Source organism: Macrosteles quadrilineatus, unplaced genomic scaffold (assembly GCF_028750875.1).
Source record: "Macrosteles quadrilineatus isolate MER2022 unplaced genomic scaffold, UCM_ALF_1.0 Scaffold_8__2_contigs__length_117827958, whole genome shotgun sequence".
NCBI lineage: Eukaryota > Metazoa > Arthropoda > Insecta > Hemiptera > Cicadellidae > Macrosteles > Macrosteles quadrilineatus.
In genome coordinates, this window is record NW_026542601.1 from 7862540 (window position 1) to 7934628 (window position 72089).

Below are 72089 nucleotides of genomic sequence, written 5' to 3' on the forward strand. Positions count from 1 at the left end.
CAGAGTCTGAATCAAATACAAACAATCCAACAGAACTAGACGGTACTCTAAGGGAAGAAAATCTAGACAGACCTCAAGCCACAGAACAAAAAGAAAACAAATTAACTCGTCCTTCCAGACAGCGCAAGGTTATAAGTCATAAGTCATAAGTTCTTTATTCCAAAATAACAAAAAACACATTGTATTGGAAAAGTCATCAAAATAAACAATAGTAAAAACTGAAAAATTCTTATCAAGGTAGGCTAAATGATATGTACAAAGACTAACAATTTGATTCTTGTTTAATCTTAAATCTAACAGGAATGACTGACTACATGTCAGCTGAGAAATCGTGAACGCTGTAGCAAGCCTTTTCAACTAATATGCTTTTCAGTTGTTTTCTGAATTTAAGCAAATCAGTCTCTAGCTTTAGCTGTTGGGGAAGTTGGTTAAACAGTTTAATGTCATTATACAAAAGATGTTTTTTTAAAAAATGAGGTTGAATGGACAGGGATTTTCAGGTTGTGAGATGTGCGTAAGGAGTATGTACTGCAGTTAGTGCTGGTGTTAAATATTGACTGGTGTTTTTTTAAAAAGGAAAGGGTTTCAATGATGTATAGTGAGGAAAGAGTCAAAATAGCAGCTGACCTAAATGATTCCTTACAAGATCGTCTTTTGAAAAGTGAAAATATGACACGAATGGCTTTTTTTTGCATTTTAAAAAGGAAGGAGGTTCGTTTGTTTTCAGATCCCCAAACAGGTAGAGCATAAACTAGATAAGGGAATATTAAGCCATAGTACACAGAAAGAAGAACTTCCGTCGAGGCTGTTGTGGCCAATGTTCGAAGTACAAAGATGCCTGTGCTTGCACGTTTTATTACGTAATCAACATGAGTTTTGAAATTTAAACATTCATCTAAATGAATGCCTAAGAATTTTACAGACTGTACGGGATGTATAATGGTTTCATCGAGAAGAAGAGACAGATTCGGATCTTTGTTGGACCTGTTTGAGACTCGAAAGTTGATTAGCTGGGTCTTTGCAGTGTTGGTTTTTAGAAGGTTATCATCAAACCACTGAAGCAAGGTATTCGCCTCGAGGAATGCCATTTGCTTGAGTGACTCTAGGGAAGGACTGGATAGTGTCAGGGAGAACCACGTATTTTGAACCTATTTGGTAAAACAAATGTGCATATGGAAATTAAACAAAATATCCAATAAATTCTGAAATTGTGCTGCCATAAAAAATATCAAATGTTTCTGTAATACAACAAAAATGCGTGATATTAAAGTGAGTTTCATGCTAAAAAAAACTATATAATTTCCATTATTTGTATGGTTTGTACATTTCTATAAATAATATCAATTTCAAAAATGCTCCATACAAATCTATAACACCCTCCCACTTTTAGGGCATATGACAATTTGTGTTTGTGACATTTTTATTTTGTTTTTTGGTCTACCTTAAGTATAAAAGGCTGTTACAAAGTAAAAACAGTTAATATAAAAATTTTAGCGATTTCAGTAGTGACTCCCATTGAGAATTCATTAAATATGTTGTAAGAGCTCGTATTTGTCATCTGCTATACAAGGGTAATAGAGTCTTAATGGATCTACTATAAGAGAGGCCTAATGGATTATCACTTTGGGCTTTGAATGCGGAAAGCCACTTCACATTGTGTATAGAGCTTTAGTAATTCTCTGACGTTCAAATGCAAACACTTGTTAAACTCTAATCCTAAATAGAAGCTTAAAAGTACAGGGCGTTTATAAAAGATTCATCAGGTTTTAAAACATTTTATTGACGTTAATGTTAAACAAATACGGATATAAAACATAACAACAAAAAGGATAGCTCTTAAATTATTCAAAGATAATCCCTACAAGTGTTCAATGTGCCGTCCATTAGCCGTGGAGCAAGTTTCCAATTTATGCCTTAAATTGTCCCATACACCGACTAGCATCGCAAGGTTGGTTGATTCTACGGCATTGCGAATTCGTCCACGGTGCTCTTGAAGCGTCTGAGGCATTGGCGTTACATAAAATAGTAGTAGTTTTAATAGTAGTTAAACTAATAATCAAATTTGATTCATACCAAGAAAAAAAGTTTGTTGCGTTACTAAATATTCCTCATCGTAACTTAAATTTAGATTATGTTGAATAATATTTAATTTTACAAACTCGTTATCAAACTCAACCGATTTCAATAGTTTTATGTATTCTCTTTCATTGAATATAAATTGTAACCACCGTATGCAGATCATATAATAAAATTAGGTAGTATTAAAATTATATAAGGTAAAATTATATAAGGTAATATAATTTAAATAATTCTGTTGTCGAATACGGTTTAAAAATATTGAAATTATATTTATTAATTTAATTACTAATATAGATTCATGATATAAAACCATTTTGCATTTTTTATCAATTTGAAAATGACATAATCATTAGGTTGTCTGTTGAATATGGGTCATTATTTCTCCAGAAGAGAAGTCCTAATAAAATCAGTTCAATCTAAATTTTAAATTACCTAGCAATGAATATTGACGGACGGAAGTCATTTGCTGGGTCCCTGTTTGTATTTGCTCACAGCTCATTTTCAAAGGATTTGTGTGGTTGGAGGCTGAAATGAGTGGAAACTGCTTTATGTTAGCAAAGCATAAAAGCATTGGTCGATTTAAGAAACATCGTTGAAGGTTTGGGAACAAAATTATAATTGACATTAGTTTTTATATTATAAAGGTAAATGTAGGTTTGAAATTAACTGTGCGAAATAATTTTGACTAAAATATCAATTTGTTTGTTTCACAGAAAAAAATATTCAATATTTTCAATTAGCAAATTTAGTCTATTTTGCTTTGATCTAGGTTCCTTGTTTTAAAACTTATTAGTATAATATGTTATACATGAAACAATGTGCTTAAAAACCTCAGATCATACAAATGAATACATAAATCCCAAGGTTTTAATATTGGTTGTTTGTTTATTCAATTTTATATCAACTAAATAATAATAATTACTATGGAAATCAATTTCATGTAGGAAAAGGATGATATATGTAAATTTTATGTTAGCCTGTAGCCTAAGGTCTATGTATATGTAATATATTTTAATCAGGATAGTAATTTACCTTCCAATTAGTTTTATAATTATTTGTTGGCATTGCAGGATCTATTTTAATTTGTTTGTTTATTTGGATTTGAAATCATTAAAATCAATTATTCATATTATTTCAATATCATAAACAGTTAAAAAAAAATATATATAAATAAAAAATTATCTAAAATAAGATATATGTTTCATTTTATATTAAATTACTATTACTCAATCACTATTGAATTTGTTTCGTATAGCCTAGTAGAGTCTAAAAGTGTAGTTTTGGTTAGTTTTGAAATATAAAGCTATTAAACTATAACTGTCTGATGAACAATTTATTTTAATAGTTTTATTTTTATTTTAAATACTGGCAGTGCAACTGTCACGCTGTTTAAAACGATTCCATTTAAAAAAAATCAACAATGTCAATTGTTCCAAAACTCACTCTTGTATATAAAGGGACGTTTTGACAGCTAAAGTGAAGTGTGTTGTATCTTTGTTACGATATAGGAATGCTTTATATCAAACGTGAAATGTAGCGACACTGGCCCATCTGTTGTAGACGAGAGATTTTTCAAATGTAAATAGGTAATGTTTTCATCACCACACATGAATACATACACCATGTAAAAGGCTTTCTTGGTTATGTAATTACTGAAATTGTCTTACATTAGTATTAGCGGTGTAAACAACTGATTATATTTTATAAATACGATTTATTTAATTTTTTTCCTATTTATGCTATAAAAAAGGTGAAAATTTGAAAAAAAAATTTAAATTTTACTGGTGAACGAATAAAAAAAAAACGAAAGCAGAACAATTGTATCAAGAATCACAATTCATGATGGGTTTTAAACTAAAAAACAATACATCGCTCTTTTCTCTATGGTTAAAATTTACGAGTGCAAGTTGCAAACAACAAGCTTGGGAACTGATTGTTTAAATTGTTTGCTTGAAATTATATTATAATGTAAGAACAAGAAAATTTATATGACCACCGAACTATATATAGTTAGCTCTATGGTATGTTGTTTAAGATGTGATATGACAAAAGGCGTCTAACAAAATATTCCAGTGGATATTTAACAAGAGTGCCAGGAGCATGAATTAAGATTTAAGATATTTAAATTGTAATTGATAGTATTGTGCTACAAAAATACTCGTATAAATCTGAAACAATGTAGTTTATCAATGGTTAAATAACACCGAAAAGACGGAAATATCTTGAAATTATCTGTAAACCAAAACTGTACACTGAAATTTAGTACATACAAAAAAATATTTAGATTCTTGATATTTAGATCAACCCAACATCAATTCAAACATCGATACTAATTGAATATCTTTTTAACTTTTTCTTTAAATTAAGTTCTATGTAAAGAAGAAAAATTACTGAATTCTGCCTAATCAACTGAAATCGTCAATCATTAAACAATAAATGAACTGTAACTAACTCCTCTGAAATATTCTAGGAATTTAAAACTAATTATCCAAATGTACTTAAGCGCTTAACTTATTCATGATCCAATCTCATTGTTCCTTTTTTCCAAACGTTTCCGGGAAACATGTTTAAAATGTCGAGGCAGCAGAGTTCGATACTTGATTTAATTAAAAAGCGTTTATTGTGTTAAAAGAATCTCTTTTCCACTTACATTTTAGTTTCGTAACAATTGGATTTGCGGTTTTGTTCTCTTTGCACCACTGTATTTTTTTCGCAAATTGAATTGACAAGTTTTGTTTTGTTGAAAATAGCACCATTTCTCGAAGTTTATTTGGATATTTTATGTTATTTAATGTACAATAGAAACGATATTATAAGAGTAAAACAATATTTATTTTACTTCTTCTATTTGCTTAGTCACATAATTGCTAAATAGTTTATCATTAAACTTGTTGTACTAGTTAGACTACCTCTCTATAGTGATCCTTTATAAAACACAAAAATATAAGCAAAACATGTTTACTTGAATCCACAGTCCATGAATATTTAATATGTATGTTCTTATCGTGTTGTTTACTTAGAAGGTAGTTTACTTGAATGTAAGGAAAACTCCTTGGTTAGTTTTATTAAAGTTCACGCAAATGGGACTCAACATTTTCAATTTTCAAGATGAAAAAGATAACATTGAAATAAAAATAAAATATAGGGACATCAAAATGAAAAACATATCGGTCCCGGGTCTAGGTTTTACTTTGCCCCCTACAGTAATAGCCTCTTTCCCTACAGGGGAATTCTCTAAAAAAAACTGTATCCAATAAAAACACAAACTGTTAGCTACAGTCAATGACAGCATAAAACATTCACCGATTTCACGATTGACATTTTCCAGTCAACAGTCATAGTAGGTAATTTGAAATTTAAATTGAACCGATTCGATAAGAATACCCTCCTCCCAGAATAAATGTTATCGAACTTTAATTTCCGTCTAAGAGGTACAACGAAGTTTTACTTGTTATTTTACTTTTACTTAAATAGTTGATAAATTTATATGCGATTTATTTTATGGTGGTTTATGGAATTACAGTATAATTTATTTACGTCGCAAGAGAAGTGAATTATGAACCCTGTTCCGGAATATTTATTAAAAATATAATGGATATCTATTTGTTTAACCTTTTAAATATCAGGAGTAACTTAGGGGAAAAAATACAAGTAAAATAAATAGCTTGACAAAATAAAATTACAGTAATATACTTGAACTGGTGTTTGATGTATTTAAGTATGCTATAAGTATTAATCCCTTTGAAAAGTGCATTAAGCATTCAGTTATCAATACAGAAAGTGTTAGGTGTTTTAAAACTATTTTTTAAGCCCAGGACTGTAAAACCATACCAAAAACTAACTAAATGGCTACCAAAAATGTAAAATGCTATTATATAGCCATTATACTCTTATATTTTTTCACAACTATAAAGACTGTATAAATATATAACTACAAGTCTAGATCCTTAATCCAGCAGGCTACGCCCCGAATTATTGACATAGCATTATTCACTCTATTTCAGTTTGAAAGGACACGCATTAATAACACTGTTGTCGGGGATTTATGAGTTATGCTTAACCCCAGATGAAATGGAACTGACGATGGAATTTTTATTTGGGTGAAATAAATCTAAAACGGCAATGAATATGCTCCCACCCGCTGGAATAAAATAAAGAAAACATATTTTTAATGTATGTCATGATAAATTAAAAGTCGAAAATGCATATTTTTATTAACATTAATAAGATATATAAATTTTACCGAAATTTATTAGCCACTCACCTATAAACCATACACTTGAATAAAAGGTCTTATTATTGACGTACATAAAAAATTAGACGTTCAAGAAAACCAATCTTCAAGAACCTTAATTAAAGGGTTCTAATGAATAATCTTTAAGGTATTGAATATGCGTCAGCTGTTTTGTTTTTTTTTTTCATTCTATTTTAACGAAGTACTATAATCTTATAAGTAATTTGTTTGGTTTGATTATTCAATTGGATTATTATTAGAGTTAATTCCAAAGTATATTAATTTATTTATTGGTATATTTTGTATGTTTCTGTGTCTTGCAATTATTGAACACATTTCTTTCCACAAGCGATGCACTGTTTACCATAGCATATTTGTCAAATACGTCCAAACTATGATGGGTTTGCAATTCCAATGAGATATTATTGTCTAAGCCCTTGATTTTGTTTATAATCTTTCTACATTGTTACGTGGAGTTAACTCTACTAAAGAAATGGGATTTCAGAAGGAAGTGTAATAAATGACGTAGGTGGTATTTGTAGTTTTGTGTTTACAAAAAATAACAATAGTACAAATGAAATTGACAAGGCAATGATTGCATTTTATGTGAGCTCATAGGATCACATGTATATTTACCATCAGGATGGAAATTTTGGATGTTAAGAAGGCTTATATAAAGAACGCACACACTTGCCTTGCATGAGATTATATTATTTTAAAAGTTAGTTTATTATTTTATTTAATATTTTAGAAAGTTTAGAACAAGTATAAGGATTTACAAATAATTATATAGTCTACAGAAATTATGAGAAAAGTTTCTTATAAAAAGATTTCAAAGAATTTACATTTTTGCCTGAAAATATAACCAATAAAAGCGACTCAAAGGAACCTTTATGGAAGATCGAGTTGACGTTTTCCAATACCGAAGTGGTATCTGTTATTCATTGAAAAAGTTACACAGCGTTAGTTTAAAATTTACTTTGATAAATTTCATGTTTCAAAAGAACTTTGGGCTTTAAAAAAATGAGAAGGTTTCTTTCTGCAAAGAGCAAAAGGAATTTTGTTTACTTAAGCTTTATGTTGTATGACGTTTTTTTTTTAAATTACGTCAGAATTCAAATCATAATTAGAAATGTAGGTATTAAAATGAACAATTTTGATGTAATCATTCAATTACCTGATTAAAAGTAATCACGCCTGACAAGCTGATAATATATTTTTTACAAAAAAAATATTAACACATCCTATTTGCTATTTCAATAAGTAAGTTATTTCGTAATATTTGTTAATACGTTTTTCTAGAGGGTAACTTTGAATGAATTAATTATCTTTATAGTAACAAACTAAGACAAAAAATATCATATTTACAATATTTTCAAACTGTAAATTCGATTTTTTTACTGGACCAAATCAGAACTTTCTGAATAAAATCTCATTGTATGGTGTTTTTAGCTAGTCCCAGAAACGTTTTAAGAAGTTAAATACATTTTAGTATAGTTTACCTGTGTTACATTTTCTTAAAATAAAATTTAAATAAAGGTGAAAGAAATTTGACTTTTTACAAAACTTTATTCAAGGCTCTAAGGCATGGAATCACAGCCTATGGTATAAGACATTCAAATCTAGCAAATAAAGTCATCAGAGGAGAATCTTCAGCTGGGAGGCCCAATATGAACTATAAAATATTGCATATAACAACTCCAATGTATATTGTATCCCATGTGCTTGTAAGGTAAAAGGTTTACGTTTAGCAAGTTCACGGTCTGACTTCGTCTAGGAGTTGTGCAAGTCCATTTATTGCAAAGGTAATGCCTGATTAGTAAATGACAGGCCATCCTATAGACCATTCATTAAATGTGTGCTTTACATTATCAATCTTGTGGGTTTTAACATTATAACATTATCAATCTTAATAGAACAAATTTTAAACAAACTAACATGTATAACGCAGCCAAGAAAAATATTAGAATTAAAGGTTGGAACAAATTAAGAAAACCCGTACATCTTCATATATGGTCTAAAACATATTCTTAGCTAAATTATGGCTAAAATTTGAAAATTATTTAAGTTAAGCTTATCGATACTGGTATGGAAACGAATACTATAGGCCTAGCTTTTATTTTCATTTATATTCAAAGTATTTAATTTATAATACCATACACATATTGGTTATATTTTTACACTGCATTCTGACTGAAATAATGGTAAAATGGACAGTTCGTTTACAAAGACAAAACGGACTGTCTCGGTGTTATATTGATGTACTTTGTCACCAACTTTACAAGGCAGAGAAAGTTACCCATTTTCTTACTCTTTATATTTAGGAAAAGTGGATTTATTAAAAAAAATTATAATGATTTGAAGTTTGCTTTAAACAAAGCTATCAATTAAATTTAATCTTTTATGTTTTACTATGATTTTCTAGGATAGTGTTTTATTTACAATAGAGTACAATTATAGCATGTATAAGCTGGTATAAATGACTGAGAATAATCGCATTAAAACTGCACGCTAAATGAATTACAATTGGTCTGATTGGATTTTTATTAAAATATTTCTATAAACATAAAAATTCCTATTTTCCATATTCACGTAACTGTTGATTTGACGATTAATTAATTAGATTTACTGCTACAGGTATTAAAACTTGTTAAACCAAATATTAATATAATAGGATGAAATGATTACGTTGGCCAAATTTAATTAAAATAAACTAGAGAATTGTTTTCTTGATTAGAATAAAATAGCAAATTTAAATGTGGGTACATTTTTTTAATTTTATCTAGAACCTTCTTTCGTATAATATACAAAATTAAAATGGTTTTTTTAACTGTACGTGGTGGGCATACTGTTGATTGGGAATTTTCATGTTTTAAGTGTGAACATAAAAAACTAGTTTTGAACATTTCTAAATCCCTTATCAACCCGTTCCCAAGACCCGATCTTGCTTGTCCGTGACCTCATTTAAGTTTATTCCGCCCTACACCTTCTAGCCAAATTTGATCAAAATTGGACCAGAATTACACAAGATATCGCGTTAATGTTAATATATATAAGAGACGTAACGTATATGGATGAAATGGGTGTCTCGCAACTCTCTACTAACATTGTAAGGTATTTCAGGCTTGTTAAAATATTAATATCCCATTTAAATAGTCTTTAAGTTACTGGTTACTCGTAATGGTGGTTAACATATGAACCAGGGTTACCATAGCAACGGGTGTTACCATAGCAACGGTGGTTACCATAGTAACATCAGTTACCATTGCAATAGCGGTTACCATGGCTTTGAGGTTACCATGGCAATGGCGGTTACCATGGTAATGACTGTTACCATAGCAACCGTGGTTATTATAGCAACTGGGGTTACCATTGCAACTGGGTTACCATGAAAACGTCTGTTACCATAGCAGCTGGGGGTCATAGCAACAACGGTTACCATAGCAACAGCGGTAACCATTGCAACCGGGGTTTTTATGGCAACAGCGGCGGGCAGACGTGCCCAATATGGAGGCTTATACAGTAGGAGGCGGATCGCCCGAGTACAGCGTCAGGAAGCACTCAGAGTAGCATCTGCCTACCGAACAGTGTCCGAACCCGCCATCTTGGTGGTTGCTGGAGTAATCCCCATCAAACTGGGCGGTGGAGAGGAAGGCGATTTATCAGCGGCATGGGTAGGACCATGCAAAACCAGAGGAGCGCTCCCGCACAGTCTACCAGCTGTGGCAGGAGACAGAGGAACAGGAGACGCGGGGACGTCTGGACCAGGAGAACGATTCGGCATGTCCAACCATGGGTTGACCGACGGTATGTTGAGGTGGACCTTACCCAGTTTCTGGTTTTTTGGTCGTACTTGTTCAGGATGGGCGAAGCCGTGTCACCCGATTGCATCTACCCAACTGCCCCCAAAATGCCCCATTTTGGGGGCTGGGGTAAAGTTGTAACTTTGATGAAAAAGTGCAATTTCTTATGTTGTAAATATGTACCGAGTTTAGTTTTCCTACTGCAACGCATTAAAAAGTTAACTGGGGGGTTTCAGACTTTTGCTTAACCCTGTATATTGAAATTTGATGATTTTCGACATAAGTGAAAAAGTACGTGTCAGATTCCTGATACCGATTACGTGGTCAGATTCCAAAACTGGCTCAATATATCCACTGTAACTTTAAAGGAATGTTTATTAATTTTATACTTCTCGGAATTAGCAAGTTATTTATGTTACGGTACCCACGGTCTCATATTGACGTCCATTCAACCAAAATCTCTTCAGAATCAGTGGATGTAAACTTGAACCAATGTACAAGAAACAAGTGGTACGGTTCTCACCAATAAGTTGCGAGGGCAGTGGAGTGGCAAGTTTGTGTTTAAGGTTCAATGAACTAGAAACTGCCTTCTGAATTACATCTCGATAGGTTTTAAGGGGAGTTATACTTACATAGTTGAAAAGTTTGGTCCACTTTGTATAATGAGTCGAGTTATTTTACGCTTAATATATGTATGTATTTAAATAAATTATACCGAATATTAGTTTAAAAATATTGTTCACAAAAATATAAAACTGTGTATGTAACGAGATTTACTTTGTACTGTGTATAACATTTTAAGATTAGTAGATTCAGGATGCGTTGACAACGCCGACTTTACCTACTTCATAATTTGAATAAGCCGTTACTTGCTTGGCATCTTACGGAACTAAGTCTCTTTAATTTGTTCTATTTTATTGAAACCAAAAAAATCTTTTTGACGCCAAATTTTAAAACCACACGTTTAACTGCAGATTTACTTATAAAAGAAACAAAAACTGACGTGCCTCTTATACATTGTCAGAAGTGTAACATCCACTGTATTTGAGAACCTCCTCGTCCAAACCGCATTTATGTTTATTAAAATTGTACTTATTATTTTTAAGCAGTTAGGCTACATTTTTTACAGGGTGTCCAGAGATTTTGGTGAAATATTTTAGTACATGATTGTAGAGGTGAGAATAGGAAAAACGTTTGTATAAAAATATGTCCTCAAGTACTTCGTTTTCCGCTGTGTGTCTGTTTTTGTTTTTACATAATTTATCATATCTTACGAGTCTCCTGAGGTATCAAGTTCAAACTTGGTATGTGCATGCGGAAAAACAAGATGTATTTCGGAATCGAGTATCAAGTTTCTACTTTGTGACCGTTTTTGTTTTCAAGATATTTAGCATGTTAAGTCAAAGGCACAAAGTAAAAACTTGATGCTCAATACCAAGAAGAAATTACTGTATCATAGCGTCAAACATGATACAGTAATTTCTGAGCAAAATTAGTTTTCGTTAATTTTTTTGTTTTATTTTTGGTTTGTTTTGTTGCTTTAAAAATTTATGTTTATAAAATACCTGAGGAAGTAATACTTTGTTCACATTATTTAGGTGGTTTTAGGGGAAGAAATCTATCCCCTCCACTTGAACCTTAACCTAAATAATATCTCAACAACTGAAATTAATTAACATAAAGTGGTGGTTGAACTTCCCTCAAACCGCCTAAATATTGTGTAACTAACTTAAAAAGGCTAATTATAATCCGCTGGGGTCCGGCGAAATTTATTACCTTACCAATTGTTTGTAATTAAATTTTATTTGATTAGGTCGATGATAAACTTATGTCCCCTGGATTAAATCCAAACAAAGTAGTGTGGTAAAAATGTATTACACTGACTTGTATCCACATCTGCACAATATCTCAAAAGTACTTTCACCACTAAAACATATATATCCTCCGCAGCAGTTACAATGACAAATTGACTCATAACGACTGGTGGCTGGGTAGTATGTTATTTTTCTGAAGAGGATAAAAATGTCGCTGGAACAAATTATTATGCTATGTTTTGATGTAAATCACCCTTTTTTTGTAATCACACAATTACTCAATCTGATATTTAAAACTAACAACCTTACATCTGTAGCATCGTAACATTTAAAAGCTGCATAGTTGTACAGGGTGAGGCAATGAGAACGCTACAATTTGTTTTACCTGTCACATGTTAATTGTTGCAACAATGAATGATCAGCTGTGCTTAAAACATCAATTAAACTATGCCATTTTAGTAAATATTATGCCTGAGGCTATTAACACTGAGATTTTGATGTGGAAACCTATTTTAAAAATAAGTGATTATTGTGCAAAAACCCAGAGATTGTTTGGACCACATTCCATCCTTGGTCAACATGGCACTGTTTCAGATTGAAAAACAATGGTGAACTGGGTAAAATTATTTAGGATAATCACTTAAAAAAAAAAATAATAATAATAATCTGTGGGTGCCGCAAAACTCATTGTACACCAGCAAATGTTAAAAGAATATGAGTCCCAGTAACTCCGAAGTCCGAAGTCCGAAGAGATTTGCCAGGAAGCTTTTGTTGTTGAAAGCTTTACGTTGGCTAATTTGTTTTGGAGGGGGGTTGTTGTTCTAATAAGCTACTTGACGTTCTAGGTTTTTCAAAGTTACCCCACAGATTTGCTTGAACCGAAGCTAAGGATAGTCCAAAAACTAAAGTGATTCCTGAAGAAGTGCTGGAGGAGTATTTGATGGAGTTTCAAGTGGCTAAAAAGGAATGTCAAGTAGGACAATGAAGTCACTTGTAGGATTTTGTTATCAAGAAATGGAAAAATGACTTTGTTAAGTTAAAATGGCAAAAGATAAGCTGTGTTTTGGTGTGCTATTTATATCCATAGGGTGAATATTATTGAGTTTGTAATGTTTATAAATTGGGGCGCTTTCGTTGCCCCACCCTGTATATGTTGTTTTTGATTTGTCATTAATCTATTAACTCTTGCCAAGTGAAAAATTATTAATTATAATTTTAAATGTTTATAAAGAATATTAATATTTTGTATAAGTTGGTTAATCCATAATTGCTAGTAAAACTAAAGCGAAAATATCTTTAGTTATAAATTATTTAATTTAACATCATCGAATCATATATTTGCTATGACAAATCGTCTAGATGATATTCTCATTTTATACGTTTTATATGTTTTTAACTCAATCCTATGCTCAGGATATTTATCTTTACATACGCAATGTTAATCCTAGAGACATTCTTCAAATATTTTGGTTTGGTTCAATCTGTTGTTGACTTAAGTAATATCTAAGAAACAGTAATGTACATTTTGCAATTTGATGTGTAAAAAATGTGTTACAGTGTAGGCTGAACAAAGGTCTTTAAAGTCGTGTTCCATTGATTGAAAAGCTGTGAAAATATTATCTCAGACGACATTGATATTTAATGGCCCATAAACCAGGTTCTTCCTCATTGTACTTTCAAAGATAGTGTTCTTCTTTCATCATTTTCTCACTGAGTAAAATAGCTTTTTCGCACCATGTCTCTTAGGAGTATACCAGTGACATTTAAATAATGTTTAGTAAGTTCATTTTTATTCATAGGAAAGCACAAGGGATTTAAAACCTTATATTTACATGTACCTTTGTGATAAACAAGCTATTTTCCAATCAACTAATCCGTAACCAACTTCTCGGGTATCAACTTAGCTATGAATGGTGAACTTTGACCTACAGAACTCCTGAACAAGACACAAACTTGTCAATGGTAAATAAAACCACTCAACAGATTAAAACATTAATCATGAGTTGGTGTACCGAGAAATCTATCGTTTTTCTTTTTAGGCCCCGCTATATGCTGATTGGTTAAAATACTATATAATATATTACATCCTGAAGATACAAGCTGGTGAAATGTGTATAACATAAATAAACCTCTCCTCAAGAGCAATGGTACAAAAAATGTATATCTACAAAATAATAACTAAAAAATTCTTAAGCCGAGGAAGGAGAAAGACTTCATTGTAAAAAACCCCGTTCTTTAAAGCTTTTGTGATTATGTACTCAAAATATTTGCAGATAACTACAGCACAAGCATTAAAAAGACAAACAGATTTAAAGCTGTAAAGGTGACATCAAGACATGCAAACAGGTTTTTATCTTTTAAATATGTAGTTGTCCTCCACTAGTATAAGGGTACAAACTCAAAGAGGGTTAAGTTTTATAATTATATGACATTATTGAGTAGAACGAATACAAATTATTCATATTTATTACCTTAGAAGTATACAAGCTATAATGTTTAATTACCTAATTTTTAAACTCTAATGAAATAAATACACGATTTTACAACAAAAACTATTTTAAGGGAATACCCTATAGTATAATTTTATGATAACATAGTTTTATGATACCATTTTATCATATAATTTTATAATAGGATCATGTATTATTTGTAGATAAATTTTTATAGCTAATTATTGATGATTTAAACTAATCATTACTAGCGTAGTATATAAATAGAGCTGAATTTGGAAAATAATTGATGGAATAAAACTAACTCGTCAACGTGCTTAAACAATGAAAATGTTGAGGTTAGCGAGACCCAACTGACGAGAAAATCAATTGCATTGTCAACGCGTCTATTGTGTCGAAAGAGTCCTTTTTTGACAACATTTTAGTCTGGTTTAATTTGTTGTTGTCGTGTTCTAGTTTAACGTTGCAGCTTTTTAACAAACTGTAAAGGAACTGTCACCACTGTGTAGTGACAAATAATGACCAAAACACATTTCCACACAATTGATCCTCGAAATCTGAAATCGTAGTTAAATTTCCACATGTATTGACGGTGATTTAAAACTTCTCCATCGCCTGACTATAGCTATTGAGTGGGCGAAGTGGCACTTTGCTGCACAATAGAGATATGTTTCCGCACAAACCATAGGCAAGTGTGGAAAGTTTCTCGAGTGCAGCAAAGGCAGATTCTACTCGTGTTACATCATTTTTTTTCCTATAGTTAATATAAATAATTAGTCTTTCAAACACTGTACAACATTTTTTTAGGTTAGGTTAAATCCAAACAGTGAACGAAATGGGAAACGCTGCAGCAGCTGATCGTAGTTGTAGTATCTTGTGTTTCCACCTTATTTTCAAGCGTACACGGATTACCTGAATAATAAATGCACGCTGTTTTATGTCGTTTGGTTGGAATACAGGTGTGTGGCAAAGTAAGGCTTTCTGTACTACAATCTGTACAAGGAAGCCCACTTTGTCAGGTGACTTTAGAAAAAAAAACTGTTTTTTTATTGACTAAACAATTACTATGATATCCAACAGCATTTAAAAATCATCAAATTGCACGATTGAAGTTATTATGATCCATCCCTGTTTTAGTACACCCAGTAAAGAGGAATATTCCTGTTTACTGAAATCCACAGTCAATGAATGTTGGATATTTTGGTTCTTATGTGGTTTACTTATCAGTCTTTTTTTTGTATTGACAATACTGTGGTTATTACATAATACAAATTATAAACGGCATAGACCGTTAAATCAGTTATTTCAATAAAACTTATTTGAAAACATTTAATATGTTTTTTTTTTCTTCTTTATTATATAAGGAAAGGTTGATAACTATTAGTAACGATAGGAATGCAAGTAAAATAGTCTACATTGATTATTTCTCTCGAAATATCCTCTTTCGAACAATACAATATCCAGAAACTAAGAAACATATTGAATACATGAACATACTTTACATGCAAAATATGAACACATTAAATTAATGTTTTTTTTACGTTAATTGTCATCTCTGTAATAAATAAGATAATTATTATTCACATATTTTTGTACAAGGCAGTACAGTTTTATATCTAAATTTGAAACCTTATTTTTTTTCTATAAAAACTCACCTCCATTACCAGCTCTAAAAGATTATTGTTTGAGAAATAATTTTTATTACAACGTTATTTAAAAGCATAGATCAAAGTTATAAAATTTTATTGTATTTAATGCGAAGTTAAACGTGTTTTTTGAGTTATACATAAGGTTTTACGCTTGTCGTTTTGTTGATTCCATTCTGATGACAACAAAAGCGTGCCAGACTTGGATGCTATTCATTGTTGAAGAGACAAAGCAAATCGGTGTTTGGCTTAAAGCAGTGGCAAACTGAACGTGTTAATGCGTGTTCAACAATCTTTCATAGTCTAGTACTAATTTTTAATTTTCACGGTTGCCTAGCTTTTAAAAATACAGTATACCAATAAGTCGAAACAAAGATGATATTGAAATAGAATAGTTTTCAATTAGAGTGAAATTCAAAATAACTAGTAATCAAGGTATATAATCGGTTTCTTCATTGTTAAAGTTATTTCTTTAAATGTTTAATGAGCTATAAATTGAAGTTTCTGAGTTATTTTAAACAGATTTCAGTGTAGAAAATAAGCTATCCAATACCGATAAATTGTAATTAATATTCTTTGAATAAATGCATACTCTATTAGAATCACCATCGCAAAGAATGTAATCTTTCAAAAGTATGAACTATTTAAAAATTAATTGCTACGGTATGGTGGTAATCGCTTTGTGGTTTATTTATCTTCATAAAAAAATTAATATCATCTACAATTTTTGATTTTGCAACGAAACGCACTAAATGGGTTGTTACTGAAAAATCTATCCAGTATTTTGGATTTGTATGATATAGGTTGTTCTGTTATTTTATAACTATACTTTTATCTTACATAACATTTTTGTAAAATAGTTTCAGGAAGTATGCCTCATTCTATGGTGAAAGTATAGTAGAGCTACTTAACTGTAAGTCAGACTTAAATAAGATTAGGTTTACCGTAACCTTTATCACGATTGTTTATTTTTCCTAACTTAATTCAACCGTTGTATTCTCCGGGATTTTTTTTTTTGTTTAAGATTTGTATATACTTATACATCAAGAGTGTTATTTTAAGTTTACGTATAGTTTTAATAGACATATTTTCAATATTTAATAAACATACAATTGTCACTATTGGACTGTGCTGTATCGGTATTTTAAAAAAAAGCTTCGTATATAGACATTTTGTCGTCTGTTTGTATTTGGAACGTTGTTAAAATTTTAAAGTATAGATGGACCTAACACCAAGTGTTTAACTTCACTAAATTTAAGAAATAATGAAACTTTTGTTGTTTTTAAGCAATCATGTATTACCAAAACAGCAATTTTTATCCAACCTGTTTATGTATTCTTTTTCTTACTTAACTTAACATAGTAAATAGATATAGGTTTTTCCTGAAAATCGAAATATTTTCCCCTTAAAATTAGTGTTAGGTTTGTTCTTCTACAATTCAATATTACACTGGTTACACTGGTAGTCTAGTGTATACACTGTCACACCCAGTGTGGCGAATTAGATGACATAGATGTTTTGAATTGAATTGGGCTTATGATAAATTACGTATTAATGGTAAGGTTTTTAATGTTGTCAAAAATGATACACACAAAGTGTTTAGGCGAGCACATGGTATAGCCACTAAATACTGAAATTTTGCTGTACTAGTCTTCAGTTTAAATGTCACCATTCACTTATTTGTTTTAGCCATTTAGTTGTTAAATTCCTTCAACTAAATTGGAAAACTTCCACTGCAAAAAGCCACACGAAAATATATTTTGACTTCAATTATATTGTATAAAAAAAAACTGTTACTAAAGTTGTATACGGCTTTTGTTATTAATTATAACTTTGAATAAAATCAACTCGGAGCAAAATAATGTTGACAAAACAGAACATCGTATGAACAAATCGCACACACTCGTGTCAACAATGATGTCATGGTTGGGTTGGTAGAGTGTGTAGCAAACCAGGCTTATTTCATCGTTTGCTTCAAAACCACCAGCTTATTGATTCGAATTTTTTTATCTCTTAAAAATATGAATTTCACATTCAGCAAATCCACTTATCATGCGTCACATACTTTCGGAAAAAATCTAAAATATCGAAAATAAATCAAAATAATCGAATAAAATATCGGTTATTTTGCAGTTAATGTTAACCAACCAGCTGATAAACCTAACCCTGTCATCAATTGAACATATTTGAATGTTTAAAATAGGCCTACATAGTGTACCAGAACCAGAGGTTTAATAGTTTAAGTCTCACAGTTTAATTGCCAAATATATGTCATGTTATGTGTTTTACGACATAAATTTTGGTATGTACAGCAAATACATGTTTTAGTTTATATTTTCCTAGTTTACAAATAACTTAAACTTAACCTATTAAAAATACACTTTTTGTAGTCAAATATGTTTTGAATCTATGGTAGAAACACAATTAATACCAATTTACTGTACATCTATTAAAACGGCACATCATTTAGTTACTCAAGAACTTATTACATGATAAGTAACTAGATATTTCACTAATTTTAGCGAATTTCCCTATAGGGAAGTAGCTATTACCGTAGGTCTCATGGTAAGACTTAGGCCCGGGACCGATTTACTTTTTCATTTTAATGTCCCCAGAGGCCAAAAACACCATTCGTTCAAATTTTTATATATGTATATATATATATACTAGCTGTACCCGCGGGCTTCGCCCCGTTTAGATTCATAAGTATTCGCATGGCTCATTCACGTCCTGGTTGAAGTTCGTTCGCTACGCTCACTCACCTTTAGGTTGGAGCTCGTTCGCTGCGCTCACTTGCATTCAGGTTAGCTCGTTCGCTACGCTAACTCGACTCCAGGATGAAGTTCGTTCGCTACGCTCACTTACCTTTTGGTTGGAAATTAGCTGTTGTCATAAATAAAAAAAAAATTAATAGTGCTGCACCCTGTTGGTAATCCTTGTAACTTTTATGCTATTAAACATCATAGAACAGAACCAACTTGTTTAATTGAAACAGCTGTTAAGATTCATGAATTCCTTTTAAATTTGAAAAATCATTAGATTAACATGGGGAACTACAGAGCCACTGGGGCGGAGCCCGAAAGGGTTTTTGAGATAAGAATATGCTTTAATGTTAATCGGGAATGTGAGCTATCATCATGCCAAATTTCAGCCCAATCCGTCCAGTAGTTTATGCGTGATTGAGCAACACACACACAAACACACACACAAACACACACACAAACATACACACAAACTCACAAACTTTCAGATTTATAATATTAGTAAGATAGGTATATATATAGATTTATATATTAATAAATAATATGTAAAATAACATGAGTACCCTTTTTTTATATTCTTTTTTATTTAATAAATCACAACATGTTTCGTCTCTAAGGACATTTTCAAGTGTGTTAACCTAATTTCAAACAAAAATATTATGTTATGAATAAATACAGCTGTTAATTTTGTTAGTACCTATGTGAATGAATGTTTAGTTGTTGGTTTTTCTAACACTTATAATTTTGTTAAATATAGGATTAGTGGTTTGTGTGTGTACTATATTTAAAATGTTGTTTCTGTCTTCTTTGTAGATTTATATATATATATATGTGTCCGTGAACACGATAACTTGAGTAATTTTTATCCGATTTTGATGAAATTTGGTTTGAAGGTGTAAGGCGGGATAAACTTGAATGAGTTCGCGATCCAGCATGATCGGACCATGGGAACAGGGTTTTATGGGGGGTTTTATGGGGTAAAAATGGGTTTTTCTCACTTTTTACCCTCAAAACACAAAATTTCCCAATTTTTCTCTAAACCTTCTTAAAGAGCTTAAAAAAACAAACAATTCAGTATATCAAAGTGTTTTTTTACGGTTATTGGTTATGGAGAAAACTAAAAAAATGGTAAATTTAAAATTCCCATGTTATTCTTATGGAGAATATTGTAAAATGTTGTAGTTTGCTTGTTTATGGATATATTTTGATCAAAGTTGGCAAATTTATTTATTTTATAGTAAGCTATCAATATTTTACTAAAAACACACTACTTTATTAGTTTCCTTGTAGCAGCAAACCTAGGTACTCGTTAAACCTAATAATGTTATTTAAATAGATCAATTGAAAATCAATTCGGACAAATGGAAATTCGCTTAGACGGCAGGTTTGCTGCGGCGGGGGTATTTTGTCATACGTGAGGACATTAATAGAACAATACAATAAAAAAATACCCATAGTGAAAAATCACACCATAAATTATTGAACTCACTGTTTTAATCGTTCAAATCAGAAAATGTGTAAATAATATTTTTGATATACCTTTTACGCTTATCCCTAGATGAAAAGAAGCTGACGTTTGGATGTTTTATTGGAAGATCATAAATCCGGGATTGAGTTGACCATCCTACTCAACCCATATACAGCCTGTCACCAGTGCATTGTATTATTATGTTCCTGGAAATTATGAATAATGTTCCTTTTTTTGTTTCAGAATATTTTATTTATGATTTTATTAATTTCGAAATCAATTAGTCGTTATTATTTCATGAATATAAGAGTTAAGTTAAAACAATTAGCATCAGTCGTTATTATTTCATGAATTTATGTTTGAGATTAGATAAAACAATTAGCATATGGATATTGAAATGTCCACAGTTAATAATTATTTTTATATATGTACATACAACTCGTATAAAAAATTATAACTAGGATAAGGCCTCAAATTCGAATGCACTAGTTCAGTTTTTAGTATTAACATTTCTCCATATTCTTATACAAATTGTTTGCTATATTGTAAACATAAACTTTGTGGAAGCCTTACTAACAATAACGTTGTCCTCTTCCCAAATTATAACACAACAAGCGCAGAAAAACGAAAATGATTTTAAAGTAAGCTATTGAATGACCTTCCTTATATTACTTTCGTACATCCATTGCAAGTTAATTTTGTAAATGATTCAAAATATATTAAAGCTCAAATGAGCACTTGAATGTGTATAGGGAAAAGTATATGAAGAATACGATAGGGTGCTGTCAATATGGTCTTTTTTAACTTTGGATATTTATACGGCGCACCTAGTGTATTTGTTAGCTATAAAATTTAAGAGTAAGCTGGCTATTAAATAAATGCAAAGGAAAGTAATGGATTTTAAGTTGGAACAAAATCAAATGTGTGCACCAGTAAATGCTTAAATCATGTATTTTCAGGAGTTTATATAGATTTATAATTTACCCACATTTAAAACGTATGTTTTAAAGCATATGCTTATTTACAGTTAATTTAGGTGTAACATAACTGCAAGGGATCGAACTGGTTAAAAAAGTTATTATTTTAAAGCACAACATAAAAAACATATGCGTCGGTGAATGCTTCAACAATTGAACTGATGAATCATCAGCTGTTTTAACCAGCATTAATTTAGGCGTTTGTTTTTGCTAATTAATCAACTGCTTTTGTTTCGGTAAAACCGATTGCGAATCGAAACTGTATTTTGCCTTGTATAATTCTATCAAAATATTATTCCGTCCAATTAAAAACTGCTCAAAACCTTCGGAAGCTTTGTTTTTCTTTGTATCAAACTCAACTCTAATTAATACAATATACCAATAATATTTGTGGAAGCAACATTTTTATTTATTTTAAATATTATTTGACATTGTAAATTGGAGTAAAATTAAGAAACCGTTTCCTTATGTTAGTCATATTGTTTCCTCTTATGTAGTCAAGTTAAACTTTATTCACTCATTTGTATTAACTTTTTGTAATAGAGTAGGTAGTTTTTCAATAAGGTCCTATAACTACATAAAACCAATTGGCTAAACATTTACCAAACAAAAACCACACTTGAACAATGCAATATGTACACTCTCACATAATTGAGAATCTTCACACGATTTAAGATTTCATGTAAATGTTGTACTTACCGATTCCAGAACTTCTTTTGTTAATTTTTTTGTTAGTTTAGCATATAAGTTTATCCTAAACTTATTTTCTTTCTTAGTATGGCAAGCATCATCCTCTTAAGCACCAACAAAGTGCTTATTCTCAAGAAAATCTCAACAAAAATAACTCAAGAACCTGTTCAGAATTAATAAGAATGCAAAATTTAATTAAGGTAAATATATCTGTATTCTTAAAAAAATATAGTGTATTCAAAATACTAAAGTACAAAGTTTTCCTTATAAAGAGCCACCATTTTAAACTTTTTTTAAACAGTCAAATTCTAATTCTACCAATATTTTTCAATTAAGCTCTTTAAATTATGCACACAATATTACATAATTTTGTATTTGAAAACTGCGAAATTTAAATTAGTGAACCTTTTGTTTTGATACATCCTGTATTTAAAAAAAAATATTTTTTTTTACTTTTCCTTGGTCTTGATTTGGAAATTATATTATTTTATTTTTGCGGGGCCAATAGTTTGTCAAAAAAATAATAACGGACTTTCTTGTGATTCTCTCAGTATATAAATTAATTAGAGAAAATCTATTTGCTATTGCATAATTACACAAACACATTTTAGCAATGGTATTTTAAGTATTTTATTTGTATGGATTTCTGAATTTATAGCCTTGGTTTTGCTATATTAAGGTTGGGTGTTTTGTGGTTCAAGCAATTATTTTCAATTAAACAGCTGTTTAACCAACAATAAGGTTCAAAACTTCAATGTGGTAAACATATTCATTTTTTTAAAGCAGCTTTGTGAAATTTTGAATATGCCGCCATTTTGTTTCAACAAATAGTATAAGTCTGAAATGCTCCAAAAAAATATTTCAAAATCTGTTTTGTTGGACAGGCTTGACGCATTCAGGGGATAATTAGGCTAGTAAGTTAAGCTTAAACGCCTAAGCCTCTTTGTAGAACAACCTGTTGATTTACATTTTCAAGACAGATCAAAACGTCGAAAAAATTTAATGTTTCATATTTACAAATACTATCTATAAATTATGGGTTACCAACAAAAGGTCATATTTCCAGATGGACGTGTAATACGTCTGCTGGTTAGTATTCGAAGCCTTCCTCATCACTAAATCACATCCGATGAAGAGGCTATGATGACATTGTTAACAGAACTCATTCCTATTGCTTTATGCTATAGTGTCTTATGACAAATCTTTACAGTAATCATATCTAATTTTATAGTTATGTTTAAACTAACAATTTTTAATATTTCATATATTTTACTAATACATTAAACATCCAGCAATGTCACGAATAATTAAGCTAAGAACTTGTGAACTTTGTGTGAAAATAAAACCAAGAAGAGCACAGTTTTCATCAAAGGAACCTTTAGGGACGATCGAGTTAAGTTTTCCAATATTGAAACGCTATCGTCTATTCATGGTAAAAGTTGCACATTTTCAGGTTTAAAATTACTTTTTATTGATTTCACTTTTTAATATACATTTAGGATTCGAACTACTTACTAGTATTGTAAATATTGTGTTATAATGAAAACACATCTTTTTCAATGCTTCTTATGTTTAAGGTGTGTTGTTTTAAAAGCTGTTTTCAATAGTTTTATGTTCCAAAGTAAGATTAGAACGCACGGTCTGATAGAATGGCATCCTATTTCAAAAACTCTTTACTTTGGAGTTTCAGAAGAACCTCGCTACTTCGAATTTCAGCAAAAACAATTTTGCTTTTTTTGTGGGGGGGATGTTTAGCAACTCACCCCTACCTGGCTTGGGCTTGGCGCAACTGAGGAACATTTGTGGGACCCTTTGAGGTCTTGGCGCAATTAAGGAACTCTTTGGCGCAATTAATGCACGACCTCTTCCCCCCAAACTGTGCTACCGTGGGCACGGCAGGTACCACGATGACCGTCATACCACATAATTGAAGGATAAACTATAGACTAAGCAACACTAAGGGAGTATGATTTATCTATGGATACACAAAAAAAAATCCCACAGATAACAAAATTTGAGTTAATTATTTTCCAGTTCATATTCTTATCACACTTTATCTAGGCTTTGGACAGTAGCGATTATTAAATACAGAATTTTTTTACCATTTAGGCGTGTCGTTGTACATTAAAATCTACATAAATGTAGCTCCCTAAATGTTTTTAATGTATTTACAAACCGTTTCGCTTTAGCTACCGTGCGTATAAACCACAGTAGATTATTTGTTTGGTAGTTAACATTATATGTTAACTACCAAACAAATAATCTACTTATAAGTTCATATTATGATGTAGGTCAATTTACAGAATATAATTATTCCAGGAAAACTCATTTTGACCAAAAATACCTCCATGTTTATTATGTTACTGAAATACTTGTTTAACAACTGTTCTGCGAAAACCAATCAGTGGGCTGTATTTTTAATAACATAAATCGTTATTTGATTGCTTTAGGCTTTGTATGGAAGTTAATTTAAAGTTTAATGTCAAAGGTGGCCAAAGCATTATATTCCACATTGAATAATCCACATCTAGTTGATTTACTAAGGTTGTTTTACTTATAAAAAATGTAAAAACAGTCGTCGTTTATCCATTGATCGTTGAACGTTTAAACGGTAATAAATATGTTTGGGTTTGATATGTGTAAATAACTTAGGTTATTCTCAATGATGTTTTAATCCGTATATATAAAGCCCAAAGTGTCCATTAACTTTTGAGAAAACTACAAGTCACACCCCCATGAACCATATACTTAAAATGTTCGTCATTACGAGAAACCCTGCTCAAAACTATCCATTATTTCATAAATTGCCTTTAAGGTCGTAATTCCTTTCTAAAGGGAACTTTCTATATACCTAATGTTAAAAATACCTCAGCTGTACTTTTTTGTATGTTATTCATTCAATCAATTTATTACCTTATTAAAATCAGGTGTGATTATTTGTTTGTATTACTGTATTCTGTTTAGTTTATTTCAGCTTAACTTTAACCAATCAATAGTTCTATTAATACTTATGAAGTCAAACGGGGCGAAACCTGTGGGTAACAGCTAGTGTTGCATAAACTTCTAATTTTAGTTAAATAATCAATCAAATAAAGCGTATGGGTCTTAGATTATACACAATCGTTTAGAATTGAATTAAAAAATCATATTCCTTCATTTGTAAACGTTGACGTCAGAAAAAGTAGGTTTTATAAGTTTGAAATATAATATTTCTATAATGTGACAAAGAAACACAAATGTTCACTTTAAATGTCACAGATTCTCCCTATGGACTAAAAATGAATAGTAACACTTGCATTGATATATTGTTGAGATGATACACGTGTCCCTTTCTGGAAACTCTATTTCAACCTTGTATTTTCTGACTGATCGAATACCTATATGTGGTGTAACGTATTAAGCAAATCGGAACCAGACAAGTTTTAAACATAATTGACTGGACAAAAATGTTTTTTTACATAAAATTTACAAATAAATGAATTCGTATAAATAATACCCTGAACATTTTCATTACCACTCTGACAAAATTGTTAGAACAAATAAAAAAAAGTTTTGTCGTAGAAAATTTTGAATCTACAAAATTCCCTACTCAAAATTTATTAATTTAATTTGACTAAAAGACAATCGGAGAGCTTGAAATAAAAAACTCTGGTTCTCAGTTTACACACTTTTGATATATGGTTTTAAAATTAATATAATGAATTATGACAATAATTTTTATTTTTGATTAAGATATTAAATAAAATCTTCCAGAAGGTTAAAAATGTAAATCCCTTTCGACCCATCAAAACCAGTTATTCTCACAACAGATGCTAGCCCAACTGGAATTGCTGCAATACTCAGTCATGATATCGATGGTCAAGGAAGACCAATTGCATATGCATCCAGAGCATTGACTCAGGCTGAAACCAATTACAGCCAACTTGATAGAGAAGCTATAGCAATCATCTATGCAGTCACCCATTTTTACAATTACGTTTTTGGTAAAAAATTCACTCTCGTCACCGATAATGAACCATTGTCACATATCTTTCATCCACGACGTGCCCTGCCACGAATGACATCATCTCGCTTATTGCGTTATTCTTCATTCCTCAGTGGTCTTGACTATACAGTCAATGCAAGAAAGGGAAAGAAAATGAAAACGTGGATTGTTTGTCTCGAAGCCCAGTTCAATCATCAATTTCATCTGAACTAACATTCGACAAAGAAATAAGACAATCAATGCAGAAACCTTACTTCAAATCTCCAGCACAGTGATAACCGCAGAAACGATAAAAGAAGAAACAGCAAAAGACCCTGAGCTTCAAGTTCTTTTGCATGAACTGAAAAATAGTCGCAAAGATAGCCCTTACATGATCTCAGACAACATACTTTTCCGATCAGATCGAGTCGTAATTCCCAAACGTCTTCAAAATCAAATTCTAAATGAGCTCCATGAATCACACCTCGGAATTACTAAAATGAAACAGCTTGCTAGAAGATATGTATATTGGGAAGGTATGGACAAAGACATAGAAAGATTAGTGAAAAGCTGTGAAGCTTGTGCTAAAGTTCGTCACAATCCACCAAAAGCTCCGGTACATCCGTTGGATCAGCCCGATGATAACTGGGAAAGAGTGCATATTGATTATGCCGGTCCATTGGATGGAAATTATTTCCTCATGTGTGTAGATGCAAAATCAAAGTGGGCAGAAGTTCGCATTCTTCGAAATGCTCCTTCCTCAGCAACGACGATGGCACTACTTGAAAACATTTTCTCAGTCCATGGGTACCCATCGTTCTTAGTCTCGGACAATGCCACTATATTCAAAAGTGAGGAATTTATCAACTACTGTAAAGAACGTGGGATTTTCCAAAAATTTACTGCTCCTAACCATCCTGCAACAAATGGCTTGGCGGAACGAAACATACAAACCTTAAAGAGAAGACTTATTGCTGCTGCCGATGATCCAACCCCAATTACCACAAAGCTACAAAACATTATGTTCAGATATCGAGCAACACCTTTGGCATCAGGCAAGACTCCAGCAGGGTTGTATTTGAACAGGAAGATTCGGATTAGACTTGACACACTTCTACCTAACCCAAAGGCAAAACTTCCATCAAAATCAATTGCTCCTCTTCGCGTCCGCTCTCTTAAAGTGGGGGAGAGGGTTCAGGCAAGAGTTCACCTGGGAAATAAAGACATATGGCAGTTTGGTACGGTCAAGAGAAAATTAGGTCAATACTATTACATTGTTGAATTGGATTCTGAACGAAGTATAAAACGACACATAAATCAATTGATTTTGACTCTTGTACCCAAGAAGAAAGTTACCTTTACAACACAAAACAAACAAGATAGTTCTGTTGTTCCAAGAAGGATTCCTATTATAGACTGTCAAGCACCACCACAAGAGATCCATCCAGAGTCTGAATCAAATACAAACAATCCAACAGAACTAGACGGTACTTAAGGGAAGAAAATCTAGACAGACCTCAAGCCACAGAACAAAAAGAAAACAAATTAACTCGTCCTTCCAGACAGCACAAAGTTCCGTCCTATATTAAGGACTTTGCACTCCAGCGATTAAGTGGGGGAGAATGTTATGAACATATGTAGTTGTTACCATAGCAACCAAAATGTTTATCATCAAATGCTGTTTACTTTTCTATTCTGATCTTTAATATAACACAGTTACTTCTATTTCAGCATTTTGTCTTTTTATATTCTAATATTCCACTCGAAAGTCATCTCAGATACCAAGATAAAGAAGATGGAATAAAAAATGTTAAATAAAAGTGTTCTTGAATTCGTTTTTATAAAATTAGCCGTTTTTGAGTAATTTAAGTTTAAAAATTAAAAAGACCACCATTTTAACATTTTAAATTGAATCAAGGTGATTTTTTTTCTAACATTGGTCTTTTCTATCTTCAGCTACATACCAAGTTTTATAAATATATTTTTTTTAAATTCAAAAATAACAATGTTTATGTAAAAAATACAAAATAGCGAAGATCCGGTAAATGAAGCGATTTAGGAAAAAATTTAATTTAGATTTTTTGATTTTCCATTTATTTTGACCTATAGAACCATTTCCCGGAGTTTGGCTGTTTTCTTACAGGACACCCTGTATATGTTTGAAACACTGGCACAAAATATTTTTACATGATTTCAAGTAAAAATATTTAAATAGGTGTGATCATAACTTGCCATTGAGAGTATTCGGTCATTGCTGTTTATGGATTTTTATATGATGCACACTATTACGAAAACTATTTTTATCTTGATGTAAATACTGTATCAATAAGTATTGATAGAAGATGTACTTAAATACCTTTGACTATTTATAAACGTATGCATACCATTCCATGTTAAAGCTGAAGCTAGTTATTTCTGTTGTGTGATAAAAAAGTGATTACGAGGCAACAACGGTTTTTTTAATTCGTTTTATTCGTAAAAAAATACTGTAGAACAAAATTGGTAGTAGAGGTAGCATTAAATTGGCACCATGTGTGTGCGCAGCTGTTGATCGACGTTTATGAAATTAACAGTGTTTCGTTCGTTGTTGAACGAGGTTGTGAAGAAATTTATGGAAACTGGATTCAAGAATGGAAATCGTACACGTATTGCTTCTAACTGTAAGTACTTTCATCCCGAGTTGCCATATTCTCATTATTTTCTAGAGTCATCCGGTTTTGAGTTTGATTTTTGTACTGCAATGGATTTTTACAGACTGTAGTTGATCACCTATTTTGGGGAATAGAGTGGCGAGTTCCAGTTTGAGACGAAGTCGATAACTTAAAACGATTGAAAGCTGCAAAACCATTTCGGTCTGTGGTACGAACGCCATTTTAACCACACTGTACCCTATACAACTAGTAATCAGAATAATAATAAACGCTAACAGTCAACACAACTACAGCTTTAAGATTGTGTGAAGAAATATTTTAGGAATCGGAAAATAATAAATAGTTGCTAGGCAGCGGTGACAATAAAACAAGTCTATTGTATTGCTTTGAACACTGATTGTTTATTTAATATGCATGTTTTATGAAAGTAAGCCAACAGTTGATTTTCGGCCCTAGGGATGTAAAAACCATCTCGGCCCCAAAATGACTATGACAGCTGGCACGGACACGTAGCCATCTATGGAATTATTAAGCTTGAGTTATACATCTATGTACGTAGCTTTTGGCCTCCGATAAAAGTTTTTAAAACGGCTAAGACATCGTAGTGTGGTGAAAAATATTTATCTTCTTTCTTATTACTTGTTTGTAGGGCTTGATGACATGAGGTGAAACTCAAAGTGATTATTGCAATTATATTAGTTATTCTGACGATGATTGACGAAGATAAAAATTACATAAGCCAGTCACTAGATCAACTTAAACAAAAATAATAATACTGTTAGTGATTAAGTATAAATTATGCAATATTGCATGGTTTTGGACTAAATTTAAAGTCACTTTTCGTTGGCCGTAATATAGTTAGTTACAATTTTAGTAAACCACAGTTTTACAAGAGAAGTTTTAACATAGTCTATTCTATACAAAATTACTGACGTTTAAACATTCACGGCATGGCAACATTGCCGAAATACATATTATTAACCAAGATGTCATTTTCGAAACGTTTACAGTCTACAGGGTGATTGATATAAGTGTCCCAGCTATTTTATTCGAAAGTTATGATAGATATAACAAAATGTTAAACTGTAACTGCCTTGGATTTTTATTTAAAACATTTTGGTCAAGTTCAAAAAGTTATTTTAGCTGCAATTTTTCCAATATGGCCGCCAACTTGGATTCGTCTTAAGGAAACCCCTATATTTTATTATTGTTTAAGAAAGTAAATACAATTTAAAAACGTTTTTGTTCCTGTAATTTTTTCTCTAAAGCTACTCGTTTAGGAGTTACAGCGTGTTAAAACTAAGGAAAATTAACTTGCGGTGTACATTCTGCAATAAGTAGCTCCTAAACGAGTACGTTTAGAACAAAAATGTTAAAAGGAAAAAGTCTTAAACTTGCATCTAGATTCTAAAAAGACCATAACATACACAGTGTTCCTATTTGTAAATTTCCTAACCATTTTGGAAAATGGTGTTAATTTTCGAAACAATGAAATACATATTTTTATGTATGTTATGGTCTTTTTAGAATTTAAATGCAATTTTAAGACTTTTTTACTCTTAGCATTTTTGCTTTAAACGTACTCGTTTAGGAGCTATTTAATGCAGAATGTACACGATGTAAATCCTAAACAGTAGCTTTAGAAAATAAATTCCAAGAACAAAAACGTTTTTAAATTTCATTTACTTACTAAAACAATCATAAAATATAGGGTCTTCCATAAAAAATCATAGTTGGAGGCCATATTGGAAAAATGGCGGCTAAAATTATTTTTTGAACTTGACCAAAATGTTTCAAATAGTTACAATTTTACATTTTGTTATATCTATTAGAACTTTCGAATAAAATAGCTGGCACACTTATATCAATCGCCCTGTATATAGATAGGATGAGCAATTCTAATATATGTTGCATCAGATATCGTGTGAGAAATTTACAAAATTTGCCTTAAAATATTTGCAGGTATACTAATTTGTTTTGGTTATTATTACAGGTTTTTGGTGTTATTATTTTGCCTGCTGTAAAAGCTATTGTGAGTAATATTTTAATATACGTGTATAAGCAATTCATCCCTTACTTGTATGGTGGCTACTTACTAGACTAAGATGTTTGAATGAATGAATGAATGCACGAATGAAGTGCTTTATTTTAACACTTAATAATACAATCGTCAAAACCGTTCGTTTGGTTGGCACACCTGAATATTAATATGAAACACAATTCTGAAATAAAAATAAAACAAATTATAATAAGTTCCTTGCACAAACAAATAAAATACCTAATTACATCCATGTTATATTAATTTATGGAAAGCATACATAAAGTTTATTTGATTGATTTACTCTTTTATTGTTAAAAGGTATAATAGGTTTATGTGGCAATACATTATATAAAAATATCAATGAATATTCAATATAGAAAATATGTTGATTGTTTGCTTGAATTGTGAAGGAAAATACAACATTCTTCAACTTGATTAATTCGTAATTAAATTTTCTTATTAATTTCTACCTCTTTTCCCACCCCTCTCTCATAAAGTCTGCATATTTACGCCAATCTCTACCATAAATTTTGTTTTATGTATTCTTCCAAATTCGTGTTTTGTTTTTCAAACCAGTACTCTAAAATATTTTTAAAAATAGGGCAAAAGGCAATAAAATTAAAAAAACAGTTCCGAATCATCGCAGTTTGCACAAATCAATTGTTTGTGGTTCAAATCAACTATGATCGGACCTTGACTACTCATGAAATAAGACGGGGAAATCATTTATACATTAAACAACCCTATATTTATATGACCTCGACTTTGTACTTGTACTTACTTGTTTATTGTAAATTATTTATCTACTTCTTTCAGTTGCTGTATATTAGCCCTTACCTAAAGTAAGTTACAATTTCCATTTTTTTTACGTTTGTACTACCTTTACATGAGTAGAGATCATTATGGATTTTAAAAACTCTGGTGTTTTTTGCCTCTGGGGACATCAAATTGAAAAAGTAAATCGGTCCCGGGCCTAGGTCTTACCGTGCCACCTACGGCAATAGCTACTTCCCTTTTGGGAAAATTCGCTAAACGATGCGAGAGCTCTACAATATGTACATTTTTTACATTTTTACATTGAGTCAAATGAAACTACAACTCAATGAAGTAAAAAAATATACTTTAACCTAATTTTACTGACCTGATATTATCCAATTAGAAGTACACGAGTCCCTAAAAATTTAAAAGTAATTGAATCAACAAACTTAACACTTATTGGTGTTCTGTATGTAAAAGAGTAAATTGTATTTAACCTAAATATTGTTTCAGAAAGAAGACTATAAAATTAGTACCGTAAAGTCTGAAGTTGTTGATGGGTTTACCGGAGGACTCCACTGGGATGGTGAACACAATCGTCTATACTGGCTAGAAATGGGTTACGGTGATGACCCGATGTGTATCGTCTGCTACAATCCAGACACAGGGGTGACCTTCAAGGCTACAACAGGCAGGGATCCAATTGCAATACAATCTGATTACTTACTGCATTAATAATAGCACTGTAAAGTAAACACATAGAATATTGCAACATTATAAGACATTTTTTTTTCAATTCAAAGTACTTATACATTATTGTTTTGCAATATTATTTGTGGAAACATCGAAAAGAACGCTAATCTAACACAGCAAACTAAAAATAGAAAATATAAAAAAATATTCCTGATCCACCAGAAAAGAAATTCGAAATTAAAGAGGTTTGGTTTTCATCATATAGCTTCAACCCTTCATATTATGAAGGCATATTTCATGACTATTATTTTACTACAATTATTATAGAACAAATATAATATACTATTACAAATTATATAATACTATTCAATCCCGTTCCATTACTGCTAACAAAACTGAACTGCACTGTAATTTCTTTACTCTATAGTTGCTTTGTTGCTGTAATCTTGTTATTTTAACGCCAAAAGTCCCTTTTACCGAACATTGAAAAAATCTTCCACTGGATTTCAAGACTATTCTAACACAAATTCAATACAAACAGGAGGCAAGCTGAGACCTTTGGTAATGGCTATTCGAGTGGAAGGGACACCGGACATGTTCCTTATAGGAGTGGGAGGTGCTCTGGCTTTGATTCGGTGGGATTGTACAAGTAACAGAGATATCAATCCTGTTGAGGTATTTCACTTGGAAAATGGTAAGCGATTTAATGATGGAAAAGCGGATTCTAAAGGAAGTCTTTGGGCTGGTAAGTTGGCAATTCATTAAACCGAATGCAAGGTCATGAGTGAGAATGTGGGGGGCTGGATGTGTTTTGTTTTGGTTAATACATTGCTGAGGGGAATGCCTGTTTTTTTTAACGTCTCCTAGGCCTTATTTCGTCCTGTTCTCCAGTATTATGCACGACAACTTGTTACGTATGTTAAGATAAAAAGCCCATGTTAGAAAATAGTTACCTTGATCCAGTTTAAAATTAGAATACCCTCACCACAGCAAACCTGCTGACTAAGAGAATATCCATTTACCTGGCTGGATTTCTACTGTAATATTCCCTTAAAACTGTCAGATTTATTTTCTATTTGAAAACCATTAACTTTAACGAGTATTTAGGTTTGCTGCTACAGGGAGGTAATAGGGTGTTTCTTATTAGTTTAATCAAAATATATCCCTAATCAAGCAAACTAAAACAGTTTACTCATTCTCTATAAAAATTTCATGTGAATTTTAAATTTCTTTGTAATTTCTTTGCAAACGTACAAAAACACTTAAAGATACTAAATTATTAGTTTATTAAGTACTTAAAAATGGTTTTGAGATATTTTGGGAAATTTTTGTTTTTAGGGTAAAAAAAACTATTTCATCCCGTAAATCCCCCCCATAAAAGGCAGTTTCCTTAGTCTGAGCATGCCGGTTCGTGAACTCGTTCGAATAAATAAATGTAGGTTTACAAGTTTGTACCAAATTGCATTAAAATCTGATCATTTTTGCTCGAGCTATCGTGCTAACGGACACGAGTATAAAAACAATATACAGTATATAGATATAGATATAGATATTGATTATATTAGTGAAAAAGAACAACTGAGCATCCTGAATATAAAATTTGTAGTAGAGTTTTTTTTTTACATGTTTTGGACATAAGTCCATTTTCAAACTTCAAATAACATTATATCCTTTACTTTTGTTTACATTGTTTGTTTGTACATAAATAAATATAATTTAGATTTTACGGATGATTTATAGAACTAGACAAGATTAGAATATTTTTTTGTTACTGATTATTTAATTCTAAAATTTGGTCAAAGATTGGGTTTCTTGAAGGAATTGGGCTATTTAAAATATGATTTGGATCTTTTCTTCTTCGGATATGAAATATTCTTCAGTTGAATCCATTCAATTTCCTTTGTTTATAACTTTTAGAATTTTGATGTTTTTTTTTTTTATTTATGTAATTGTGGTTAGTCGATAAAATGGTGTTCAGCAAAGTTTGCTTTCAGGGATGTTCTGTTGTTACTCTTAGGAGCTTGAATGTGCTCTTTGAATCTAGATGTAAAAGAACGTCCTGTCCGACCAATGTAGAAGTGTTCTTTATTTATAATAATGTTATTTTTTCATTAATATATATAGATATATAAATATGTAATATATATGAATCCGAACAGATGGTTTTTTGGCCTCTGGGGTGTAACAACATTGTGTCGATTGGTTGTAACTGATTGAAACTGGTGGGGTGTGTCTGAGGAATAATGGAAGAGTGGTTTGGATAGATGAATGTTGGGACCTGAAAATACATAATGAAATAACTATAAGGTTGAGGAATTGGGAAGGGCCGTAACTCTATGTTTTAAAGAGAAGGTTTTACCCTGAGGTTGACACCCTAAGCAAGCTTTGGATGAGCTGTGATTAACTAATTTATAACATGAAAACCTTATTACTAAATCACTACCTGAAAATGTAAGAATTACGTTGACATGAATAATAATGAGCTGTGGAATATGAAACTTGATTAAAGTAATGTTTTTTGGGAATAAATTACTCGTATTAACAGTAGAGAATAATTCAACAATTTAGAACCATGTGCATTTGTTACTTTGTTACAACAAGCTGAAAGCCGGTTCCTCTTATGAAGAAACCGACATTTTAAATTGTAAAACTACATCCAATAGTCTCTGGGTTCTCCCTGGAAACACCTAACTAAACATAAACTATATCATGTTGCTAATTCTGACAACCTAATAATTACTACTTATATTTAAATACTTATTGACTAAATTATATGGAGAGAAGTCGCCCGAATTACAGATCTTGATCGACGTTACACGGCTAAGAAGGGACGTGAGAGGTTTTTTTTAGATTTTTGTCATTTCGCTGTCATTGTTGCGTTTGGCAATGTGATTTCAGCCAGTATATTCTGCTTGCGTGCCGAATGGTGACGCGCAAGGCACAGGGGACATCAAAACGACAAAGTAAATAGGTCCCAGGTATACCATAAGACCTACGGTAATAGCTTATTCCCCATGGAAATTCCCTAAAAAGATTGTGTAAACAATAACTATGAAATATTACGATTTAAGCTGTAAAATGGGGTAGAATAAGGACTAAACTTGTCAGGTTCGCCTCATTTACATTAATGGTTTTTAATGACCAGGTACATTGAAACCAGGGTCCGGACCACGTTGGTATGACTATAGATTTGCATCTATCAACAAAATTGACGAAGGAAAACAATTAAAACGAATGTTCTCTAGAAAGGAGATGATGAACGGTATGGAATGGAGTTTGGACGACAATACTATATTCTTTATGGATTCTTGGAACTATAATATATACAAGTTTAACTATGACAGAGAAAAAAAAGAACTAGGTATGTAAATCATGTCTACTTAGTGTACAAATTATAGTTTGTAGGTTTTTTGGGGATTTTTTTAGAAAGAGGTGGGAAAAATGCATTTACGCACACGGTTGGCCAGCCTGTAGTGTGGGACTACAACTGGTTTAATACTCAAAGACTACCCACTAAAAACCTCCTCTACTCTTTGGACACTAGCCTGAGAACACTAGTCGCAACTAGGCCGAGTTTGCCTACGCCCGAAGGGCTTAAACTGTGTCTAGCAGTTCATTCCTTACACGACTAAGACTTCGAGCCGATCTAAATAGTTCTTTTTAACTTGAAGGATATTCCGGACAAAATGCGACCAGCAGTTTTAGTTGTCCCCCCCTCCAATGGTTTTTAGTTGCACTTAACTCAAAATGTACTAAAACAGGAATATATTTCCACAACTAAGCTATAAATGAATTGTATTTTACTTATTTTAACTTAACTTTCAAAAAATAAAACATTAACTTACTTATTCTCGCTGGCTTAATAGTTACTAGCTTACTGACAAAATAGGCAGTTGAGGATCAAGTACAATAAAACACTAAGGTAAACCTAAGTTTAATTCTCTGAAGGTTTATTACAATTTATCATCGCTCCTTCAAAACTCTACAGATTTATGTTTACCACCAGCAACGTCAGGGTGTTCCTGAAAATGATGAACATCAAACCAGCAGCACTCCTTGCGATCAACCTCGTTCCTTCGTGTCACCACGTCGGTCGACCAGACCAAAGGTGTCACCTAAGAAATTTGATGCGTATAAAATTTACTAGAGCGGAAGAATGTGGTGATATTCTAAGTACTGTACAAAATGTCAGCTGACATTCTAGTTAGATTTGTTTATTTATTCTGCTTGATTCTTATATTCAGTTTTGCTTAATAAAACCTAAGTTTAATTCTCTAAAGGTTTATTGCAACTTAAAATTAATGTAAACCATTGTTTAAATAGATAACTGAATTGGAAAAAAAATTGTTTCTTAGGAAAATCGAGATGGGCCTGGTACACCCTAGACGAAGCCACAGCTAAAACACCTGAATACGTTTCTGGTTATGGACTGACCATCGACAATGAAGGGCAGCTGTGGATCCCTGGCAACGGTCTGGGGAAGGTAAGGTCTAAGGGAAGGTTTAAGGTCCTATTAACTTTTGATTTTATTTAGGAGTTTTCTTGACTCAATCTAATTACTTTCATTGCAAAAAGTTTAATATTTTTCATATTTTGCCAATGTTTTATGGAAAAGGTTATTTTAAAATGTTTATTTCACTATCTACAATTTAATGTCAATAACTACCAGCCTCGAGCTAATCTAGTTACATAGGCATATTAGTTTTGGACTAAAACTAACAAATAAATATTATAGGTAAAATAAATATTGTGATGGACGCTATGCAATTATTCGTAACATATCGATCCACAGGACCGTGGAATATGCCGATACAAGCATATGACAATCATAAACAACATTTGATACATATGAAGTTTGGGATATCAATTGTGTGATGTATATATAGAATTTATATTCATATATTTATATAAATTTGAACGAAGTGTTTTTATGCCTTTGGAGACCTCAAAACAAAAATGTTAATCGGTCCCGATTCCAGGTATTACCATAAGACCTACGGTAATAGCATATTCCCTATATAGAAAATTCACTATAAAAGGGTACTTACGTTATTTTATATATTAATGAATAATGTGTATATGAATTTGAATTGATGGTATTTTTGGCCTCTGGGGACCTCAAAATAAAAAAGTAAATCGGTCCCAGTCCTACGACACTCCCAGACCTGTCTTACCATGAAACCTACGGTAATAGCTTATTCCCTATATGGAACATTCACTAAAAGCCGAAAAACTATTTGGCTTTGTAATCCCTTTGATTAATTTATGTATTAATTGATCAGCTGACTGTTAAAATAATGTTTTTTATTTCTGTTCTTTTTTTGTCGTTCCGAAGCTTAACAAAATACAACGTTTGTTTAATGCTCTTACATTTTTATATTTTATTAGTGATTTTACAGACTTCAAAATCTTAACTTATGTTACTCGCTTAGTTAGGGGCCTATACACTATATTTTAGGATTAAAACTGTACGAGAAAAATACTGCAGTATAAGCAAAGCTACCAAGCAAATTGAGTAACCTTTTATCTGTTCGTGCTTTTAAAAAAGATCTTTACGATTTTGTTAATTTTACAAGTTGTTAAATCGGTGCTTGGTCTTTATAATCTTATAGATAATAAAAAAAATCATTTAACAAAATATCAACAACGATTGTATTGTAGTTGGATACTTATATTATTTAATTAATGTTTCAGGTGTATCGAATTGATCATGAGAAAGAGGGTCCGGATCTACTGGTATCCGTGAAGACGGCAGAGATAACAATACCCGATACCATGTGGCCGACGTCTGTGTGTTTTGGCGGCAAAGACCTCGACATTCTTTTTGTAACAACCGCTCGTTTCGATTGGACAAAGAATCTGAAAAAGAAAAACAAATATCCAAACGTAAGTCCTAAGGAGTACACAAAATCTGGATATACGTTTATGATAACTGGGCTTGGAGTGAAAGGAGCGAGACCCAGCAGACCTGTAAAAATACCAAATGATATGCTGAAGAAATGCTGCTAGGAGAAAGGGAATTTAAACTGACCATTATAAAAAAAACAGAATACATAAAACATACTCAGACAAAAATTTGTCAATGATATACCTTTAAGTCTGTTTTCTAGGTGTTTGGGTAACTATAACGCAATTTTCCATTAAAATATGCCTCTTAGAAAGATGTTCCTCGATAATTATGAAAATCGAATTCCTTCTTTTAGTTGAGTATTGGAATTTACTGTCCATAGCTTTTAATTAGAAAAATGTAAATTTATACGTGTATTGCTAGGCATTTTCGTCTCATTAATGAGCGATCTTAGTCCAACTAAGATTGAGTTAAATTGATTATTAACACGGGTTATTTAATGATAGGATTAAATAAGTAAATAGTAAGTAAATCGTAAATAGGGCCGAAAATGATGTTTTGCCGGCTCGAGATCATTTGTTAAGTTGGAGGCGAAGTCAAGAACTTAAAACAACCGAAAGCTGCAAAACCCTTTTAGCCCTTGGTACAAACGATTTTTTCACCAAACAAAAACACCCCTCCATCAATCTGACGTGATATCGCTGCCGACGCAGAAAGGACGAAGCAAGAGACACACCCCCGTCACCCATTACACGGCCACCAACCTGCAGAGCGACTGCTTCGGTACAGAAAGAGCTTTTTATCGCGGACACGAGTCCTGGATGGATCACTCTCAAGCAATCGGGTGGCAAGGTGGGAGGCCACGTTGACTAACCCTCCCATACCAGCCAGGGAGGAACTGGCTCCTGGTGGAGGCCTTCATTACACGGTGTGGAAAACCCTAAATCGAATTAGGGTCGAGGTACCAAAATTCAAGACAAACATGCAGAAATGGGGTCTCTTACCAGACGAAGATTGTGCGCGTGTGGTGCTGTCCAGGATCCTGGCCATCTGCTGATCTGCCCACGCCTAGACCAGTCTTGCACATTAGATGATCTTCTACAAGCGAATTACAAAGTCATATCGGTAGCTAATTTTTGGAAAAGCGAAGTCTGATTTCCGGACACGGAAAGTAAGTAAGTTTTTCTAATAATTTCCTCTAAAAACTAGAGGTAGTGAATTAACGGAAAAAGTCCTTTTTTTATAACATGGTTAAAAATTGTTTTATAAGTATGCTGTTATGGATTATTTGTAACTCAATACTACGAACGAATGATTTTAACTCACTTACTTATAATAAATATAAATCAGTTTTATATTTAAGTTTTAACATATTCTACTATCCAGGGCGGGTTCATTATGGCTCCGTAACGTGAACACATCACACATGTTCCTATGTCATTACGTAAGATCGTGTGGTGGATCCATAACAAAAGGCATCTTTGTGTTACACCTGCAAGTTTTAAATTGTGAAATGCTGTTCTTGCAATAGTAAATATGTGTTTAGTTTATAAATTTGTAGACCATTTAAATCACAATTCACCTTTAAAAATCATCAAAAAATTAACCAGTATAAAAACCTAGTGTTTAAGTATTATTTTATTTCCAAAGCGTAAAAATGTCAGAAAATGTATATTTTTAACATTTTGCAGCTCTATAAAATTAAAGGAGCATTCTTGTCTGAAATTATTGTTAATTATTTCATTTAGTAACATTTTTTTCTTGTTGAAGTCACACAGTTTTCAAAATATTTAGCATTTATGAACTTAAGCTTGTCATGCAGCTTTTATATACTTGGTTTATTTGGATAAATTAGACAATTCTACGCACTTTCTTTCTCTGGCACTTTTATGGCAACTGGCGTTTTCACACCGAAATTCACGTTTTAAGGTTGCCCTATTAATTTAGGAATGTGAAGATGGCAGGTAGTTCTCTACGCGAATTCAGGGTGTCTTATTTATTTATTTATTTTTTATTTTATTTCCAACGGCAGCAGCCAATTTACAAAGATAAACATGATGGTTGAATACAACAAAATAGGTAAGCAAAATTTGATGATAAATATAAGTTAACAAAGATATAACAGGTTATAAATATCCAAAGCGTAACAACAACAAAAAAATAAGATTAACAAACAACAATAAATACTCTAACATAGCAACAACAGAAAATAAAGATTAACAAACAACAATAAATTAATTACTAGTCTTTCCCAGAAAGAAGAAGAGAGGAGGCCTGCCGACGAACCTGCTGAAGTCCATCGAAAAACAGGTCACACCCAGACGCAACTCGATTTCCCAGGCGAGTAAACCTTGCGAAAGGACTGTTGAAGTCGAAGTTGGTTGAGTGGTATCTTCGACCCAGCAGATCTCGAGATCTTGTGTTTGTAGGCACTCTGAGGTCGATTTCAGCTAGGAGATCTGGACAGTTCATGTGACCATTGACTATCTTCCAGAGAAGAATAACATCAGCCACGTCACGTCGCAGGGCAAGAGGTGACAAGTTCAGATTGCTGGACAGTTCCTCCACAGGCACATCAAGATAGGCAAAACCCAGCCGGACACCAACCAAACGAAGAAAACGCCTTTGTAGAGCCTCCAGTCTCGTCCTATTGCCAACAGTGTAAGGCGACCACACGGGACTTGCATATTCCACTAGCTGTCTCACAAGGGAACAATACAGAGAGCGAAGAGCAGAAGGGTTGTCGATGCCTCTGGAGAATCTTGCTATGAAACCAAGCATCTTGTTTGCTTTGTTACTGATGTGATCTATATGCCCAGAAAATCCCATGTCGCTGGAAAAAATAACGCCTAGGTCTTTTATACACTGGGACCGTGGAATGGATGTACCAGAAATGGAGTATACGTACATGACTGGGGATTTGATGCGGTGATAGGTTATACAAGAGCACTTACTGGGATTTACAGACATGTTATTCCTGACACACCAATCCTCAATTTCAGAAAGGCTATTTTGAATTTCTTGAGAGTCTTCTGGTGTAGACACAGTAGTGAAAATCTTCAGGTCGTCAGCAAATTGTAAGGCCTTTACAGTTAAATTGTCTAGTAGGTCATTGACAAAAACATTGAAGAGGCAAGGTCCCAGCAAAGAACCTTGTGGAACTCCTGAAGAAGGTGAGAACTGAGTGGAAGTGGTAGAACCAATCCTCACGACAAGAGAACGTTTTTGAAGATAACTAGAAATCCATGACAAAAGAGGTTCAGCCACTCCGTAGCCCAGCAACTTAGACACAAGAATTGTATGGTCGACCTTGTCGAAGGCTTTTGCCATATCAATGTAGGCTGCATCAACTTGGTAGTTCTTGCGAAAGGCAGACAAGACATCTTAAAGTTAAATAGGATTATGAAGGTAAAGCTTAGGTTATATTGAACCGGATCGTTAATTTATGATACCCCCAGAGTATCTTTGTATAATAAAACACTGGACAAGACACTGAAAAATACAGTTTCAAAAGTGAATGAAAAGGCCAAAGATTACAAAAATATTGGGGAAGTATTTATTTTAAAATTTATTTATACCTGTGAATGGTTTTCTTATGGAGAAAGAGTTAGTAAATAAAAAAGTAATAAGTAAAGTAAGTTTCCCTCCACTTACCACACACTCTATACCAAAAATAAAATAACGTCCAGCTACCATTGTTATGTGCTACTTTGTCAATGTAATTGCAGTGGAGAATAGTTTTGTTTAGTGGTTAAAGTGCTTTTGGGATATTTTGGAAATTTAGTATTATGATTATACACTACGAGGAAGGTAAGTCCATAAGAAATTACATGAATTTGTAATTTTTCACCTGAAGATTAATCCACCTACATGTAATCTTTTACAATAATTTAAAGTTTTAAGATCTTAAGATTTATGGAAAACCATACTATACGATTGAATCAATAGTGTTTGTATTAGCAAAGAAGCATTTATCTTACACTTTTCACAGATTATTTTCAATAATAGCGAATTTATATCTTCATATAACATATTAAAATTTAAGCGTTTTAAGTAAAAGAATAAATTGTCAATTTATCAGTGAAAATATGATATGTTTGAGCCAATCGATTTATTGACTTATTTATCATAACTTGGTAATTGCAGTATAACTCATAATAAAAACTAACCTTAAATTTAAACTCCTATGGATGTTTGGTGGTATGCAGTTAGAAGAGTTATCATAAATTTTGGCTAGAAACTGAAGAAATATACTCATATTCATAGCTTATTATGTTATTTCAAAACCTTCAGAAACCACTGTATACACACGTTCTTACACGCTGTGTGATAGTGTGTTACACATTTATAATTACTTTGATATACACTTGATATAATGAAAGAGAAATAAACATTTTCGTGTCCAAAAACACTGATAAAGCAGTTTTTCATAAACATTTGAGCTGATTCCCTTATGAACGTAGTTATTTATTGTTTAAGTGTACTGCACTAACGTTCGTTTGATTAAAGTTAAAATTTACTTAGGTCGTAATTAAAATAATAACTTATTTTTATTTAGCCTATACTTTCCACTGAAATAAAGTTAGTTTACAAAGAGTCAGGCGCGTTTAGTAAAAGATTTACTGGTTTACATAAGCATTAATAGTAGTTTACGCAACGATTGCGTAAAGATAGTGTTAACGACACGAGTAGAAAATTTAACGAAAACTTCTACGAGTGTCGTTAACACTATTTACGCGAGTTGCGTACACTACTTTACCTACGACATTGTTTTAATTACTAAAAATCACTATTCATAATTTCTAAAAGAGGTTATGTTTTCGTTTATAACCTCTCATTGCCACTGACAGTGATGTAACGAAACACACTAAAGGTCGATTCACACACATCAGTTACGGAACGTCACAGTCCAGTCACTTCAGGCACGTCACAGTAAACAAAAATATTCTTTAATGGATTTTCTATTGCGCTATCTACACTTATCCGTTGCAGTCCCGTCAGTCGCTCTACCGGCATCCGTCAGTTAATTTCAGATTTCTTTCCACCGATACTTTTGGATTGTTCGGACGCCTGATGGAACTGTTTGAGGTTAGAAAATAGTGTTATTGTTATTTAAATGGTTGTGTTTATATTTTGAGTACTGTTTGTAACAACCAACAAGATAGACAATGATAATTTGACAGAATATAGGTTTATAATTTAACATTTTTGACTGTAAATTACTGTAAATATTAGGCCTACCGCACACGAGAGACTTTTTGTCGGCCGACTATTTAGTCGTAGTCGGGAGTCAAAGTCGGCCCCATAGTGGTAAATCTGAGCGCGCACACGGGCCGACCGCAGCAAGACAGTCGGCAGACTGTCTGCAGACTGTCGGGGCAGTTTGGTGCTGACCGATTTTCCCGCCGACTGCTCCCCGACTCAACTGTCGTGTCTTATTGATAAAGGCATGGAGATAAGTTTGAACGCGCACACTGACGACTAAAAAGTCTGTCTGTCTGACAGTCGAGTGCGTTGTAATCATGTGTATTATTATTGTTATTATGATAAGTATTATTATTTGTGTGTTCTTGTTATTATTATGGCTTCGACAACCACCAGTGCAAGTGTTTTGAGGGACGAGAAAGTTGATAAACTTATCGATGAAGTTGAGGCACGGTCCCCTCTTTATAAAAAGACTTTGAAAGAGTATTTGGCCATAATAAAAAAATACACCCGCTATAGCAAACCTGCAGACTAAGTGAATTCCGATTTGCCTGATTTAATTTTTTATTTAATCTATTTCAATAAAATTAGGATAAACGAGTACCTAGTATTGCTGCTACAGGGAGGGTATTCAGGGTGTGTTTTAGTAAAACATTAATAGCTGAGTATAAAATAAATAGGTTTGCCAAGTTTTATCAAAATACATCCATAAACAAGCAAAAACTACAACAGTTTACTTGTTCTACATATAATTGACATGAAAATTTTAACTTTAAATATTTTGGAATTTCCCAGTAACCATTATGATAACAATTAGCATGCTAAATTATTTGTTTTTCAAGCTCTGCAAAATGTTTTCTAAAGAAATTGCGGAATCTTTTGTTTTTATCGTAAAAAAATGGGAAACCCCTATTTTTACCTGATAAAACCCCCCATAAGCCCCGTCCCCATAGTCATGCTGGTTTGCGAACTCATTCGAATAAAATACATGTAGGTTTCCACGTTTGTACCAAAATTCATCAAAATCGGATGATTTTTTTCGAGTTATCGTGCTAACGGACAAATATATATGTGTGAGTGAATTTGAACGGATGGTGTTTTTGGCCTCTGGGGACATCAAAACGAAAAGTTAAATCGGTCCCGGGGCCAGGTCTCACCACGAGAACTACGGTTACAGCTTATTACCTAAAAGTTATGGGATGAGGTATTTGAAGCCGGGGTATTAACAATTGGTCAAAAAATTCAACCTTCATTCATGAGTACATGAAAAATTTGTCCGGATATTTCCTCAAATCCGAGTATAGAGGTAAATCTGGCCTTTCAAGGTTCTCGGACTATAAATTGGATGCACCCAGTATTTTCTCCTAAGTTTTCTTGCACGAAATCTTTTCAGTAACGCACGTATGACAGCGGTTTCTGTCATATACATCCTTTTAACACTCGAAAGACGACTAAACAGTCGTGTCGTGTGTGCACCCATAGTCAACGACCAAACAGTCTTGACGACTTTTCGGGTTGTCCACCCGGCTCCAGCCAGACAGATGGCCAACAGTCGGCCGACAAAAAGTCTCTCGTGTGCGGTAGGCTAGAGACGGATGACTGACTGAAACCAACTGACGGACAATTGACTGGGAAAATGCGGATGCAACTGAGACTGACCTGTAACTGGACTGTATCGGAACTGTGACTGAACTGATATGTGTGAATCGACCTTAATTGCACCAATCAACAATTAAATTGGCCTGAACAGCTGATTAGTTGAATTTTGAACATTACAATTTTACTTCTCCTCTCTCAATCCTTAAACCTCATTGGTCAGTTACCCGTGTTGTTATGAGTAAAACTATGCTGTTATGAAAGTAAACAATGATGTTATGAGATACTTTTCAATTCTAAGAACTGTACTGAAACGGCTACTTTAAAAAACGGTCGTAGGTAAAACAATTGAAAACAAACAGTATCTGTTATTTCAAACTTGTATGCTGATTGGTTTTCGCAGAATAGTTAAAAACAATTAGAAGAAAAGCAATTCAAAATGTATAATTAAAACGTGATTTCAGGGAATTATTGTTTTTTTGTTGTTTAGTAATTTAATTCGATCTCATTGATGGTTATTTAACAGACAACTTCCAATGGGTATTTAAAGCAATGTTTTGGTAAGCAAAAGCTGAATCAATAAACAAAAAGTAAATCAGCCATAAAAAAAAAACTCAAAGGCAAACTATATTAAAGTAACTAATAGCACAAAGTGGTGCTAAAATGGAATCTATTTTAGTTTGCAATAGTTTGAGTGTTGATACAAGTTCTGTGAGTCTCAACTAACTGCAAAGTCGTGGGACCGAACTGCAAGTTTCTATGCAAGTTTGGGCAGATAACATCAAGTTTGGTCTGTACCAAAGTAGGTCTTAAGTCACAGCTGCTTTCTCAGTCATATTGACGCTTCTTACCTACATATTGATGATTAAATTATGAATCAAATACCTGGATGGTTTGCGTATTTCAAACAAGACCATTTTACAAAATATATGCAAAAACGAGTCTAATTAAAATAAAAACATGAGTTCAAATAATAATTTGCCTTACAAAAACTGAAATACACTTATTCAGAAAATTTTGTATGATTGTCTATTTAAAAAAACACCTACAAAGTTTTACGTTTCCACTTATTTTTTTGTACTAATACTATTTTAAATACACTTAAGTCCAAAATTTTGTTTTACGTGTATCTTATACGTATCATCAACTACCTACTGGGAAAAAGACCTAATTTAGACTAGTATTAAACTTTAAATCCAGTATTAAAAACTGCTGTTATTACTGCAATATAATAAGTAACATATTTCATTTTACAAAACTAGTATTTTGAATTACTGTGGTTGCTGAAGAGGTGACATTAATTGGTCAGAAATGATTATTTAAAGAGAGGATGAGATTCAGTAGTTTTTCAGGTATTGTATGTTTTACAACAAATACTATTATTATTAAATTTCTTCAATAACATAAGGTTAGGTAGTCCATTTTAGGAAAAAAAAGTACTGCAAGATAAGAAACCAATCCAATTTTCCGGGACCTAATCGTTTAAATTTTTATCTCTAAAATAAAATATCGAATATCCTTAAACCTCTGTTCAATGGTCACAGTAAGTTTTGAATACAAAATATTATTCTATCCCTACATTCTATCTGTATGATAATTGATCACTCTTGTAATTATTACAGTGTTCATACATATGTTTTTTTTTAATCTTTGATATTACAGGTATATGACTTTGTGTTGGTACTTCGTTATCCAAGTTATAACAATTTTGTTTGGTTGGTTAAGTTGTTCTGACTTGAATCAATTTGTAAAACTAATATTTACTGTAATGTGATTGTGAATTGCATTGTGTATTGATTATTTACTTCTTCATTACTTTTTATGCTATTATCATTATTCACAGATTACGCATTATTTTTGGTTTTTATGTTTAACCTGTATAGTTTATTGTTGGTAGTGTGTTGTTAAATAATAGTACTTTGTCGAGTTGTTGCGTGAGTCAAGACGTAAATCAGTGGTGTACATAAAATCCTTTTTAGTTATTTACTCATTTATTTATTTATCTGTTTGTTTATACTATTAGGGGTCAAAAACTGTGCTACAGTGAAAAATTTAAATTTGGAGTTCAAATTTTTTTTATGAATTGCTTACATATGATGGATTATATTATTGTGATTTGTTGTGTCTTTTGTTTCGTATTTTTATGAATTCGTAAATGAAAATAATTAATCTAATAGCATTACAACCACTTTGTCTACGTAAGGCTCTAGGATCACGATATCTGTAGCCAACCGAAATGTTATCAACTTGGCAATGAATGGCTGTTTACTTGCAGAACTTCCGTGACAAGACCACAAAACTGAACTTGCTAAACTTGAACCGCTTATCCGATGAACACATGTGGTATTAACGTCACTTGGAGTTGGGTAGATGTTAAAATTAACTACCCATACGTTTAAAAAATGATTAAAAGGCGCCGCTTCTTAAACCTAAGGTTTAGTGAGTGTTAGAAATAGAAATTTGTATTAGTAAACATTAAATTAATAATCCTATACATCTTTAGATGAAAAAAATTATGGAGAAAACATGTTAAGGGATTGTGTTTTGGTGGGAAATAGCACAAGAAAGATTACGTTCTAAATTTATAACAGTAAAAATGAAACACGCAAAAATATTAGGAAGGATAGGACTGTAATGACTATTCACATTTTAAAGATGCGTTGAAACATAGTAAATAACTTTGAAAACTAAAAATTTTAAATTTTTCGTTTTCTTATTAATAAAAGATAGGGGGTGGTTATTGGATATATTTAACTCAATAAATTGTTATTGATTTTAAGTCAAAAAAACTAAGTTAACATTACTATACCTCACAAATAGCTGATATTATTTAATATCGAGAAGGTCTTTATAACGGAACATGTAAACTGATGCAAGGTGTTAGGGATGTTTTAATATAATAGATTGCCTCGTCATCGATTCTAGTTTGGTGAGGCCTCGAATACCAATAGGCACATTTGTTACACTTCCAATTCAAGAGCTCACCACTACCTTGACTTCGCTCTCAAGAAACACACGTTTTAAGGACTCCGCAAGTAGAAAATTATTTTTACTTAAAGCTTACGACAGCCAACCTGACCATACTACTGGACCAACTTATGCGCGGGTTGTACCAAAAGAAAGGTTGTCGGTCCTATATGTGCAGGTTTTATTTGTATTTTGAGAATATTTATGTTAATTGAGTCACAAATGGAAATTCAACTTTTCTTATGGAGATTTAACATGGGGCTAATTCTATATATTAATAGACAAGCATGTTATTGAAAACCTTTTTTCTCAGCGACTGTGCATCGTAGGGAAAATCTACGCATACTGTTAGAAAGATATTTGCCTGTTGATAGGCAGAATCTTCTCATAAATCAAAATACGCTAAAACATAAGTACAAAAAATAATTTTTAAATTAAAACCTTTTACCTTTTTTTGGTGAAAATAGAGAAGTTTGTACAATGCATAATGTTGGTGGAGTTTTCGACCACGGGGCGAGCTCTAGTTTGTCCATAAAATAGAAGTCAAGCTTATGAACCTAACGTTAGAGATTACTGCAAAAGTCTGAAATGTAGCATTTTGCCAACTTTGTATGCACATGTAGAATGGAGTTTTTCGTCAATAAATAAACATCAAGAATGCAGAAATAAATTCTCTTTTCCTACAGTTACCTAACAATGTTCATGTTCTCTCACTGATTTGAGAAAACAAAGTGGCCAATTCGCTCATCAGTGAGACAATGTTAACATTGTCTCACTCAAATTACTTTGTCTCACTCCAGATTTGCAACGTGAAGGCACGAAATAGTGAGCGCGTAACATGCAGGCAACGTCGTATGCGCGTGAAATACGTTTGGCAGCACTGGCTGTAAATCAGCTGGTCAGCTGTTGTACTGTTGTATTTGTCACTTCACATTAACTGTTATATTAAAAGTTCACTTCTGTGTAAAAATAGGTTATGTTTCTTCACCAATTTATTTGTTTTATGGTAACTGTAGGAAAAGTATAATGTGCAACTCGAGTTCTAAAGTACGATTGCCTCACTCGAGAAACAATTCCTCACTCGCCTACGGCTCGTGAGTAAGGATTTCTCTCGAGTGAGTCAATTGCTCACTTTTCTCACTAGTTGCACAAATAACTATTTCATTACACTACGATGTTTTTAGCCGTTTTTCAAACGTTAATTGGAGGCTGAAAGCTACGTATTGCTTTTCCACGCCAGCTGCCATTTGGAGACCGAGAAAGTTTTTTGCAGCCATAGGGCCAAAAATCAGTTGTTAGCTTATTTACTTAAATCATTAATGTATATTACTTAATACACAAGCTGTATCCATATGCATTGCAATATTCTTGTTTTATTGTCACCTCTGCTTAGCAGCTAATTATTAATTTTACTGATTCCTATAAATATTTCTTCACATAACCTTAAAGTTGCAGATGTCTTGACTGTTAGTGCCCTTTTTTGTATATTTTTTCTCGATCATTTTTAATAGTTTGGTGAAAAAATCGTTCGTACCAAGGGCTAAAAGGGTTTTGCAGCTTTCGGTTTTTTTAAGTTCTTGACTTCGCCTCCAACTTATCAAATGATCTCAAACCGGCAAAACCCCATTTTCGGCCCTATTTACGATTTACTTACTATTTACTTATTTAATCCTTTCATTAAATAACCCGTGTTAATAATCAATTTAACTCAAGGTTGGACTAAGATCGCTCATTAATGAGACGAAAATGCCTAGCAATACACGTATAAATTTACATTTTTCTAATTAAAAGCTATGGACTGTAAATTCCAATACTCAACTAAAAGAAGGAATTCGATTTTCATAATTATCGAGGAAAATCTTTCTAAGAGGCATATTTTAAGAGGCATATGGAAAATTGCATTATAGTTACCCAAACCCCTAGAAAACAGACTTAAAGGTATATCATTGACGAATTTTTGTCTGAGTATGTTTTATGTATTCTGTTTTTTTTATAATGGTCAGTTTAAATTCCCTTTCTCCTAGCAGCATTTCTTCAGCATATCATCTGGTATTTTGACGGGTCTGCTGGGTCTCGCTCCTGTCACTCCAAGCCCAGTTATCATAAACGTATATCCAGATTTTGGGTAATCCGTAGTACTTGCGTTTGGATATTCTTTTTTATTTTTGAGAACCTTTGACCAATCGAAACGAGAGGTTGTTACAAAAAGAATGTCGAGGTCTTTGCCGCCAAAACACACAGACGTCGGCCACATGGTTTCGGGTATTGTTATCTCTGCCGCCTTCAAGGATACCAGTGGATTCGGACCCAATTGCTCATGATTAATTCGAAACACCTGAAACATTAATTAAATAATTTAAGTATCCAACTGCAATATAATCGTGGTTGATATTTTGTTAAATGATTTTTTTTATTATCTATAAGATTATAAAGACCAATCTACGATTTAACAACTTGTAAAATTAACAAAATCGTAAAGATCTTTTTTAAAAGCACGAACAGATAAAAGGTTACTCAATTTGCTTGGTAGCTTTGCTTATACTGCAGTATTTTTCTCTAACATTTTTAATTCTAAATTGTAGTGTATAAGGCCCCTAAATAAGCTAGTAACATAAGTTAAGATTTTGAAGTCTGTATATTCACTAATAAAATATAAAATTGTAAGAGCATTAAACAAACGTTGTATTTTGTTAAACTTCGGAACGACAAAAAAATAACAGAAATAAAAAACTAACTTGTTTTAACAGTAAATAACCATAGAGTAATCAAAGACATTGCACATCTTCTCACTTTCAAAAACTCGCATGCTCCTCTTTTCGAATAATACCTATGCTTCTTAGTTACGTCTGCTTCTTAGTTTGTCGGCGTGCCGCCGATATTCCCTTCCTTCTTGACTTACAATATACAGGGTGCGCCAAAATAACCGGACAGTTTTTAACACTAAAAAACTGAAGAAAAAAATACAATTTTATATATTAAATAATGTTATATTGTACACACTACTATGCCATTTTCACTTATGAAAAATTATATCACTTAGGTGATGTCCTTCTCCTAAACGCAGGCTTCCCATTTTTTTGCATATTTGCAGTCACCTTCGCCTGATGAATAGAAACAATCTCTTCTCGGATACACTGCTTGAGTTCAGTTATGGTTCGAAATTTCGAAACAAACACTTTGCTTTTTAAGTATCCCCATAGCAAACAGTCACACGAAATTAAGTCTGGGGATCGAGCTGACCACGGCACATCACCAAACCAAGAGATCACTTTACCGGGAAAGAGTTCACGCAAAACTGTCATTGAATAATTGGCTATATGGCAAATTGCGCCGTCCTGTTGAAACCATGTGTTGGTCATGTGTATCTCTCCTAACATTTGCAATTGTGGAACCAAAAACCCCCTCAGTATTTCCACATAGCGTTCCGAGTTTACAGTGATAGGGGAAGTTCCCACTTTCGTCCTCAAGAACATATGGTCCGATGACTCCAAACCGTGCCACATCACACTAGACAGTAACTTTCTTTCGACGAAGTGATGTTTTACCAAACATAACGTAAAAATGGCATAACATAAGCAATCGTTCACTACAACAATGATGTCTCTTGCTAGTATAACAACTGACTTATTACGAAACAAAAACCGTGAGGTTTTTTGGCGCACCCTTTATGATACTGGACCATTCCTTCTCAGAATTCTTCTTCACACTGATAGTTTTGTTGTTTTACCCACACTGGATCGCCTGGTTGAAACCCTCTCCACTTTGCATGTACGTCGTGATTCTTTGTCTGTCTTACCAAAGCTTCATCGATGTTTGCATTCACATCTGGTTTAAGAGTACTGAGTTTGCACCTCAGTTGTCGACCGTACAACATTTCAGATGGTGTTTTTTCGGTAGTTTGGTGTGGCGTGGTCCTGTATTAAAAAGGAGAGTTTGAAGTCGCTTGGATAGAGTGTGTCCATCTGATCCATATGTCAGTCCAGTACAGTGAACTCATTGCCACCTTGTAATTTCATCATGATAATTTCAAAACGTAGTAGGGGATGTTGCACAGAACCGATGAAAGGGTTTATAGTTCATTTGAAGTCGCCACAGATTCTGACTTTCCCATTGTAATCCAGTATATAGAGACATAAATAGGGGGGTTAACTTACAAACGGTCCGGTAGTTCTAAATTTGTTATATGTTTCTAGGTGTGTAAGTAGGTAAGTAGCAAAATTATCCCCCCCTCCGCGCCCACCTAACCACCATATTGGAAAAATCGAAAAAATCGGTAATTTCAAGAGATTTCCGCCTATATCTCCGTTTTGGTGCGTTTTAGCGAAAAATATGTAACGTCAATGTTTTAGACAATTGAATTTTCTATATTATAAGTTTAACAATTAGTTTCTGGGACTTATGAATACAATGATCTGATTTTGATGAAACTTTACATTTATTCGAACGAGTTGCAATTTCTTTCCAAACCATTTTGTAAAGCTCAAATAAACAAATAATTTAGTATACTGAAGCATTGTTGTATGCCTAACGGCTACGGAGATAATAAAAAAAAATTTAAATTTAATATTGCAATATTAATCTTATGGAGAATAAATAAACTGTTGTAGCTTGCTTGTCCATGGATATATTTTAATAACATTTTTAAATTTCGTTGTATTTTGTTAAACTTCAGAACAACAACAAAGTACAGAAATGAAAAACAATCTTATTTTAACAGTCAGCTGATCAATTAATCAACCATAGAGTAATCAAAGGTATTACAAAGCTAATTAGTTTTTTCGGCTTTTAGTAAACTTTCCATGTAGGGAATAAGCTATTACCGTAGGTTTCATGGTAAGACCTGGACTGGGACCAATTTACCTTTTTGTTTTGAGGTCCCCAGAGGTAAAAAACACTTCGTTCGAATAAATGAATATAAATTCTATATATACATCACACAATTTATCCCAAACTTCAAATGTATCAAATTTTGTTTATGATTGTCATATGCTTGTATCGGCATATTCCACGGTCCTGTGGGTCGATATGTTACGAATAATTGCATAGCGTCCATTACAATATTTATTTTACCTATAATATTTATTTGTTAATTTTAGTTTAAAACTAATATGCTTATGTAGGCAGATTAGATTGAGGGTGGTAAATGACATTATATTGTGGATAGTGAAATATACATTTTAAATACCCTTTTCCATAAAAAGATTTGCAAAATATGAAAAATATTTAACGTTTTGTAATGAAAGTAATTAGATTGTAATCAAGAAAACTCCATAAAAAAATCAAAAGTTAATAAGACCTTAAACCTTCCCTTAGACCTTACCGTCCCCAGACCGTTGCCAGGGATCCACAGCTGCCCTTCATTGTCGATGGTCAGTCCATAACCAGAAATGTATTCAGGTGTTTCAGCTGTAGATTCGTATAGGGTGTACCAGGCCCATCTCGATTTTCCTAAGACACAATATTTTTTTCAATTCAGTTACCCATTTAAACAATGGTCCACATTAATTTTAGGTTGTAATAAACCTTTAGATAATTAAACTTAGGTTTTATTAAGCAAAACAGAATAAATAAACAAACCTACTAAAACATTAAGAATGTCAGCTGACATTTTGTACAGTACTTAGAATATCACCACATTCCTCCGCTCTAGTAAATTTTATACGCAGCAAATTTCTTAGGTAACAGCTTTGTTCTGGTCGACCGACGTGGTGACACGAAGGAACGAGGTTGATCGCAAGGAGTGCTGCTGGTTTGATGTTCATCATTTTCAGGAACACCATCTGACGTTGCTGGTGGTAAACATAAATTTGCATAGTTTTGAAGGAGCGATGATAAATTGTAATAGACCTTTAGAGAATAAAACTTAGGTTTATCATAGTGTTTTATTGTACTTGATCCTCAACTGCCTATTTTGTCAGTAAGCTAGAGTAACTATTAAGCCAGCTAGAATAAGTAAGTTAAAGTTTAATTTTTTGAAAGTTAAAATAAGTAAAATACAATTTATTTATATCTTAGTTGTGGAAAAATATTCCTGTTTTAGTACATTTTGGGTTAAATGCAACTACAAACCATTGGAGGGGGGGACAACTAAAACTGCTGGTCGGATTTTTTCCGGAATATCCTTCAAGTTAAAAAGAACTATTTAGATCGGCTCGCAGTCTAATTAGTCGTGTAAGAAATGAACTGCTAGACACAGTTTAAGCCCTTCGGGCGTAGGCAAACTCGGCCTAGTTGCGACTAGGGTTCTCAGGCTAGTGTCCGAAGAGTAGAGAAGGTTTTTAGTGGGTAGTCTTTGGGCCTTAAACCCGTTGTAGCCCCACACTACAGGCTCGCCAACTGTGTGCGTAAATGCATTTTTCCCACCTCTCTCTAAAAAGTCCCCAAAAAACCTACAAACTATAATTTGTACACTAAGTAGACATGATTTACATACCTAGTTCATCTTTTTTTCTATCATAGTTAAACTTGTATATAATATGGTTCCAAGAATCCATAAAGAATATAGTATTGTCGTCCAAACTCCATTCCATACCGTTCATCATCTCCTTCATAAAGAACATTCGTTTTAATTGTTTCCCTTCGTCAATTTTGTTGATAGATGCAAATCTATAGTCATACCAACGTGGGCTGGACCCTGGTTTCAATGTACCTGATCAATAAAAACCATTAATGTATAATGATGCGAACATGACTGTTTTGGCCTTATTCTACCCCATTTTACAGCTTAAATCGTAATATTTCATAGTTATTTTTTATCAAATTTTTTTAGGGAATTTCCATAGGGAATAAGCTATTATCGTAGGTCTTATGGTATACCTGGGACCGATTTACTTTGTCGTTTTGATGTCCCCTGTGCCTTGCGCGTCACCGTTTTATATATGTGGTCGGCACGCAAGCAGAACATACTGGCTGAAATCACATTGCCAAACGCAACAATGACAGCAAAATGACAAATGTCTAAAACAAATCTCTCACGTCCCTTCTTAGCCGTGTAACGTCCATCAAGATCTGTGCGACTTCTCTCAATATAATTTAGTCAAAGTATTTAAATATAAGTAGTAATTATTAGGTTGTCAGAATTAGCAACATGATATAGTTAATGTTTAGTTAGGGGTTGCCGGGGAGAAACCAGGATCTTTTGGATGTAGTTTTACAATTTAAAATGTCGGTTCTTCTTAAGAGGCACCGGCATTCAGCTTGTTGAATCAAAGTAACAAATTCACATGGTTCTAAATTGTTCAATTATTCTCTGCTGTTAATACGAGTAATTTATTCCCAAATTACATTACTTTAATCAAACTTCATATTCCACAGTACATTATTATTCATGTCAACGTAATTCTTACATTTTCAGGTAGTGATTTAGTAATAAGGTTTTCATGTTATAAATTAGTTAATCACAGCTCATCCAAAGCTTGCTTAGGGTGTTCACTGCACGATCAACCTCAGGGTAAAACCTTCCCTTTAAAATACAGTTACAGCTATTCCCAATTCCTCAACCTTATAGTTATTTCATTATATATTTTCAGGTCCCAACCCTCATCTATCCATACCACTCTTCCATTATTCCTCAGACACACCCCACCAGTTTCAATCAGTTACAACCAATCGTTTCAAATTTACCCCAATCGACACAATTTTGTTACACCCTAGAGGCCAAAAAACCATCTGTTCGGATTCATATATATTACATATTTGTATATCTATAAATATTTATGAAAAAATAACGCTTTAAATATGATAACAAATAGCATTAATACAAATAAAGAACGGCATTTACAAAATTAGCTGCATTGATTGTGAACACTTCTACATTGGTCAGACAGGACGTTCTTTTACATCTAAATTCAAAGAGCACATTCAAGCTTTTGAGAGTAACAACAGAACATCCCTGAAAACAAACTTTGCTGAACACCCTTTTATCGACTAGCTAATATAATGTAACATATTACTAATGTAATATTTTTTTACATGAATTAAAAAAAAAAAACATCAAAATTCTAAAAGTTATAAACAAAGGAAATTGAATGGATTCAACTGAAGAATATTTTATATACGAAGAAATCAAAAAAAAATCCTAATCATATTTTAAATAGCCCAATTTTTTCAAGAAACCCAATCTTTTACCAAATTTTAGAATTAAATAATCAGTAACAAAAACAGTTTTCCAAAATCGCTCAAAACCATTTTTAAGAACTTAAAAAACAAATAATTTAGTATCTTGAAGTGTTTTGTACGGTTGCAAAGAAATTATGGAGAAATTAAAAAAAATTATAATTTAAAATTCACATGGTTATTCTTATAGAGAATGAGTAAAAATTTTTAGTTTGCTTCAAACTAATTAGAAACACCCCATTACCTCCCTGTAGCAGCAAACCTAAATACTCGTTAAAGTTAATGGTTTTCAAATAGAAAATAAATCTGACAGTTTTAAGGTAATATTACAGTAGAAATCCAGCCGGGTAAATAGAAATTCGCTTAGTCTGCAGGTTTGCTGTGGATGATTGCTTGATCCAGTATAAAATTAGAATACCCTCACCACAGCAAACCTTGCTGTGGTGAGGGTATTCTAATTTTAAACTGGATCAAGGTAACTATTTTCTAACATGGTTTTTTATCTTAACATACATAACAAGTTGTCGTGCATAATACTGGAGAACAGGACGAAATAAGGCCTAGGAGACATTAAAAAACAAGCATTCCCCTCAAAAATGTGTTACCCAAAACAAAACACATCCAGCCCCCCACATTCTCACTCATGACCTTGCATTCGGTTTAATTGCCAACTTACCAGCCCAAAGACGTCCTGAAGAATCCGCTTTGCCATCATTAAATCGCTTACCATTTTCCAAGTGAAATACCTCTACAGGATTGATATCTCTGTTACTTGTACAATCCCACCGAATCAAAGCCAGAGCACCTCCCACTCCTATAAGGAACATGTCCTGTGTCCCTTCCACTCGAATAGCCATGGACAAAGGTCTCAGCTTGCCTCCTGTTTGTATTGAATTTGTGTTAGAATAGTCTTAAAATACAGTGGAGGATTTTTTTCAATGTTCGGTAAAAGGGACTTTTGGCGTTAAAATAACTATATTGCAGAAACAAAGCAACTATATAGTAAAGAAATTACAAATCAGTTCAGTTTTGGTAGCAGTAATGGAACAGGATTGAATAGTACTTTATAATTTGTAATAGTATTATAGTTGTTCTATAATAATTGTAGTAAAATAATGGTACTACAAATGGTGGTAAATCATGGTCATGCCTTCATAATATGAAGGGTTGAAGCTATATGATGAAAACCAAACCTCTTTAATTTTGAATTTTTTTCTGGTGTATCAGGATTATTTTATTTTTTATTTTCTATTTTTAGTTTGCTGTGTTAGCTTAGCATTCTTTTCAATGTTTCCACAAATAATATTGAAAAACAATAATGTATAAGTGCTTTGAATTGAAATAAAATACATTTGTCTTATAATGTTGCACCATTCTATGTGTTATAGTCCTCCCACCCTAAGTTGAGGCAGCCCAAGGCCGCACGGCGTATATCTAGTGCGGCCTTGGGCTGCCTCAACTTAGGGTGGCGAGGACTATAACGTTACAGTGCTATTATTAATGCAGTAAGTAATCAGATTGTATTGCAATTGGATCCCTGCCTATTGTAGCCTTGAAGGTCACCCCTGTGTCTGGATTGTAGCAGACGATACACATCGGGTCATCATCGTAACCCATTTCTAGCCAGTAGAGACGATTGTGTTCACCATCCCAGTGGAGTCCTCCGGTAAACCCATCAACGACTTCAGAGTTTACGGTGCTAATTTTATAGTCTTTATTCTGAAACAATATTTAGGTTAAATACAATTTACTCTTTTACAGAACACCAATAAGTGTTAAGTTTGTTGATTCCATTACTTTAAAATTTTTAGGGACTTGTAAACTTCTAATTGGATAATATCAGGTCAGTAAAATTGGTTAAAGTATTTTTTTTTTTTTTACTTCATTGAGTTGCAGTGTCATTTGACTCAATGTAAAAATGTACAGATTGTAAAGCTCTCGCACCTATTAGGGAATTTTCCTATAGGGAAGTAGCTATTGCCGTAGGTGGCACGGTAAGACTTAGGCCTGGGACCGATTTAATTTTCCAATTTGATGTCCATAGAGACCAAAATGGTGTATTCGTTCAAATTTTTATATACTCGGTTGTCGGTTTTCAGTTTTTCGGTTTTTTTCCTTGAATAACTTATTTAAATAAAAATGTTCTCTCTACTCATGTAAAGGTAGTACAAACGTAAAAAAATGGAAATTGTAACTTACTTTAGGTAAGGGCTAATATACAGCAACTGAAAGAAGTAGATAAATAATTTACAACAAACAAGTAAGTACGAGGTCATATAAATATATAGGGTTGTTTAATGTATAAATGATTTCCCAGTCTTATTTCATGAGTAGTTAAGGTCCGAGCATAGTTGATTTGAACCACAAACAATTGATTTGTGCAAACTGCGATGATTCGGAACTGTTTTCATTTTATTGCCTTTTGCCCTATTTTTAAAAATATTATAGAGTACTGGTTTGAAAAACAAAACATGAATTAGGAAGAATACATCAAATAAATTAATGGTAGGGATTGGCGTAAATATGCAGACTTTATGAGAGAGGGGTGGGAAAAGAGGTAGAAATTAATAAGAAAATTAAATTACGAATTAATCAAGTTGAAGAATGTTGTATTTTCCTTCACAATTCAAGCAAATAATCAACATATTTTCTATATTGAATATTCATTGATATTTTTATATAATTTATTGCCACATAAATCTATTATACCTATTAACAATAAAACCGTAAATCAAACAAATAAACTTTATGTATGCTTTCTTTGAATTGCTATAACATGGATATAATGAGGTGTTTTATTAGTTTGTGTGAGGAACTTATTAGAATTTGTTTAATTTTTATATCAGAATTGTGTTTCATATTAATATTCAGATGTGCCAACCAAACATACGGTTTTGACGATTGTATTATTAAGTGTAAAAATAAAGCAATTCATTCGTTCATTCATTCATTCATTCAAACATCTTAGTCTAGTAAGTAGCCACCATACAGGTAAGGGATGAATTACTTCTACACGTATATTAAAATATTCCTCACAATAGCTTTTACAGCTGGCAAAATAAAAGCACCAAATACCTGTAATAATAACAAAACGAATTAGTATACCTGCAAATATTTTAAGGCAAATTATGTAAAGTTCTCATACGATATCTGATGCAACATAAAGGTTTAGAGTTGCTCATCCTATATATATATATATATATATATACTGTAAAAGTTTCGAAAATTACATCTTGGTTAATAATATGTATTTCGGCAATGTTGCCATGCCGTGAATGTTTAAACGTTAGTAATTTAGTATAGAATAGACTATGTTAAAACTTCTCTTGTAAAACTGTGGTTTACTTAAATTGTGGCTAACTGTATTCCGGCCAACGAAAAGTGACTTTAAGTTTAGTCCAAAACCATGTAATATTACATGATTTAACTACACTTATAATATCACTAACCTAATCACCTAATCAGTAACAGTATTATTATTTTAGTTTAATTTGATCTAGTGAGTGGCTTATGTAATTTTTATCTTCGTCAATCATCGTCATAATAACTAATCTAATTGCAATAATCACTTTGTGTTTCACCTCATGTCATCAAGCCCTACAAACAAGTGATAAGAAAGAAGATAAATATTTTTCACTACACTACGATGTTTTAGCCGTTTTTAAAACTTTTATTGTAGGCCAAAAGCAACGTAGGCCTACATAGATAACTCAAGCTTAATAATTCCATAGATGGCTACGTGTCCGTGCCAGCTGTCATAGTCATTTTGGGGCCGAGATGGTTTTTACATCCCTAGGGCCGAAAATCAACTATTGGCTTACTTTCTTAAAACATGCATATTAAATAAACAATCCTATTTTGTATAGAATAGACTATGTTAAAACTTCTCTTGTAAAACTGTGGTTTACTAAAATTGTGACCTATTTTGTTGTATTCTACCATCATGATTGTCTTTGTAAATTGGCTGCTGTCGTTGGAAATAAATAAATAAACAATCAGTGTTCATAGCATTACAATAGACTTGTTTTATTGTCACCGCTGCCTAGCAACTATTTATTATTTTTCCTATTCCTAAAATATTTCTTCACACAATCTTTAAGCTGTAGTTGTGTTGACTGTTAGCGTTTATTATTATTCTGATGACTAGTTGTATAGGGTACAGTGTGGTTAAAATGGCATTCGTACCACGGACCGAAATGGTTTTGCAGCTTTCAATCGTTCAATCTCGACTTGGTCTCAAACTTAAAAACTATCTGGAGCCTGCAAAACCTCAGTTTTCAGCGAAATATACTTTGAATAAACTATTTTTATTTAATTTTAATGTTATACAATCATGTGTTAGTGTGGATTTCTTCCGGAATATAAATAAAATTTCTAAGTTTAAAATTAATTGGAACTCGCAACTCTATTCCCCAAAATAGGTGATCAACCACAGTCTGTAAAAATCCATTGCCGTACAAAAACCAAACTCAAAACCTAAAAAATACTCTAGAAAACTAGAAAATAAATAAACTAGACACAAGGAAATAATGAGAATATTGCAACTCGGGATGAAAGTACTTACAGTTAGAATCAATACATATACGATTTCCATTCTTGAATCCAGTTTCCATGAATTTCTTCACAACTTGTTCAGCAACTAATGATAGTATTTTGCTTGTGAGTTACAAATACTGTTAATCGCATAAACGTCGATCAACAGCTGCACAAACACATGGTGCCATTTTAATGCTACCTCTACCGACAATTTCGTTCTACAGTATTTTTTTTTTACGAATAAAACGAATTAAAAAATCGATGTTGCCTCGTAATCATTTTTTTATCACACAACAGAAAAAACTAGCTTCAGCTTTAACATGGAATGGTATGCATACTTTTATAAATAGTCAAAGGTATATAAGTACAACTTTTTACAATACTTATTGATACAGTATTTGAATCAAGATAAAAATAGTGTAATAGTGTGCATCATATAAAAATCCATGAACAGCAATGACCGAATACTCTCAATGGCAAGTTATGATCACACCTATTTAAATATTTTTACTTGAAATCATGTAAAAATAGTTTGTGCCAGTGTTTCAAACATTTACAGGGTGGCCTGTAAGAAAACAGCCAAACTCCGGGAAATGGTTGTATAGGTCAAAATAAGGGGAAAATCAAAACTAAATTTTTTCCTAAATTGCTTCATTTACCAGATATCCGCCATTTTGTATTGTTTACATAAACATTGTTATTTTTGAATTTTTTAAAATGATATTTATAAAACTTGGTATGTAGCTGAAGATAGAAAATACCAATGTTACAAAAAATAACCTCGATTCAATTTAAAATGTTAAAATGGTGGTCATTTTAATTTTTAAACTTAAATTACTCAAAAACGGCTAATTTTATGAAAACTAATTCAATAACCCTTCTATTTAACATTTTTTATTCATCTTATTTACCTTGGTATCGTTTGACAGGGAATTAAAAATTCTAAATAAAAGTGTTTTTGAATACTTTTGGCAAGTGTGGAACTGTTTTAATTTCACTTAAAACATGTAAAGAAGTTTTACATACATATTAGCTTTACTTAAGGTGCTGTATTTGGACATTCTAATATATTTCAGCTTATTATCAAACGAAATAATAGAGTGACTGTATCTATTTGTCGTTTCAAATAGTAATTATAGGTGAGTCTTGCAAGTCTTAATTATTAGTAAGCATTTCATCTCCATCAGAGCCAAGTTTACACCATCTCGACTTATAATGTTGACTGATCATTTCACTTACACTCATTTTCATTATTACTTTTCGTTCTTAATCTCAATCTTTCAATATTGTAATTGTATCAATATCAACCCTGTAAAAATGGTGTAACCGTAAAATAAATAAGTAAATAATCTGTCCAACGTGCCATCCATCGAGTCTGGTAAGGGTTAGTAGTAGCACACACCAATCATTTATCGAGTTTCATCCCTATTAGTGCTGAGTCTACAACCAACTCTACTTATGTTTACTAAGTCATCTAACACCATTACAATTTTTCTAGTAAAATTACATAGTACAAAACTCATGTGATCCCAGGTTCCAAAATGGATTGTCTGAGTTAACATTTTACGATTAATTTGATAAAGTTATTTTTTATAAATAAATCATATTTCTTCGGATAAAACTAAATTTACTTGTATTTCAGGTTATAAATATAAATATATTACGACCAATATAAAAAAATAACTATTAATAAATTGTTTATTTAGGTATTTATTTCAAAAAATTTAACTTCCCCGAATCATTAAATAACGATCTCATAAACAACATAAAAATTAGAAATTCTCACGTACAAAAAACCAAACAACCGAGTGAGCTACAATTCGTCACCTGCGAATGAATATATTTCACTAACGCTGGTAAAAACTCATAACAATCTCAGTTAAAATGACAAAGTGGTCATACAGCGCTCCAGCCTGAGGTTTATCACCTGTTTCGGCTGTTTTATGAAGAGTAAAAATTCTGTTAACATAAACCTATAATTACATGCGTTAGTCACTTTTTTTATCTGATTAAAGCATTAATTAGCATTTAAATGTATTTTATAGGATAAGGATTCACACCTTACACTGCAAATAGCTTTTTGTATTATATATTATTTATTTTAATTAAGAATGAATGTTATTTATTTATCGAAAGCTTTGAAAACTGCAAAATACTGGCATTTACTTTTTTTGGGGAAAAGTTAATATTACAAAAAACTAGTTCTGAAAAACAATCATACAATTACCATTTAGATAAAAGGATATCAATATTATTATTGCAACTAGAAACCAACTTAATTTGTCAAAATATCTTAACTTAAAAGTAATATGCAATTTCTTTCAAATAATATGTATGGATTTTGTTGTTGTTTCTTTTTTGATGCCATAAAACTTAATTAGTATGCACTTTCCTCAACTCCATTCTAATTTATTTAGGAAAGGTGGTCGAATAATTATTGGAGATGATAACTAGTAATGTTGTCTATGCACAACATTTTTACTTATTAGTTCAGTTATCTTCTGCGTGATGATTCCATTTATATACCATTTTCATGTGAAAAAATACACCAAAAGACGCGTTTCACCTGATTTTACCTTAAATCAATTCCAAACTAGGTGTCAGTATAAATGATTTTTTAAAACTTTCTTTCGTTTGGCCTCCTTTTGTTCGGATCCCAATTTTGTAATGGAAGGTCGTGTCATTTTATGAGGTACTTCTTCGTCAATCTTCCCTTGGTAGTAACGACATACCTTAGAGCAGCCATAAACCAAAGAATAGCGATTACGATGACGATGCTTAACGATCTAACCTACGGTGGAGGTTATCTTTCTGTTCAAAAAATTGTCTCTTTTTCAACATTGATGTTGTTGCTTATAATTCCGGTAATAACTTACCTAACTAGTAAGTATATGAATTTGTACCAAACTGACTTGTAATCAACGAATTACAAACAGCGAAAGTTGGGATTTTTATTTCAATAGTTACAATAGTAATCTGCAGTAAGAACATAGCTTACTTAAAAGATAGGCCTATACGGGTTCAATAAAAAAGGTAAAACAGCAAAAACTTAATATTAAAAATTTTGCCCTTTTACTCTTATTTTTTTCATAATTTTAACAATTTGTATTATGTTATTCAGTATAAATATTTCCCCAAAACCTGTTTGAAACACTTTGGTTTTTTAGTTATCGTTGACTGTACGTTTACATTTCACTTCTGCATAATATTACATGTCAACATAGCCTTTTAATAACATTAAAAGGCTTTACATGATTTATTTTTGTCAGGTCTTTATCACTATTCATTTATAACCAAACTATTTACCTTAAAATCAATAATTAAGGTGGTATGCTTGGTTTATGAATTGATTACATGTAAATATTGTTTAGTTTAGTAGTTATTTTATAGTTTTTAAGACACTCTGTATTTTTTAATGTATATGGACTTAGCCAATGCATTAATATAAATATGGCCAAATAAATGACTTATGACTTATCAACAATAATCTACTCAATGCTTTACATTTTTACATACCAATAACAAAAACCATAACATTTAGTGTGTAAAATATAAAAAAAAACTACAATTTAACACCTAGTGAATTTCAACCACAAAGCTACAAGTTGGGAACACGTATCCATTTGAACTTTAAACCGAACTTTTGCTATATGGAGCTTTAACCATTATGGCTATATCGGTCTCATCTTAAATCTTAGACATATACACCATGTATAATATACCATGTAGTTGTACCTCGCAAGCAAATCTCCTTTATATATTAAAGATATGTCACACATACAATATGTTAAACACATTTCTTTCAAAAAAATACAAATATAATATTATGTGCTGCAACACCAAGAGCTGTAATTTAATCAGCTCTAAACATTTTTATTCTTTCAAAAACAATAACCTCCTACCTCCTACTGTAATTTAAATTCTCAAAAATCGCTAACTATCTAATCCTTGTCATCCCTTTAATAAAACACAATCTCAGAAGCAAAAACATGTTTACTCAGTTTAGTCAATGAATATTCAATGCTTCTTATCGTGTTGTTTACTTAGCAACTCCTCTACTTGATTGTATCAAAACTCTGTGGTTTGGAAAAAGTGATTAAATGTTCAAGAAAATAGCACTCATACTGCTCATAACACATATAAGAATATAGTGGGCAGTTATTAAGTTTGAAGCCGAAAGTCACTATTGTTAAGAATACATAATGTTGAATCAACTGTTCTTACATATTTTTCTTGTAATGACTAACATGATTGTAATTCAAGTTTTGTAATACAAATACAGCAAATATTCATACCTCATTTGATGCCTTTTATTTAAAGTTATCAAAGCTCACCTCTACAAGTACATCACTCTAAAAGTGTCTAATAAAATTATACTTGCCTATTAATATATAGATATCCTTCATTTTATTTTAAGTTTTACAATACAGCTTAAGTAATAAAATTTATTTGTATGTAGTAGAGAGTTAAAACGTCACATTTATAACTGATGGTTTATGCTGGTTTGGTACAGAAAATGAAAAACATATCAGTTGTCTGGCATTGTAAAAGAGAATAAAACAAATCTGATTTTGGCTCAAATTAAACCACAGACAAGTTTCCTTAGTCAATGATTAAACATAGGCCTAATTTATGAGTGTTTGTAACTTATATTAAATTTTGTAAATCATAATTTCAAATATTAAATGTCTACAAAGAATAGCCAGTATAACTACAAAGTTGTTACTCAGACTTAAATAAGATTAGGATAGACGTAACCTTAATTACAGTTGTTTGGTTTTCCTAACCCTCCAACTGTTGGGTCCACAGGGCTTTTAGTTGTTGGTTTTGCCCTTTCAAATAATTGTTCGTGCGATTTTTATTTGGGTTTATAAAAAAAAAAATTTATTTAATGTTTAATAAACATTATTTTGACGAAATGTTCATGTTTTATCGCCCTAATAACCATCCTAATGAAAAAGATTCCTAATGAAAAATTATACATATTTTTTTACAGTACAAAAAAAGTATGCTCAAAATATTGCTTAAAGGAACATGGCTGCATTTTCGGTCACCCTGGCAAGAATTTAAATATACAGTATTACTTCTCTGCAGACTTCTTTCTATAGTATAATTTTTACTGTGGTCGTCTTACTACTACCCAATAGTGAAATCATAGTCCATATCCATAGTGAAATTACATTTTCTTAAATAATACATTATACAAATTAAGATACGATGTGTATCATATTATTATTATTATATATGATATGTTTAAGAATATAATTATTACTGGATACAGCCCGTAATCAACTAAATTACTTTCGGATAATTATATTACTTAATTGAATATAAAATTAAATATTCATCATACAAAATTCAGAGAACTATACAACAAAAATATTCTTAATGTAAAATACGCTATTTATGAGAATGAGCACTTTATTAAATCGTTTGGATCGGAGAGTGTATAAATAACACTATTGACAGTGATTTACATTTTATGGTTATCCACGGATGAAAGGGCGTTGACGTTTGGATGTTTGATTGGTACGTCATAAATACGAAATTGGATTGACAATCCTACCCAACCTATATACTTTACATCAGCAGATTGATCCCTGGATATATCAGCAAACTTAAAGGTTATATATTTAATGATTTTGTTTTAATGGATAGTGTTCTAATTCTGTAATAAATAAGTGTTCATTTTGAATTTAAGATGGAACTTATGTAGAGTCTCATATAATACCACCATTGTTATGTGGTATTGTAAAATAAAATATATAAACCTTATGAGGATAAAAAAATATTTTTAAATTAACAATAAATCTAGTTTTAACATAGGAGTATAAGTTTTTAAATATCTACTATAATTTTTTGAAAACGTTTTATTTTTCTTAATAATTTACTGTTGAAGATGGGACCATACCATAAATAGGTATCTTTCAATTATTATATTGTTTGGCATATCATTTTATTTGACACTGTATAGTACCTTACACCCGATACTTTATTCAAAAAACTTAAATTTATTTGACTTATACTTAATTTAGTTATACAGTATAGATAACACACTGTATAGATAATAACCACCGACATAACAATACAAGTACTCAGATATTTGCAATAATAGAATTTTTTTATTAATGATTCCTTTCGTTTAATCTTTTCTGGTTTATGTAACAATAAAACTGTTTTACACCACCAAAGGACTTGGTGATAAGTCTACACATCAGCTGTTTTATGAGTCGCTCTGTCATTGTAACTCATGTGGGACTCAGACTGTGTTTACGAGTAATAAAAGTGCTGGTAAACAAACTGAATGTTTGCATAATACCTTACACATCTCCATCACCTGCCTTGGAGGTATTTCTCCAACCCTGATGAACGTCTGCCCACTTCTAGGGTGTACCTCTGTTTATTATATAAATGGCGGGTACATTTCCGTATCTGTTGGCATAAACAACCGAATGAAAATATCGATCGATATATCGATTATTTGATATATCGTTTGGTTAGTTGGGTAAGGTTTACCTAACCTAACCAACCAAACGATATATTGAATTAAACTATCGAATAATCGATATTTTCATTCGGTTGTTTGTGCCAACATACGTAAGTCTACCCTAAATAGCTTTAAACCACCAAGCTACTATGTTTTCATAAATCTGAAAGCATGTGATAGGTGGGATATTTTAGCAAGACAGCACGACTTACACTTAAATAGAATATTGGAGTAACTACACTGAGTTATATAACTAACTTTAATTATCCATAATAATAAAAATATCTAATGGTGTCTGTGTGTGTTAGTCAACCACGTAAAAATTACTGAACCGACTGTACTAGGCTTAATTTCTTTTACAAATACACCTACTACATTGAGTAAGATTTTGGAACTATTCACGCTCAGATACTGACCGAGGGTTTTATCCCTTTGGCTTTCAAAGTTCTGAGGTAAGGCTTTTTTAAAGTAAATACTAATTGATCTCCAATGCGATAAGAAATTCAACATAACATTTCCTATGACATCTCAATGTAAACGAGCATCACTGTCTTTTAATTACATTTTTTCAATTCTGCCACAGCTGGCTTAAGCAAATAATAAAATTCATTTTTAGTTTATAATGTTTCTCGTTACACTAATAATAAATATTGTAACATGAGCTGATATAAATGGTAATTTTCTGGCACCACTCTTTCAACCTTGAGTTTTATTACACGTTCCCTAAAGACATATGTATGGAACGTATTACGCAAATAAATATTGATAAGACAAAAACTAGTTTTTCAAACACCAAATTAACTCTTTAGTGTAACCGTTGGGCACGATAAATTTTATTAGCAAATTCCGAATGCTCTATTGACCGATCGACTGAAAATGTTAGCTCAAAAATGAAATAAACATATTATTTTATTCGTAAAATCATAAAAACTAACTAACTAATTTAGGATGTTGTAATTAAAAAGTTGACTTTTTTCTTTATCAATAGAAATAGCTGTAGACACAACTTGAGTAGTTATAACAAAATGCAACATCTAAAGTAATTTATTTGCTAACGAATTTACTCAAAGTTGACCACATGTTTACATCAATATAAATATGAAGTAATTTCATAGTTTTCTAAAGATATACTAAAAATTTAAGCTGAATATTATACATTGAAAATATTTATCTGAAGAAAGATTGGCTACTTATACAGCGATGAGACTTGGTCTCTTCTTCCGGCCTTTTTAAGGAAAGATTTATAGCAGCAGATTTGGCAAGGAAATATTGAGAGCCTAATATGGAGCTCTGACGATGTGTTTTCTAAATTATCTTTCAGGTTTTGTTAGAATTTTTAGCATATTTTTGTCTTAGTAATAGTGTTAAATGTTGTGTAAATAAAGCATATAACTTGTTATAGTTGTATGAAATCGTGTTGTGAAAAAAAATTATTTGTTTAAACATTGATATTATTTCATGTATATAATATACAAATATATAAAATGTCAAAATGAGAACGATATGATTAAATTGGCTCTATCAAAACACTAAGAAGGTTAAATCAACTGGTAAATGTTAATTACCAATCAATTTTCTCTTTACATATATGCAGGTTTATCTTTTATACAACCTTTTAAATATCCCTTTAAGTTTTCCCTTTAAGTCAACCCACTTATATCACTCATTTTAAGTAAAATTTGCTTTATGGAAGAAAATATCTTTGGAATTTGTGAAAGTGTAATAAGTATGCTAATTGGTATTCGTCCCCGAATTGCAATCCCTAAAGTGGCAACATTTAAACTAGTGTTTAAAAGAAACATTAGAATTCAATGCATCCCTCTTTTATATAAAAAAAAAAATAAACATTTCCCAGAATTTCTATTAACAATTTATTTTAGACTATTAATTTAACAACGTTTACAAATAATTTTTCATTTGATTCTTTGATTTTATCATTTGATTTCATTTGATAAAACACTCTTATTACCTCTTTAAACCATTAATTAATTTCAACCTAAACTAACTCAGTGGGAAACTATTCACACATCTGCTTATCAGATGTTCAAGTTTGGTTCAAGCTTAGCCAGTTCAGGTTTGTGGTCTTGTCAGAGTTCTGCAAGTAAACAGCTATTCATTGCCAAGTTGATAACATTTACGTTGTTCCTAGGTAAATCTTAAGTAAACATAGTGGTTAATGAATTAAATTTAGTTTATTTTAGCAATTTTAGTTATAATATTATTAAATAAAGAACTTTCATGCACTCGTTCATGAACAACACAAAACAAACCTTGAACGAATAAATTGCCATCTTTCAAATGGTTTTAAACAATATACTTATGACAAATTTCATAATATACTTCGAATTAACTTGTTTCACTCTGACATAAACTTTGAATGACCACGATACAATCAGATATATAAATAAAGTTTTATCTCTATTCAAAAGTAGTTTTTAGTTTTATAAAATGACTTGAGTCAGAACTTAAGTGCTATGACTAGGATAGCAATTTACCAACATAAAATTATATGAGAAAAAGGTGTAAAAAATAATACATTAATTTAAACATGTCAATTTTCAGTTATCGATTGGATATGATACGCTGGGGATTGAAAAATAATTTATTTTTAAAACCTACTGTGTGGCCTTTGAACTGGCATTTAAGTATATTTGATTTCATATTATTTTAAAATACTAGTTTTGCCTTCATAGATAAACCACACCTACCTGCATACTCATACTTTGTCACCTCCTTTACAAAATAAATAAAGTAACCCAATGTTTACATACTTTAGGGAAGCTTATTAAAAAAAAAAAAAACTAGTACATTTACAACAATTTAGGTTAGACTGTCAACATTTCACGTACCCAAACTTAGTCCTGTTTTTCCTTGCAATATTTTTTTACACTATTATTACTCAAAAGAACTTAATGACAGTGTAAGGTACACCTGTAAAACGAAGTACCCTCAGTCTTTCCTTTTAACCATCATCGCAAAAAACATGTTACCTCTTCATGTGCCACAGCTCATCACATTACTTGGTTTTCTAACAATAAAAATATGTTACAGCGCGCAAGTGATAAGCCCGAGCATCAGCTGTTTTATGATCCTCTTTGTCATTGTAACTCATGTGGAGACTGGCGAATGTGGACTGAATTGTTTGTGTTATGTACATACAATTGTTTTCCATTATGCCTGTGGAGTTTGCCAAGTAAGAAACATCAATTCTTGAAAGGGTAGTGATTTATATATATAATATCTCTGTAGATGTTGCGGAAGTCAAGCGCGTTCTCTCGTAGGGAAGACCAAGACGCTAACTGCAAGAACTACTAGAGGTTTCCTATATTGTGTCATGGCTATTAGTGGTAGAGTTTTTCAAAACAAACAAATGTTTAATCAGCTTTCCTTTATGTTTCCTTTGCAGTTGGAACTTACAGTGCCCAGTCTTGAAGGTAGGAATATTTAACACATAGCGAAAATCTTGGGTGATTAGAAGATTCGATCCAGAGAACTCATTAAAGCATAAGAATTCTTCTATGGGGTAAAATATGTTCGAACATATGACACAATAATATTTAAATTTATATTTAAACCTTAGCATGTAACAGAATTGCGTTAATAACTAAGTACACAAACACCACATTATAATTAATAAAAATACTAAATACGCATTTAGATTATTAGAAATCGGAACAAATTTAACACATCTACATGCGACAACAATACAACAACAATACAAAAATTTTCAATAAATACATATCAAATACTAATTTAACTTATTTTCAGGTTTTTGACGAATACATTTTGGGTTTTAATGTGAAAGTAGTTTACCACTGATAATATGGGTTAGTTGATAAGCGGGAAGAAAAAAAATTATGATGGAAACAGCTATGTGTAACCGTCTTCAGACCTACTTTGTTACAGACAAAACTGAATGTTATATGCCAGCATTTCAGTGAAACTCTCAATGCGGTTATACTACTAGCACTTTGCTGTTGAGGCACACACAGTTCTTACTACACTCGAATTATACTAAACTGAAATATTTTTATGAAACTACACCCATTTACCCAACGACCACGTGTTCAAAGTTGGATACAGTGGTTTCCCAGATCTTTGAAATTACATAATAAGCTATGAACATAAATATACTGTTCTAGATATCACTTAGTTCAAACTTATAATAATGCAACTCTTAGATACCACTATCAACAAAGTTTAAACATATGGTGTAGTTTGTGTAATAGCTTGTACTGCTTATGGTCAAACTTCAAAAGAAGTAGTTAATTTTTTTAAGAAATAGATTGGCGAATACTGCACCGTTGGGTAAACTCCGGGACTGTATGTAGGCTATGTGTTACTTACAGTTACTTAGGATATCGTACTCGCAAATTCAACCTTCAGCCAATTCAAAATTCAATTTCAGCCTTGATAGTATCTTACCTCGACCTACATCAAAGGTCTTGGGATCCAGCTCCTCGTCATTTTAACTATTGACAACTTGTATTAAATAAATAATTGTACCATTCACGAAGTAATATTTTTTTATGAGAATTAACAGTTAATCATCCCAGATTTTCAAAAATATTTAATCCTATTTTCACTTAGTCCAGACTAATAATTATAACGAACTCCAATGCATAAATACAGGGGGAGCGAGCTGGCGTAGTGGTTAGAGCGTGTGACTTCAGTCCGTGAGGTCCCGGGTTCGATCCCCACCAAGTCACCAATGGATTTTATCTAAGTGTTAATGCCGCAACCCATGGGTCTAGCCTGAAGTAATGTGAAAAACAATCCCAGGCTCGTGCCTAGCGTCCTTAGGACAAACAAAATCATAAATACATTTTACTTAAATGAATCTTTTTCACTTTATTGTAATAAATTTATAACATAAAAATAAATAGTGCGATATAAAATAAAGAAATGAAACAATACTACATAAATTACCGTACACTTTTTAGGTTTCTGAGTGAATTCTCAAATACAGAGATTGTTTTCTCACCCGAGAGATCTATATTTTCAGTTATATAAACAGCTGAAGGATAGATCTAAACCAGCAAGTCGTGGTAGTATCACGTTGCTAAAACCACCAATCAGTGGTTAGTGGCAATACAACGTCGACAAGCAGAAGAGTAGATATAGGATCTAACCATATGACCAAACCACCAAGCGAGTAAGCTCGTGTATTAGTTTATACCTTTCAATCGCATCAAAACTGTAATATAAACAACTATAACAATTTTTCTATATTTAAAATATATTGATCATAATAATCGTTAACTTTTTTTCCAAGTATCATTATTTTACAGTAATGAAACTAATCGT

At 32.1% G+C, this 72089-nt stretch overlaps 4 protein-coding genes across 4 annotated transcripts in view; 3 read left to right on the forward strand and 1 right to left on the reverse strand.

Annotated features, from left to right (window-relative positions):
* The window catches only part of LOC128999540 (uncharacterized protein K02A2.6-like), a 1317-nt gene extending 1168 nt beyond the window's left edge, over nucleotides 1–149 (forward strand). Inside the window, exon 1 of the mRNA XM_054426110.1 lies at nucleotides 1–149. This exon is cut by the window's left edge and continues 1168 nt beyond it. Coding sequence (XP_054282085.1) covers nucleotides 1–149 — 149 coding nt within the window.
* Nucleotides 150–26425: 26276 nt separating this feature from the next.
* On the forward strand, nucleotides 26426–27382 carry LOC128999541 (uncharacterized protein K02A2.6-like). The gene has a single exon (XM_054426111.1). The coding sequence runs from the start codon at nucleotides 26426–26428 to the stop codon at nucleotides 27380–27382; it is 957 nt and encodes a 318-aa protein (XP_054282086.1).
* A 1090-nt stretch (nucleotides 27383–28472) lies between these two features.
* Nucleotides 28473–38089, forward strand: LOC129001463 (regucalcin-like). The gene is made up of 7 exons (XM_054428760.1): nucleotides 28473–28547; nucleotides 30532–30570; nucleotides 31849–32026; nucleotides 32570–32773; nucleotides 35174–35389; nucleotides 36384–36511; nucleotides 37723–38089. The coding sequence occupies exons 1-7, from the start codon at nucleotides 28518–28520 to the stop codon at nucleotides 38035–38037; spliced, it is 1110 nt and encodes a 369-aa protein (XP_054284735.1). The 5' UTR covers nucleotides 28473–28517; the 3' UTR covers nucleotides 38038–38089.
* Nucleotides 38090–49609: 11520 nt separating this feature from the next.
* LOC128999542 (regucalcin-like) lies at nucleotides 49610–60387 on the reverse strand. Its single transcript, XM_054426112.1, has 6 exons — nucleotides 60324–60387; nucleotides 57301–57478; nucleotides 56436–56639; nucleotides 54078–54293; nucleotides 52965–53092; nucleotides 49610–49979 (listed from the first exon to the last, which is right to left on the reverse strand). Exons 1-6 carry the CDS (start codon nucleotides 60351–60353, stop codon nucleotides 49665–49667), a joined length of 1071 nt encoding a protein of 356 aa, XP_054282087.1. The 5' UTR covers nucleotides 60354–60387; the 3' UTR covers nucleotides 49610–49664.
* Nucleotides 60388–72089: the final 11702 nt, after the last annotated feature.

What these genes read in the sequence shown, in the direction of transcription:
- LOC128999542 (XM_054426112.1), bottom strand. Translation starts at nt 60,353, where the DNA reads ATGGAAATCGTATATGTATTGATTCTAACT. An exon ending in TTCAGGACGTCTTTGGGCTG is followed by an intron (nt 54,294 to 56,435) that starts GTAAGTTGGCAA and finishes TTTATTGATCAG; the next exon opens with GTACATTGAAACCAGGGTCC. An exon ending in TAGAAAAAAAGATGAACTAG is followed by an intron (nt 53,093 to 54,077) that starts GTATGTAAATCA and finishes ATTGTGTCTTAG; the next exon opens with GAAAATCGAGATGGGCCTGG.
- LOC128999541 (XM_054426111.1), top strand. Translation starts at nt 26,426, where the DNA reads ATGGACAAAGACATAGAAAGATTAGTGAAAAGCTGTGAAGCTTGTGCT.
- LOC129001463 (XM_054428760.1), top strand. Translation starts at nt 28,518, where the DNA reads ATGGAAATCGTACACGTATTGCTTCTAACT. An exon ending in GACCTTCAAGGCTACAACAG is followed by an intron (nt 32,027 to 32,569) that starts GCAGGGATCCAA and finishes CAATACAAACAG; the next exon opens with GAGGCAAGCTGAGACCTTTG. An exon ending in CTGGCAACGGTCTGGGGAAG is followed by an intron (nt 36,512 to 37,722) that starts GTAAGGTCTAAG and finishes TTAATGTTTCAG; the next exon opens with GTGTATCGAATTGATCATGA.